Source organism: Drosophila rhopaloa, unplaced genomic scaffold (assembly GCF_018152115.1).
Source record: "Drosophila rhopaloa isolate 14029-0021.01 unplaced genomic scaffold, ASM1815211v1 contig_163, whole genome shotgun sequence".
Taxonomy (NCBI): domain Eukaryota; kingdom Metazoa; phylum Arthropoda; class Insecta; order Diptera; family Drosophilidae; genus Drosophila; species Drosophila rhopaloa.
The window spans coordinates 4,239,945-4,310,915 of NW_025335043.1; the positions used below are offsets into that span (position 1 = coordinate 4,239,945).

General features: G+C 38.3%; 9 protein-coding genes across 9 annotated transcripts in view; 7 read left to right on the forward strand and 2 right to left on the reverse strand.

Moving 5' to 3' along the window:
• Positions 1–1,300: 1,300 nt before the first annotated feature.
• Positions 1,301–2,481, reverse strand: LOC108054040 (malate dehydrogenase 1, mitochondrial). Its single transcript, XM_017136788.2, has one exon. It carries the CDS (start codon positions 2,416–2,418, stop codon positions 1,381–1,383), a length of 1,038 nt encoding a protein of 345 aa, XP_016992277.1. The 5' UTR covers positions 2,419–2,481; the 3' UTR covers positions 1,301–1,380.
• A 423-nt stretch (positions 2,482–2,904) lies between these two features.
• LOC108054041 (malate dehydrogenase, mitochondrial) lies at positions 2,905–4,071 on the forward strand. The gene has a single exon (XM_017136789.2). It carries the CDS (start codon positions 2,952–2,954, stop codon positions 3,990–3,992), a length of 1,041 nt encoding a protein of 346 aa, XP_016992278.2. The 5' UTR covers positions 2,905–2,951; the 3' UTR covers positions 3,993–4,071.
• Positions 4,072–7,980: 3,909 nt separating this feature from the next.
• LOC108054035 (putative odorant receptor 69a) lies at positions 7,981–8,852 on the forward strand. Its single transcript, XM_017136785.2, has 2 exons — positions 7,981–8,757; positions 8,844–8,852. Exons 1-2 carry the CDS (start codon positions 7,981–7,983, stop codon positions 8,850–8,852), a joined length of 786 nt encoding a protein of 261 aa, XP_016992274.2.
• Positions 8,853–8,943: 91 nt separating this feature from the next.
• LOC108054036 (putative odorant receptor 69a) lies at positions 8,944–10,006 on the forward strand. The gene is made up of 2 exons (XM_044457712.1): positions 8,944–9,915; positions 9,995–10,006. The coding sequence occupies exons 1-2, from the start codon at positions 8,944–8,946 to the stop codon at positions 10,004–10,006; spliced, it is 984 nt and encodes a 327-aa protein (XP_044313647.1).
• A 332-nt stretch (positions 10,007–10,338) lies between these two features.
• On the forward strand, positions 10,339–13,652 carry LOC108054039. Its single transcript, XM_044457713.1, has 4 exons — positions 10,339–11,295; positions 11,937–12,710; positions 13,380–13,535; positions 13,602–13,652. The coding sequence occupies exons 1-4, from the start codon at positions 10,339–10,341 to the stop codon at positions 13,650–13,652; spliced, it is 1,938 nt and encodes a 645-aa protein (XP_044313648.1).
• Positions 13,653–19,773: 6,121 nt separating this feature from the next.
• LOC108043157 lies at positions 19,774–21,917 on the forward strand. The gene is made up of 2 exons (XM_017121722.2): positions 19,774–20,522; positions 20,811–21,917. Exons 1-2 carry the CDS (start codon positions 19,848–19,850, stop codon positions 21,888–21,890), a joined length of 1,755 nt encoding a protein of 584 aa, XP_016977211.2. The 5' UTR covers positions 19,774–19,847; the 3' UTR covers positions 21,891–21,917.
• A 37,714-nt stretch (positions 21,918–59,631) lies between these two features.
• On the forward strand, positions 59,632–61,074 carry LOC108041231. The gene is made up of 2 exons (XM_017119094.2): positions 59,632–60,189; positions 60,249–61,074. The coding sequence occupies exons 1-2, from the start codon at positions 59,691–59,693 to the stop codon at positions 60,968–60,970; spliced, it is 1,221 nt and encodes a 406-aa protein (XP_016974583.2). The 5' UTR covers positions 59,632–59,690; the 3' UTR covers positions 60,971–61,074.
• An 820-nt stretch (positions 61,075–61,894) lies between these two features.
• The window catches only part of LOC123037414, a 12,334-nt gene continuing 3,257 nt past the window's right edge, over positions 61,895–70,971 (forward strand). Inside the window, exons 1-2 of the mRNA XM_044457879.1 lie at positions 61,895–62,268; positions 62,341–62,441. The gene's annotated coding sequence lies outside the window, so the exon portion shown is untranslated. The remainder of the gene's footprint in view (positions 62,269–62,340; positions 62,442–70,971) is intronic.
• On the reverse strand, positions 66,992–69,139 carry LOC108041232. The gene is made up of 2 exons (XM_017119095.2): positions 67,796–69,139; positions 66,992–67,731 (listed from the first exon to the last, which is right to left on the reverse strand). Exons 1-2 carry the CDS (start codon positions 68,235–68,237, stop codon positions 67,004–67,006), a joined length of 1,170 nt encoding a protein of 389 aa, XP_016974584.2. The 5' UTR covers positions 68,238–69,139; the 3' UTR covers positions 66,992–67,003.

Below are 70,971 nucleotides of genomic sequence, written 5' to 3' on the forward strand. Positions count from 1 at the left end.
ACTATGGAGCTCACGGCTTCAGCCAAGAGTCGTCGACAGGCGGCGACCGACAAAAATTGCACATACACTTGCAGGCGGCCCTCAGACGAGGCTGTTAAACATTTCATAATGCCTCGACACACATTTCGGCCGCTCCTTGGTTCGGCGGTCGTTAACGTTAATGACAACTTAAGTGCTCATGTATAATTTCTGTAAATTATTGCCTACCTATGCAACAAACTGGTAACAATGAAGTGGCCAAAACAAAAAGGTTTAAGGAGTTGGCCAACCAAAACTTTAATACTAAAGCTGATCACATGTATCCATAACAAATAGCTTAAGATTTATTTGTTGAAATTGGTCGATTTTAAATAAATTCTACCTTTTTTATAAATCAGAAAACTATTAAAATAATCTTATTTTAACTTGATTATTTATAAAAGCTAAAGTATCCAAAAATAAATAAGCAGAGTTTCAAAAATATTCAAAAATAACTTTAGCAATAAGAAGCCTGCCAGAACTACTTACATTAATTAAATACAAGAATCAGTGGTAGTAAATCGCTGACCTTCGTGACGGCAATGACAAAATAATAACATTCGCCATGCCATAACAAAGGCGACGACAAATCTAATTACAGAATAAGCCTTTTAAGGGCTTACAAGCCGAAAAACGTAAAGTTTTCATGTTGGCAGCAATAAAACTGTCGACTCAGACACTTTTCTGCCATCAACAAGATGTCGCCTAACCCATTGAAACTCCCAAAAACCGACACCCAAAAGATGTCGAGACCCGAATTCAATTAATGTAATTCAGTTGAACACGGAAACTAATTTGGCCACCTTTGGTTGCCTTCAAAATAAAATTGCGACTAATTAAGTAATGAAGAATCCTGAGTAAAGGGCTTACAAGTAAAAGTTTGCAAGATGTGTCGACTTCAACCCTTGCCAAAACTAGAAAGTAAATCATGTCCATCAACTTAAATATTAAAGTGTTCGTTGTATATATAAGTCAAGCAGTGTAAATGTACAAATCTCGAGGCATAAATCACAATTTCTTTGCCATTAAGACGAGACCGCAAAGATTTGCGGCTCCGCAGAGTTTGGTGATGGTATGGGAATCCGCCACTGTTTGGTGCCGAGCCCCAGCTGGGTCTGTGGCTTTTATTCCCGGGAATCGTCATTTAGCCAAGAAAAAAGTTATAAACTAAGGGCTTCCTCAACTTACCAGCTTAATGGCCTTAAAACTTGTCTAACAATTTAAGCATTCCGTTTCTTTACGGCTTTTTCATAAGTGTTTGTAAAATATAAAAAACTCTTGGTACTTTTTTTTAATGAAAAACTAACTAATTTATTTTATTGATTCTAAAAATCAAAGTCATTAAAAATATTTTAATTAAAGTCAACAGGACATTTCCTCGCCCAACTTAATTCCGTTTTCGATACTCTTCTTCAAGTTTGGCAGCATGCACTCGAGGGCCTGCTTCTCCTCATCGTCCATTTCGGGGAGTCCGATGTTCTCCTTGATGCCCTGGGGTCCCAGGATGAGCTGGGTGGCAAAGAACTTGGCCTCGGTGACATCCGAATCCACATAGGCACACTCCACAATGCACTCGTCCTTCGATCCCTTTATTCCCTTAATTAGCGACTCCACGAAGTGATAGGCGGCATAGGCCATCGATAGGGTGGCCGATCCGAGGCCATCCTTGGCCTTGACCACCTCTGTGCCCGCCTCCTGGATGCGACGGATCAGGGCCTGACGCTCCTCGTCGGAGCCCTTGTAAAGCGGTTGGCACTGCGACAGGATGGGCAGGATGGTGTGGCCGGTGTGGCCACCGATGACGGGCAAATCCACAGTCCTTGGGTCAACGTTAAGGATGTCACCGATAAAAGTCTTCGATCGCACCACATCGAGGGTCGTCACACCAAAGAGTCGGTTCGGATCATACGTTCCCTTCGCCTTGAGGATCGTGGCAACGATGGGTACTATCACATTGATGGGATTCGTGATGAAGGCGAGCAGGGCGCCGGGACAAACGGCACTGGCCGCATGGGCCACCTCGCAGGCCACGCTGGCATTCACGTCCACCAGATCCTCACGTCGCATTCCCGGCTTACGGGGCAATCCCGCCGGAATCACCACTATATCTGCCTTATCCATCGCCTTCTTGAGGCCACTCTTTCCCTCGAAGTTGCACACAGTGGCCGGGGTATTGATGTGCGACAGATCCGCCGCCACTCCGGCCGTGTTCCGAATGTCGTGTATCGAGAGCACCGAGATGTGCGGATTCTGCTTGAGGAGCAGGGTCAGCGGCTGACCAATGCCACCCACCGCACCCACGACGGCGACCTTGAGGCCTCGCATGCTGCCACCGCGTCCAAAATTAAAGGCCTCGAACGGCACTCTGGATACTTGGGTGCATAGTCGGAGGGCAAACATTCTCGGGCAGTCGATAAATATATTTCAACTGTTCAAATTTATAAAAGGCTTTACTTAATAATCAAAAATATAGCAAGGCGAGGTGAAATAAAAAGAATAGATAACGAGATTTTTAGTGAATATGTAGTGCTTTTAACATTTATATATGTAGAAAGTCCACTTAACCAGGTAAAGACGTAGTATTGAAAGAGTTTATAAAGTTTGGAAATTATAAATAAATTAAATTCAGGTTTTTGCCATAAAGTATGAATACATTAATATCTGGGGAAGTACATAAGAAATAATATATCTTTCACCTTGAAATTAATGGTCAATTAATGCAAATAATGTATTTCAGGTTACCTCTCAGTATTAAGCCACTTTTAAAGTATTATATTTAACATACACAATCAAAGAACGGTCAACTCTTATAGGTTGTTAGTACGAAAATGTAAGCCATTGTGTTTATTTCATTATTCTGTGAATAGTAGGCATTGAATTGAAAAGTCAAAAGTTGCAATTCTGCTTATCCAGTCGATTTCATTCTTAGCAAAATGTTTTTACTTGGAAGTCTAAAGTCACAGACAAAAATAGCACCATGGCGTGTTGTGATCCGCACTTTAAAGGTGTCCGTGGTGGGAGCTGGTGGAGGGATTGGCCAGCCGCTATCGCTCCTGATCCGCCGCAGTCCTGGAATCGATGAACTGGCGCTTCACGATCTGTCCGAAATGAAGGGCATCGCTGCGGATCTATCGCATGTCAGTCAGGAGGGAAAGGTGATCGGGTTTACGGGTGAAGTCGAACTTGAGCCGGCCTTGAGTGGAGCGGATGTGGTGGTTGTGGCCGCCGGAATGCCACGTCTTCCAGGAATGCTGCGGGATCAACTGATGGCCGCCAATGGCAGTGTGGCTGTCAAAGTGGCCACTGCCGTTAGTAACGCCTGTCCAGGAGCTCTATTGGCCTTCATCACCAATCCGATCAATATGATTGTCCCAACGGCAGCAGAGGTCCTTAAAGCCCACGGGGCGTATGATCCGCGACGTCTGTTTGGCATTACCACTTTGGATGTGGTGCGCTCGAAAAAGTTCATCGGCGATGCTATGAAGATATCTCCTGATAAAGTTAACATTCCCGTGATTGGTGGCCATGCCGGGATCACTATTCTACCGCTCATCTCGCAATGTCAGCCGGAGTTTAAAGGTGGCCGAGAAGATGTCCAGAAGATGACTCATCGCATCCAGGAGGCAGGAACAGAGGTGGTAAATGCCAAGGCTGGTAAGGGATCAGCCACTTTATCGATGGCTTTTGCGGGTGCGCATTTCGTGGACTCCTTGCTTCGTGGAATTGGTGGCCAGGAGGGCATCATCGAGTGCGCCTTTGTAGCCTCGGAGTTAACGGAGGCCCCCTTCATCGCCAGTCTCCTGGAATTGGGTAAATATGGAATCAAGCGATATTTACCCCTTCCTCCGATGAGTGTCAATGAAAAAGAGGCCTTCGAAAAGCTGCTTCCTGTTCTAAAACAGAATGCCAATGAAGGGATCGATTTTGCCAGGAAGTCGTTGATGGAGAAGGCTATTCCAGCGGCACTGCCATAATGTCACACAAATTTTACACTTTTATACCTATAAATAAATTAGGGGAAAGCGTTTAATTTTATTCTGTGTAAATGACTTATTTGAACTGAGATCAAATAAAATAAAACGTTTAGACACTAGAAATTACATAGATTAAAACATACTTATTCTAACATAAATCATCAATGATTTCTAAAACCGATTACAAATTAAATTCCACTTCAACAATAAAATTCGTATACGAATAAAGCTTTGATATTTTAATTAATTGTTTTATTAAGAAATAGTTTTGATTACATGGTGATTTTATTTATTTTCTCAAAGCAGCAAAGTAGAAAATTAAGAACAATTAAAATTCTTAATATTGAAGGAAGGATAACTTCACTTAAAAATGTGTAAGGTATTTTACTAAGGATTGTGGTTGTATTTAAAATCATTTGGTTTTATTTCTGTTTAAATGCCCGCAAATAAATTCCGGGCAAAATATTTCTGTGGGCCAGCGTATATCGTCTGGCAGTAAATTACATTTGCACTGAGACGCTCTCTGCTCGACCTGCTAACAAATTGCTTGGCCATCTTTGGCCCCCCTCGAAAACCCGACATCCTTCCTACGTGTGGCCCCCAAAAAGTAGGCAGCAATTTTCTTCACTTTATTTCACACTCGCCCCATAAAAACGAAAAACACATTGGGTGTGTCCATTTTATCTTGTTGTCCCCTCCCTTCGCAAAAAAAAGTGGGTGGCGCCAAACTTTCTTGCGACCCAGTTTCACTTTCACCCGGAGTTCACCTGGCCAAGTTTTAGTTGGAGCGTGTGTGTGAGTAATTCCACTATTGCGGCTGCATTTGTTGCTGCCACCCAGGCTGACAACAAGATAAATTAAGCCAAGGCATTTCAGACAACATGTTGGCCAGTGGGCCACCTACGAACAGAAACCAGAATGTGGATTTCGAAAAAACAAAACATGGGTCCAAGAAAAGGTGTCTCAGTTAAGTGGCTTTCCAAGTCATTACGCCAGGGAATTATATGTCTTTTAAAGAACCAATTTTACCATCCAATAAATAAAATATACCATTCAGCTTTTTTTAATTTTTAAGCAATAATTTTTTCCATAGTTACACCGTACTCTTTTTGCTTATTACGATTTTCTTTACGACCTCATAAATTTTCGTTTTCTGGCCTCTGGGCAATTTGTTGGTATTTTGTGGTCATATATTTCATATGCAACACTTTCCGTTTATGGGTTAACTAATTGCAGGAAAATTCTAAGCCACATCAGCAAACAATTTTCGGTCGAACTACTTTCCGCAAGTTTAGGAGCTGTTTTATTTCTGATTTGGCTACGCTACTGCTTTCTGTTTATTTGTACACAAACTTTTTGTGGGTCATGCCGAGTGTTTACCTGACCATCGCAAAACTTTATTTATTAGCGAAAGTCATTTGGACCCGAGCTTTCCACCGATGTTGATCTTTCCGGGCATATTAAAAAAGTTGCCAAGTAGCAAAATCAGAATACTGAAACTTGGTTTTTTATTGGTGAATTTCGGCGGGCTTTTAGTTTCATTTTTATTAAAAGCAGTAATCGATAAAAATAAGTTGCACTGTAGAATGCCAAAAAAGTGAAAAGTCTTTCCGAAATTTCTAATTAAAGGACGAATTTTGGTTCAAGAGTTTTCACTTCTTAAACATCTGCTCTTCCCGAAATGTTCGTATAAATCACATCCCTTTTTTGGACAAATACGGAACCAGAATACGAAACTTATCAAAACAAATAAATTCCTCCGGCTGAATGTGTTCATTTATCTTAATTTAGCAGTTTAGAATGCCAAGCGAGCGGGGGAGTGGAACAATAATTTTTCACACTATTTTCATAGATCCTTGTCAAAATAGGATAGCGCCTCGGGAAACCGGAAGTCCGAGCAGCTGGGTTAGTGCTGGCCCGGGGCGTTTAATTTCCATGAAACTGCACATAAATTTCCCAGTTGGCTGTAATTTCCAAGCCAACTCCGCAAACCTTTTTTGTGCGGGAGTAAACAAGGCAACCCAAAGTTGCAGCTTGGCATTCGCATTCGATGCGAATTTATGGCCATTTCCCTTTACCTTTGCCCAGCCGTAATTTTTTTTGTTGGTAATTTATTTTGAGTCTGGCCAAAACAAACACGTTAATTTCGCAAATTAGTAGCATGTGTTGTTCCCCTTACCGGGGCTTAATTAGTTTAAAAGGCCCGACTGCTGCCGATCGATAAGTCCAACAGTTGCGAGTTGTCTGAGTTGGTGGCCCATAACTTTGCTGTACTTTTGCACTTGTCAGGACGACGTCCAGGACGAAGGAGATGAATTGGAGCGGCTTCTGCCAAGAGCCGGACTCGATGTAGTGGCCCTTGGCTCGTGGATCTCCATAAATTCCTGGCCAAAAGGCGCTGGCTGCCAAAACTATTACTCACACTCCTTCGCCACCGGCGACGGACGGATAATTCAAATTGTCCATTACGCGCAGCTGCCGCTCGATTTGAGTCCTTTGGCAATTGGCCGCGTCGAGTCCTGCCAAGTTTTCCGCTTTTGTTTGTCTTCATAAATTTTACTTTCAAAGGATATTTCAACTGAATTTAAGTCTGTCCGTCCGCAACTTCACCCGGGGAATTCGGTGGCTAATTGCGAATCAACAGAACCTCGATTAAAAAGAAGCGCTATTGCCAATCAATAAAAACAATTGAAAACCAATCAGAGTTTAATTACCGCAACAAAACGCTGATGAGACGTCGACAGTAAACAGAAAATCCCGCACAAGGAGCGAAATCACCAAACCATAAATCAATAGCATATATCCTGGGGCCAACGAGTATGGAACATGGAGCATATGAGGCGCAACCAAGTAGACCGCAGAATAAAGGCAACAATAAAAACTGGCAATAGGACGGACTCGTAAAAGAGCGGGGGCCATGAGGATGCCCATAAACAAAGAAGTAAACAAGCGCCAAGTACAATAAGTAGAATACACATGCTCAAACATGCAGGCACAGCATATATGTCTGTACATAAAAATGTCTCTTTGGGTGGACTTCCGCCGGAAATGGAGTGCAGAACGAGCAGCACTTGTCTGCTGATATCAGCAGCGATAGACGAGCGCATAAAAGCCTGCTAACCAGCTCAAAGGCATCATCATTACGAGCTTGACACGAATATAAAATAAATAAATAAACAAATCATGTGGGAGCCGAGTGTAAGAGTAATATAAGCGAGTATTTCAATATTTAAAATGCCCTTGTTTAATTTGTGATTGGCTTATATACCCTGTGGATTTTCTAGGTTTTTTTTTTAATGTTATGACATAACGTTGAAAGTTTACAAAGGAAACCGAATAATAATTGGTAAAATCTAATATAAGTATAAGGTAAAAAAATCCTTATTATTTCTGTAATCAAAAAAGATTGTTGCTTTCGTACACATTTTTAAGTGATATTCACGCCGGTTCCGTGGCACCGCCAAATGTTTTGTAAGTCCCGCTTTTAAACATATTTAAAATATTGTTTTGTTTTTAATTATATATTATTTTAATGAAGTAATGAAAAAAGCTTACAAGCTTAAAAAAATTAACAAGATTATTTAACTTAGCTTTACTGTAAGAGTAGTGTGGATTCCTTAAGAAAGTACCCATATAAATGGGTTTTTATCAATTATTTGCTATACTAGCAGTTGGCTTTTCCCAAGGACTTATTTAAAATTGCTCAATTAGGTCCCGAACCAAAAATCCTCTTAATGTCCACCGAATGTCCACAAGTTTTTCCATTGACAAGTCAGTCATAGTCTATAAGAGGATGCAGTTGCACGACTATATGAAGTATATAGACCTAGCTTGCTGGCTTGGGTTTTCACCCCGCTTTCAATGGACAGGACGGCCCACAAATGGAAAACCCTACACGTTGGAAAAAAGGGCTTTATTTGTACTTGGAGTCAGTTGTGCAATCTATCAGCTTTTTGCACAGTTTTTCCATTGGTATCAAAACGGGCGGATGGCTGAGGAAACGACTGCTTTTGTGACACAAATTTCGGAAACGTGTGGTGCTCTTACGTTAACCTCTGTGGGATTCGCCCACATATACGCTCTCATAAGGAATCGCCATCTGATTGAATCGGTGTTCCAAGAACTACAGGAGATATATCCCAGAGCCAGGGATAGGCACTATCGTTGCCAGCACTACTTTGACTTGGCTATGCTTATAATGAAGATTGAGTTTGTGTTATTTATGGCCTTCTTGGTGTACTACAATAGTGCCCCAATTTTGCTGCTGCTTTGGGAATACCAACAGAGGCAGGAACTGAGTTTCACTTTGCAGGCTAACACTTGGTTTCCCTGGAAAGTTCACGGCTCAGCGATTGGGTTCGGTGTGGCTGTACTTATTATAATCCTGATTTCGACTGTGGACGTTGCATTCGCTATAGTAGCCGTACATTTGGTTTGCATATTCGTTTTCCAACTGAAACTGCACTTTGACGGCTTGGCTAGTCAATTATTGAACCTGGATTCCCGTCAGCCCGATGCAAATCAACAGTTGAGGAATCTGATCGCCTATCATTCGTGCATCCTTCAGATCACGGAACAAATTAATCACATCTTGAACCCCTTATTCATGACTAGCCTGGTTGGTTCTACAATTGCAATTTGTATGACCAGCGCGGCTATTTTGCTACTCGACTTGGCCTCTGCCTTCAAGTACATAAATAATCTGGCTGCATTTGTCCTCTACCACTTCGTCATCTGCTACTTGGGCACTGAAGTCACATCCGCAGTAAGTACTCTAATATCATCTACATATTTTTAACATAACCTTGCACCATACTAGATGGTAAATCAAACAGATGTCTGTTCTCATAGGACTATTAGAATTGGTTTCAAATTACCTTATTAGACCTCCAGGCGAAAAAAAGTCCTTATATTTCAAGGCAGTCTCAATTCACTCACAGTTCATAACAGAATGCAGTTGATTGACTATATGAAGTATATAGACCTCGCCTGTCGCATCGCATTTGTACCACGCTATCGATGGATTGGAGGGCCAAGAGATAGAGATAAACAAACAACAGTCAAACAAAGCTTTTTCCTGTTTGGAGTTGCTTTTATGGTCTACCAGAATTTCGGAGTAAATATGTATTGGTTCCTGTTTGGCAGAAATGAAAAGGATATGGATAAGTTCGTGACACAACTTTCGGAAACGTGCGGTTCACTTATGCTAGTCACTGCCGCATGCTCATTTGTATGGACACTCACAAGAAACCGATCCAATATCGAGGCGGTGTTCGCAGAGCTCCAAGCGCTGAGTTACAGACCAGAAGATAATCAGGATCGGTGCCAGCACTACCACGAGATGGCGATCTTTATAATGGAGATTATGTTTAAATTTTACATCATATTTTATGTGTATTACAATACAGCGCCACTTCTTTTGCTCATGTGGGAGAATCTGATGGATAAGGATATATCCTACAAAATGCAAGCCAATATGTGGTTTCCCTGGAAGATTCAGGGTTCAGCATTAGGTTTTGGCATCGGTGTTATTAGCCAAGCAATGGGCTCGATTGTGGGCGTTGGCTTCACCATAAAAGTTCTGTGTTTAAACTGCATATTTACTTGGCAAATTAAACTGCACTGTGACGCCTTATCATGTCAGCTACTGTCGCTCAACTCTAGCAGTCCAGAATCACATTGGAAATTAAGGTCTTTGATTGCCTATCATTGGCGTATCCTTGAGATTGGGGAGCAGTGTAATCGGATCTTGAACCCTATTTTCCTGACCAGCCAAATTTTCTCAGCTATTGCCATTTGTACGACGAGTGTGGCTGTTCTTCTGCTCGATCTGGCATCTGCCATCAAATATGTCAGTGGCCTTGTGGCATTCGTCCTCTACTACTTCTTCATTTGCTACATGGGCACCGAGGTTACTAGAGCGGTAAGTAATCTTTTTGAAATTTTTTTTGGCAAGGCGTTTGTGAGGTTGAGCCAATGGTTCCATACTGATATATTGATAGATAATGTCATAATGTCAATTTTTATATTCGATATTTCCTTGTTGGACACTTATTTAGATGCTGTCTGTTGCGACAAAAATAAAAATATTAAAAACATAGGTATTTTTTTTTAGCTAAAAACAAATGTTTTACCACCTCGCCCTAGGAATTGGCAACTACCTTCGAGTCAGATAAATTTTTTGAAATTGAGTTTTTGTCATTACCGTATTTGGTAAATTAAGGACAGCTGCCGTTTCCCAAGACCTCGAATACAGCTGATTTAAAATGATTCGATTAGAGCCGACTTGAATCGAAGCATTTTTGAGTCATTTGCAGTTTGGAACAGGATGCAGTTGCACGACTATATGAAGTACTTGGACCTAGCCTTCTGTATGGCCATGATCCCGCCTTTTCAATGGAATGGACGTCCAACAGAGAGAAACAAAAATGAAAAAGCCAGAAAAACTCTATTCGTAATTGGCCTTATATTACTAGCTTACTTGAATGTTGGCTTTCTTATATATTGGATTTTAAACGGAAGAAAAGCTTCAAATACGCAAGATTACGTGGCCGGAATATCGGAGATGGCAGGAAGTCTGATGCTTTCAACTGTTGCCACCTGCAATGCATTGGTCATCACGATAAATCGACCTCAATTCGAGGAGGTGCTTGCGAACTTGGAGGAAATACATCCAAAGTCAAGAGATAAGCACTATAGATGTCAGCATTACTGCAGGTTGGCCACAGGCATTATGAAATGTGAGGGTATATATTACACGATCTTTGTTATATATTTTAATATGGCACCCCTTGTGGGAATGCTGTTCGAATACTTGATGGATAAAGAGAACTTCAGTTACAGGCTGCAGTTAAACATCTGGTTTCCCTGGAATATCCAGGATTCGGTTTTAGTATACAGTTTAACTTACCTCAGCCTTTGTTACACTTCGTGCATAAGCGTGGCATTCACGATGATCACTCAGAATATAATATGCATATTTACCTTTCAATTTAAACTACATATTGATGGTCTAGCCGATCAGTTAATCACCCTAGATTCTCGCCATGCAGAAGCCCATCGGAAGTTGAGAAAGTTAATCGAATACCACTACGAAATATTGAAGCTCGGAGAGAAAATGAATAGGACATTGAACATTTCATTTTTAGTCAGTTTGGTATTTACCACAATTGCCATTTGCATGACAAGTGTGGCTGTACTGCACCTTGATTTGGGATCTGCCTTCCAGTTCGTCAATGGACTAATTGCTTTTATTTCCTACAACTTCATAATTTGCTACTTGGGCTCTGAAGTCACTGTTGCGGTAAGTAAGGGGATAGAATAGTTTGCTTTTGTAAAGTAGTGATATAGATAATTTTAACACTTAAGAGATACGTATCTTATTCCAATTTTTCGGTTGGGACATTACCGTCCCTTATAATTTGTCGTTTATTAATGGCAGTTGCCTGCTCACAAGAACTCTGACATAGCTAATAAAACCAGCGTAAAAGACACTCCTATTGGGCAATCAAGACATTCTCCGTGGGCACTCACAATATCATATGAATTTTTACATATCAATTTAAAGTGATTCTCTTCGCTATATCCAATCAACTACTTGAAGTTGATTCTCGTTATCAGAAGTTTCGAAGTCTAATTGCATAACACACTCGATGGTCTAGTCTCATTTATCGTTTACAATTTCGTCATCAGCTTCATAATAACTGAGGTGACTTAGCAGTTTTCTGTCGTTAATATAAAATAATAGTAATTTAGTATAGGGTGGGCTGAAAACATCCCACAGATCATAATAATAACTTCTTAATTTCGTTGGTTCTATTATTTGCAATAACCCATTCTTATAAACTGAATAATATAATTACTTTAGAAGTATGTGTCTTGGGAATTCAAAGGTGCCTAATTGGCATTTTAATATTCGGACAATTTTTTACCAAATTACCCAAGCTAAGTGATTTGTCCTTCAAAGAGCTGAAGCAGTTGCAAGTTCTCACAGTGGATATACAACCAACTTCGTTAACTCGCCTGAGAAAACAGCCGAGTAAGTTAGTACTAATTTATGATTTTATGAGATATCCGGACCTAGTCTGCCGAGTGGCCCAACTGCCCAGAATCGAGTGGAATGGCAGGAGATTGAGAGTCAATCGCAATTTGGTCAAACGCTTTATCTTCTGGTTTGGAGCTATAAATTTATTATATCACAATATTGGTGGAATCATGTACGGATATTTTGTCGATAGTAGTGCCATGGACCCGATCGATTATGTAGCAGACATGACAGAAAACAAGCAGTTGAGTTATCGTATCCAGAGCAATTCCTGGAATCCCTGGAAGATCGAGGGATCATTGCCTGGATTTTTTGCTGCGATTGTTTGTCAGGCTGGTTCGGCCCAAGCCAACATGTGTGTCATCATTTTTACCCAGTATCTAATAACCTTTTTCGTCGTTCAGCTGCAAATTCAATTTGATGGGTTGGCCAAGCGGATTGAAGCTATCGATGCCCGTGATCCAACTGCCAAGGATCGGTTGAACAGTGTGAATCAATCCTTTAACTTTACGTTCCTCATAATCCTCTTCGCGTCTATATCTTCCTTGTGTTTCCTAGGCTTTTCCATTATCGTGATGGACTTGGGCACGGCCCTAAAACAAACGATGGGACTTCTCATCTTTCTGTTGTACAATTTTTCCCTTAGTCAAGATGGTACGGACTTGATTTTTGTGGTAAGTTTTGAAAGGGCTTCAAGTTATTACCAAAACCTTTTGGGAAATATGAACAACAAAGTATTTCATCTTTTATCAGACATTTACTAATTTTACCTCTTTAAAATTTAACAAGGGACTTAAAGCTCACGTTCAGAGCTTCCTCCTTTGCATGGAAACTCAGAGGAATTTTTAATTGACATAATAATCCAATTAATGCAGTGCATGTTCCCAGGACATCATCGCTGGTAGGTTGATTGCCTAATTTTTGGGGAATGGTTTTCTGGAAAATTGTCAGCATAAAGTGGCCTTTAGAACGACGCAGTTCCAGGTGCTTATACTCTAAACAGACATAGACTGTCGATGGACCATGTTACCAAAAATGAATAGGCAAAGAGTCACCGAGAGTCAAGGAAACAAGGATGAATTACCATCACAGACTGATAAAATTGGCGGACAGTATTAATGGCATCTTTAACTTATTTTATATATTTTTTTTATAATTTTAACAACCTTGACTATATGCTTTATGGCCCATAATTTGACATTACTCAATACGATGACTGATTAAGTGGTTTAAAAAATTTAAACTCTAAGAAAGTATCAAAGTTACAATTGAAGAGTATAATAAATTTAAAAAATATATAAATCAATTATTATATATATATTAATATCATTGTCTTATTTCAGAGTGAAAAAGTGTTGTCAGCTGCCTTTTATAATAACTGGTATGAGGGTGATCTGGCTTATCGCAAAATGCTGCTCATCTTGATGATTCGAGCTTCAAAACCGTATGTGTGGAGAACATACAAGCTGGCACCTGTATCCATTGACACCTATGTGAATGTGAGTTTTTCTTAAATTTTCACCGATCGTTAATAAACAGTATTTAATTTATTTATCTTCTAATAGACATTAAAGCTTTCGTATCAAATGTTCACATGCGTGCGTTCTTTAAAGTGAAAGTAAAATGCGCAACGTCCTCGTACAAGAGTTCAGCTCTAAAAATATATTAATCAAAATATCAACCATAAAATGGATTAGAAAGTAGTTTGTTGAATCAGCTCTAAAAATATATTAATCAAAATATCAACCATATAATGGATTAGAAAGTAGTTTGTGGAATCAGCACGTTAATCCTGTTTTATTAGTAAATAAAATATATATCATCCAGCTTTAATTAACCAAAGCTTTTGTTTGGGAATATCTAGTTTTTATACCCTTGCAGAGGGTAATTTAATTTCAGTCAAAAGTTTGCAAGGCAGTGAAGGAGACATTTCCGACCCTATAAAGTATATATATGTGGGATCCGGTAGTTTTGGTGATGAGATCAGAGTTACCAGGAGCGGTCTCACCTACTAGTCTTTGTCTCCCTTCTTTTGAAATGTACTGAAAAGGAAGTAATCAACTGCAGAAAATAATGTCTGGCAACTCCTCGCTAAATCAATCGCCGCCAGAATCTCGACTCGATCGGACGCTTTGGATAATTACAGAAGTTTTTTTTTAAATTTAAGTTAAAAGTTGAATGGAATAAACAATATCAATAATTTAAAGCCAGTGTTACAACTTTATTGAAAAGAGGACACTGCATATATTCTTGATCAGCATCACCAGGAGAGTCGAACTAGCCATGACCCATTTTCATGTTAGTTATTTCAACGATTATGACAACTTTTAAAAGGGTCACCCACAACTGGACTTCCAGAGTCCATAACTTTATCAAACTTAATGCGATTTCACAGTGGCGTACCTCTAAAGACTTGTGGGTCGATTCTCTGAAAATCTGCATTCATTTTAACGTTGCTCAAAATTTTGACCGATTTTCATGTTAGTTATTTAAAACGATTATGACAACTTGTAAAAAGGTCACCCACAACTGGACATCCAGAGTTCATAACTTCACCAAACTCTACGACGATTTCAAAGTGGCATAATTTTAGAAAATATTAGAATGTTACTAAGCTGGCAAGTATTTCAGGTCAAAAGCTAATTAAAATTTCCAAAAAAATTTTGAAGATACCCCAACGAGTTGACCCAGTAATTTGCTTTCACTTGCTGCACAACAATGCAAAACAAAGGAAGCCCATGCAAAACGAAATTAAAGTCAGCATGAAAGACAAAAACCCACCTCGGGGTGTAGGAATATGTGCGGATATTTGAAAGGAAGCCAACTGAGTGCCCGCTTCGGTGCTTTTCTGGCTGGAACTAAGTAAACTTATTAAAGCCAGACAAAGGTTGTCAGGGGGGAGCATCAAACTTTTCATTTCGGAAAATGCAGGAGCGTAAAATTAAGTTCTTTGCAAGAATTGTTGGAATTATGTACAAGTCACCTGGCCGTCCCATCACCCGACCATCGTCCGTCATATGCTGGGGCTGAGTGGCTGAGATGGGTGTGATTATCACGTCGTTATCCGGGATCAGTGGCAACGGCGTTGCCATCGTGTCCTGTCCACCTCCTCGTCTTCATCATCTTGCTGGGACCCTTGTCCTTGTATTATATAATAACATTTTAATTCCCTTAATACACGCTACGCTGCCCGCAAAGCCAAACAAACTGAATGCCAGCCCAGGCGTTGTTGCTTTCGCCTGCTTTTTTTGGCTCTCAAGTTGGCCAGGAATTTTGCTGTTTTTTCGGTTAGTTCGTTTGTGCGTGCAAATCATTAATCATGAGCAGCGCATATTTATTGTTCTGCTTTCGATGACATTTTTTTGCTGGCCATGCATTTTGCACGTTCCATTTGCTGCCCGTTCTTCCTTTAATTAAAGCTTTAATGTTTAAAACGTTGGACATGAAATTGAGTAAATTGAGGTATTTAAAGTATTAAAGTAGTATAATTTAAGTTTAGTTAAATGCTTCTTATGTGATGAACCTGAACATTGTAAGAAAACTTATAATATATTAGTGAACTACTAATATCTTTGGTAATTGTCATTTGGAATATAGTTTGTTCAATGGTTAAATACGGAAATATGTTGCTTAGCTAGAATACATTTATAAGAAAATGTAAGCTTTAATTGACTGTTTTTTAGAACCTTCAATTTTAATCCCAGACTATTAGCATCAGTTCCCATACTAGCGAATATATGGGCTAATTGCAATCGGGCATCTTAGTTGTGCAAAGCCCTTCCAGCTGACAGCTCACAAAAGCACGTTTGGCAGTTAATTGAGTCATCAGCTTAGACAACAGCCGGGGTGGGCATATGAAAAAGATTGTGAATTGCCCAATCATGTGGAAGTGACTGCCAAGACCTTTAAAGTACACACGTCCCAGTGGCCAGGACAATAGCCAAAGGAACATAGAAATCTGGCCTGACGATCCCCCTCCCACACACACACACACACACACACACACACTCAGAAAATCGACAGTCTGTATAAAAATGTACTGGACCAGAGGAGGCAGGATACAGCTGCAGGATCATCATTGCAGGCATTTTATCGTTGTTTACCCTGGGCTCTGGTCCCATTCTCCATTCTCCATTCCCCAAGTCCTGACCATAGCCTTGATAAGTTTTTAGCAAACAAAGGCGGCTCGTTACAGCAACATGGGTCTTGGGAATTGGTTGGGTGAACCAAAACAAACCAAACTGAGCTGAGCTGCGATGTGCATTTAAAATTGCATACACAAAACACGAAAATTCCCACAGCCCTGCTGCCAGAGTCAAAACCACAAAATGTACTCAAACAACATGTCTCAATTTCGTAGTTAGACTTGCCCGATTCGAGGGTCGAGGAAAAGGGGCAAGTGGTCCTGGTCGAGTCACCCGAAATGGTAATTGAAAATGTTATGTAAAATTGGTGGGGGTGGTAGCGATATTGTGGTCCACAGAAACGGTAGGACATAATTGGCTTTGGTTTGGAACCGTTTAAAAGTTATAGAGTAGATTGTAGCAATCTTGTCTTGGGGCTATTTTGGGGAAATGCTTCGTTAAATTCTTAATTTGGGAATCTGTTTTGCTTAAAGGTCTTTCAAACGTTTTGGTTTTGAAGAGAAACACTTTTATGTAAGGTAATGAAAGTCTTTTTTCAATTAGGCCCTTAAATGTTTACTTGTATTAAAACTTCAACCATAAATTAATTTTCAATATTCTATTGCCCCTCCGAAGTGAAGCACTTACAACAGCTAGTCCATTGTCCATCAATTACTTAGCCTTATCTGCTGGGGCCATATGGTGTCATCCCAACTTGCGGCGGAGAAGAGAAAAAAATGTAATAACAACGGGATGGCGAAATTTTTACACACAATTTAGACACATTTCCGCACGTAGCCGAGCCCAAGCCTAAGCTCCATGTGCTTCATAACGTGGAGCTGGAAAACAAAAGCTAAAGCAATGCTAAGAGGAAAAACCGCCACTGCGGAAAACGTCAAAAAATGCGACGGAGAGGAAATAATGTTGGTGGGTTTCCAGCAAAAAAAATACATATAAAAAATACGAATAAAAAAGGCTCTTTTTTCATCGCTTTTGGACTAACTTGAAATTTAAGGAAACTTTCATCAAGTAGCCTTCATTCTAAAAATACTTCATGAAATTTCTGTTGGTAAATACATTTTATTAATTTAAGGATTAATACTAAAAGCAATCTTTTTTTAAAGAGTATTACAAATGCTGTATTATTTCATAGATGATGTGAGATGCGCCAACTTGAAACAATGCCACCGCTTGGCCCCTAAAAAATCTGTTAGCAATTGTGTCTATTAAGCTCGAGCAATAAACTTCATAAATTCCACAAATTAGAATGATTAAATTTCATGTCCGTGTAATTTCTAGCGAACAGACGTGCCCACTGCTTTGGGTAATCAAATTATTTACTGGCCGCTCAAATTAATGGAAAGTGATTTGGAAAAAGGCTAGGTCAAAACCTTTGATCTGCTGGCTAAACGCAAATACAACAGGCTGTCATCGGTGGGCTTAATCTTTCAATTGAATAATGCTTGTCAATCTATCTTGACAGGATACCCAGGTTTGAAACATTTGCCACTTTTACAAGCTTATACAGTAGATACTCATTATCAGCTATTCTTTTATTTAATATTGTAAAATGAATTTGATTTTCCTTTAACATCTTAAATATGTTTAATAAATTTAAATACATTTGGGTATTATTAAATTCTCTTTTTGGCATATTATTGTTTGGCATATTATGTGTACGTTTTGATATATATATTCACATCTTCCTGCCTTAAAAGCATTTGAATACAACCGATACTGTTTATCAAATATACCATACGGCAATTGTCGATTGTTCGGAAGCGACACAAATTGGTCATACGATGTCCGGCGATAATTATTGTCAATTTATTGAATGCTCATTATTGAAATATCACTCATACGCCACAGAGGCATGCTAATAAACCCATTGAAACGAACGTTCGATGTCCGCAGCGAACTTTTAGAGCCGCGACCACAACGCAGTTGCTGCATGTGCATGTGTGTGAGATATAAATATAGCTAAATACAGCTGCGGTCATTATAATAGGCGCTTCTTCATATGTTTCGTCTTAAATTGAATATATTTTAGAACATTTTATAAAGGGAAGAAAGATTGTCAAGGATTTTAAATAAATAAAAAAAGATTTTGTAAACATTTTTTTGTACATTTAAAATAGTTATTGCTATTCTCTTGACCGCAACATAAATATTGCTGTATCTGTAGTGAGTGTCAGGTCGTGTCTATGTTGCTGCGGACAGGACGACCGCGCAATCACGATGACGATGCCACCTATTTCCAATTACCGATGATGCTGAGCGAGCACCAAAGACACATCGACCCACCAACCCACCGACCCGACCATGATTGATTGCAACAAAACCAGATTTTGGTTACTGTCATTTAAGAGCCGACTAACTTTCGAGTTGGCCGACGCCCAAATCGAACCTTTATCGTGGCACTTGACTACGCCGTATGTTTAATGCAGGGGATAATTTTAATTGCGCCCTGGCTGCATTTTTAATTAAACGCAAAATTAAAAATTGATTGCTTTTTGACGCCATAACTTACATGGCGATAATGCCCTGATCCCCGAACCCAGTCAGTTGGTTTTTTCGTATCTGTGTGGCACACTTTCACAGAATTTAATATTATAAAATTTAAATTGAGAAGAGCCTTACAAAAAGGAATGCAAGTAAGTATATAAAATTTGCATTTGCGTGGCACATGCAATGTGCGGATAAAGTTTGGCTATTTCGGGCTAGTTGTGTACTTTTTTCGACTCCTGCCAGCCGGAAGTAAAAGGTTTTAAGCGGAAGTGCGCAGAGTTGCAACGACATATTGTGTTTTCGTATGTGTGTGTAATTATATGCCGGGGTCTGCTAAATGTTGCGGAGACATGCAAAGCGGCTTTTAGCTCGCTGCTAGTTTGTTTTTTGAACAAGGTTAAATGAGGTCTAGGAAAATATTTCTGTTCTTCAAAATTTGATAAACACCATTTGGGGCCATAAAGATTTCCCTGTGTACTCTAGTTATCAAATAAATACAAGTATTTTCCGCTTTGTATGCAAGTTTTTTATTTCAATACAAGATTGATTGAATTGCAGATTAAATTAACCATGCAAGAATGGTGATTTACATTACGGTTTTGTAGTCTCGCTGACTTGCATTTATTACTCCACATCGAATAATTATTAACATTTAAGTGCACCAACTCACCAATCAACCGATTTGGTATTTAATTAATGCAATTTTAATATGGCAAATTAATGAATTTTAATTCGACACACCAGCAGCCGCACGGCAGCATTTAGTGGGGGAAAATGAATGCGAGGACATTGTCAATATGCCAACTGAATGCACTTGATTAATTTGTAAGAATTCTTTAGGCTCGCTTATCAATATTAATGGCTTGACAATAACATTATTACAATTTGCATAAAAATATTTGCAAAAACTGGTAGCCACTTAATCAATTCCATTTCAATTTGTGCTGTCATTGTTGTGTTATTTACCTTAAATAGGTTCATTTTAATAATTTAATATTCATTTAAGTGTTCACACAATTATATTTCACTTATTTGATTTAATTTTTGTATTCCGGGTGCTTTCCCAAGAGTTTCGACATGTGATCGACGTAAGCTTTTTGAATAATGTCAATCATTGCTGGGAAACTCTTTCAAGGACTTGTGTTTAAAATTGTACATAATATTTTCTCTATTTTACATATGGATTTTTTTAAGCCCTTTGAACCATTATGCGAAGAGGAAAGTGAGGAAGAACACACGCCATTTAATGCTACTTTCCAGTATGATATCCTCAAAAAGTTTATGCCACATATGCGATTCCAACACATGATGGATGATAAAATGGTACCGCTGAGTAAAAAACTGGAGCTTGCCCTCGACAAAAACATCGGTCCCCATGCCCATGTGATACTTAACGATACGGTCTACAAGTGCCTAGTTCTGGTGCTCCGCATCTACTGCCGTCTCTTCACGAATAATCTCCAGTTCAACGATTTCGTCAAGTTTCCGCAGGATGCAATAACCAATGAGTCCTTTGAAATGGCCTACGCCTGGATGACCACAGATGGGATATATTGTCCCCGCAATGTGTTATTAGATCTCCTCCAGGCCGCCAAATTTCTGAAGTGCTCTCCTCTGGCCGAAAGCGTCTTCGATTGCCTGAACGACCACAAGTATTTCTCTGAGCTGGATGCATTCGCGTGCTTTTTGGATGCCCTAGCAAAGGACAATCTCCCCATTGCCGATATGATGTTAAAAAGAGTGGGCAAGGCCTTTCTGGTCCTAGTGGGCACCAAGGAATATCAGGACCTGGATGTCAGCTCCCTGTGCGATTTAATCAGTTCAAATGGCTTGAATGTTCAGTCCGAAATTGAGGTACGTTGTTAAGTGATAGATTTCTTTTTTTTAAGGGTTGCTACTTTCAATAAATTTAAGATACAAGTTTTACAAATTTCATATTTTAAGGTAAATGCAAACTATTATTTTTTAGGGAAGTTTAAATTTTATTTACGCCACTGGATGTGCCTAGCAATCTAATATAATATAAATATATTTAAAATATTATGATTGAATAAGTATAATTTGATAAAAATGCTTGCATTATTTTTATTATTTTTATTATTTTTATTTCGATTGTTTCACCTATTTTTATATGCATTATAGGTATTTTATTCAGCTCTGGTCTGGCTATTGTCCGACTATCGGAAGCGCAGAAAGTACATTGGCCGTGTCTTGAGCAATGTAAGGTTCGATATGATGCACCCAGCATTTCTAATTCAATGGGTGGACAATGTCGAAGATTTTCAAAGAGACCTTGCGGATGAGATTCGCTTCAGCCTTAATAATGCTATGATTACCCAGCAGGAAAATTTTGGAGAAATCTTAATGTCAAACTACTTTGAACATGGGGAACGCTCCTGGATCCGGGATCCCAAGTGTCCCTATGGGAAAGATCTCGATTCAGATGGTGGCTGCGAAGTTTCAACCGAAATGTTTCTCTACTATATGCAGTTTATTCGAAAATCACACAAATCCTTTCTGTCACGTGTGGTGAGAGTCGATTATCCTGTCATCGAGCATGCTGTTTACTACGAAGAAGATGATCCGATATGCGAACCCTCGGCGGCAATGCCTCACACAGACGATTCGGAAGGGGACTTTAATTTCACCTCCGAGCCATCTTTGTTTTCCCATGACGAAGATACTGATGAAGAAGATTTTGACTCATCTGATACTGATGATCTTGACGAAGATTTTGGTTCATCTGATACTGATGAGAGCCCTGATGATATTGATGTCCAAGATATTGATGTCCAAGATATTGCATACAGTATTTTGAGCGTTTCTGATGATACCGATAGTCAAGATATCGCATCCAGTATTTGGAGCACTTCTAATGATGAAGTCTTTACCGATATAGATTTTTTTTCCGATCCAGAAATCGAATCAGATTTAAAAACGTATTCCTTCACGGACTCCTCTACGGATTCTTTGACGGATTCCTCAATGGATTCCGATAAGGAATCTACTGCAGATACTGTTGTGGAGTCCACATCAAATCTCACAGTAGATTCCGTGACAGATCCCGCAATAGATTCCACACTAGATTCCGCTGGAGATTCTGCAGTAGATTCTGTTGGAGATTCCTCTGTAGATTCCGCTACAGATTCCACAGCAGATCTTAAAACCGAAAGCCTTAGTTCTAGCGTCACCGAAACGCATGATTCGTTGAAAAGTTTATAAATTAAATAAAAGCGAGTAAATAGCTAACATTTCCAATAAATTTATTTGGAGGAGATTGGGTTAAGGTTCGCACTTCTTGAAAGCGAAAATACAAATTTTCTGGGCCAACGGGGAAGCACTTAAATTGGGCGTAACAAAATGTCTGACACGCCAATTATTTTGCTTTTTATATGGGACAGACAGACATACACTCTGACTACTCCTGTTTGTTGCTGTAACTACTCCTCCGGATCCTGCCAGTCCTTCTGCTTTTACTGTTCTGCGTGTTAGTTTTTATATGTGGGTGTCTGTGGCTCTCAGGGTTGAGGGAAATTTTCTGCTGCTTGCTTTTTAAGTGGTTTTATTGTTCACTTGTTTGTACTGCTTGTTACAACTTCGTTACTTTATTTTCATTTGTATTTTCCTTTACATATTGGTTTAAAAGTCAGTGAGCCATGGCCAACAACGACGATGAGCTGCAATTTGCGATGCCAGATAGGTCAGCTTGCTGAGAAGTTGGTTAAGGTTTAGCTGAAGAAAACTAATGATTGGCAATGCTTAAAGGGTAAACGAAGTGAAAGTTAGTTACCTGTTTCTATTTGAAGAATTTTGTTTCATTAGATTTAATGCTTCCGTATCTCTTTTATTTCCGAATTACCAGTGGGTATATATAACCGAATGACTGGACCAAGTTGCAAATGATAATTATGCCCAAAAACTATACTCCTAGCATTTTTTGTTTGTATTAATATTACCCTGAAATCCCATCACACAACATGCAAATTATTTGAAAACTTTTTCGACAAAGTTTTATTTTTGTGTATGTTATAAACGACAGGTTTTTATGGCCATGATTTGCTAATTACATTTTGTTTATTTGGTAATTGGAGTGCAGCCATTATGTTCATTAGCAATGAGTGAAAAACTGGATGCCATGCAATTAAACAATAGAAATTTTGAATCTCTACGATATTTCCGGTTTCTAGCATTTTGGTCCATTTATTTTATGTAGTTAGTATCATGATTTATGGCTCTTATGCTGTCACATCGAATTCCCTAATAAAACTAATTGATATATTGCTGAAGAATACTTGGTGGGCCATAATTTCCGTTATGACAATTGCTAAGATATTGATAATCATCTAATTCCGGCTGCGAAAATGTCTCGATTACTGATTTATTTAATTTTGGAGATTAATTGTACATTGATATATGTTATATATATAATGTTATGATGCTTCAAAATACTTCGTTTTTGCGTCTTACTTTTGACTACTTTTTATAATATACGCATATATTTTTATAATATATTTATATATACGCAGCATAAACATACTCAATTCATTAAGAACCTTACACCTACATTATGAGAAATTTATACAGCAGCTGAGCCATTCAAAGGCACAAAAACTCTGCGACAAAAAAAGCTTTTCACTTGGGTTCATTCAGCACTTCTTGTCGCTTTTCTTTGCGTTGCTTTTCTTCTACTTCACTGGGTAAATGCGCTTTTCCTGCTCACATGTTGCTCTCAACTAGTTTGCTGTTAGTTTACTGCTGACATTTCATTAAGTTCACTCCTGTTTGCCATTTGATTTCAATCAGGAAATGGAAGAGATTAAGGATTTGTCTAGGAGCCAATGACCCACATACTCGTGGATGCAAAATTTGTGCCACTTTGTCGGACTTACTAATTAGACATTATTGCTGCGAATGTCCGGAAACAAATTAGCACTTTGGTATTTTGAATTAAAAGCTATGGCGACAGACAGCAAGGCAGTTAGTCACTGAATTCAATGGGATGGTATTGGATCCGTACTTTCGGTTGTCAGGGAACGTTCGATGGCACCCGGGAGGCGTTTTCGGCACTAAAAGGAGAAATTGTCGGGCATTCGATGGGCGCCTGCGGTTCAAAAAAGGCCCAAAGCATCGAGCCTTTTTGCCAGCCAACAATGGGTTGGCAAATGGTAGTACCGATAAATAGGAAATTTGCACTGAATTTGCACGCACGGCTTAATTGTTGGCCATGTTGTTAGGCACCCGACGGCAGATTAAATCGGCCGTAACGCCAAAATACAAGCGGACTGGGGGAAATGCAGTGAAAATGTGACAAGGTCCGCTGCAAAATGATCCCGTGCTCAACGCACTTTACTCCGACCCAGCCAATTGAGCCCTGACCGCTGGCAATTCACAATTTGCAAGTGCAGTTTGGCGTAAATTTTCCAATTTGAACATTTCATTTGCTAAATTTGATGGCATAACATTTTGCTATTGTTTTCAAACGACATCCACTTACCTGCAATTCATTAACGTACTTTAATATCAGCCAAATTTTAATTTGACAATAGGAATTCTCAGTAGCAATTAAAATATGGACAATATCAAATGCAATTTTTGTTAGTATTTAGTAAACAGTTGGAAATATTTTAATTAAGAACCTACTTTGCTTGTTTTGTACTGGATATACAATAAATGTGGTTTAAAAATCTAGAAATATTTTATCGGATTTTTTTATTGCGTTCATTATTTTTAATTTATTTCATTAATATTTTTTAATTTTTTAAAATTTAAATCCAATTCCCTTTAAGTACAAATATAAATGAGTATATACCAATTAAACAATAATTACTGATAGGAAACTTAAAAAAAAAAAAACGCAGCAGTTTTTCAAAACAGAAACGAGTTTTGAAGTAGAATACCCGTTTGGCTACCATTTAATGAATTGTGTCATTAACCCCTGAGTTCAATAAACTCAAAAACTTAGATTTCCGGTTTCTCGTTGAGCCCTTTACAATGCAAATGCGGAAACACCGACAAAAGCTGGCTGGATGATTAAAGAATAATTCATATGCCAGTCCAAAGTTGTGGAACATTTCCGTTGTAGTAAAAAATTCCGCCCCCCCTCTCCACATAATGAACGCATACATATTCATAACGCACACAGACAGACACCTTTCGGCTGCGTGTGTGACCCACAGGTGTGTGCGTGTGTGTTCGTGCGAAAATATTGCGACAAGCCTGTCTTCCTGCATGCGACATAAATCTTGGGCAAATAAATAAAATCCAAAAAAACCCAGAGCAAAATGAAAGATAGAGCGAAGACAGTAAAAGCAAATGAAAACGCACGCGCAGCAGTAAATTTTCAGGGGGAACAAAGAGGGCAAAACGAAGAGGAAATAAAAGGGGGGGGGGCTAAAGGTGATGGGGCAGGTGGGACATCATGAACACCTAGACGTGCCGACAATTTTTGCATTTAAATGCGAGCAATTTGCCGGCGCCAACTGAAAGAAGAAGCAAATGAACGTCAACGCAAGCGAAAAAAAAAAACTGTTGCCTACTTTCTGGGGCCATCGAGAAGAAAATGGCGTTAAACGGATGTGAATCATGTGCGGAACTCCCCGACACGAACAAAAAAATGACAAAAAAAATACACGAATGGGCCAAGGAAAAGTAAAACAGTCGAGTGGCGGAAGCACAAAATGAAAATGATAATAACAATGCGGTGGCAGACGTCTTCAATTATTGAAAATGGTGCGATTTGCATGGTAAGCGTTTCATTTGACAGCGGAAGTTCATTAGCAACATCTGGCGATGGGGATCCTGCTCTCAGTGCAAGTGTGTATGTGTGTGTGTGTAAATTGCATTTTCCGAGTATCTGCCACACTTAATTAGAAACCGCAAGAGAAAAAGAAGCGAAACGAGTGCAAATTTGATTGGGCTTGTGGTCTGTTTGCAACGTTTCCAAGGGCATGATGGCCCCTTCAATTTATAAAGATGTACAAATTCTAAGATGGAGCTAAAACTATAATTTTAACAATGCTTCCAAGAAATATGAGAACTTAAAATATACTATATATCTTAAAATAAGTATAATGAAATTTTCACTCCCAACTTCAATAACCATAAACCATTAAAATATATAATTCTAAAAAGTAGAAGTCTATAATCTTTAAACAATTTTTGTTATTAACTTAATTAGCAATAAATAAATGCCATAACTATAAAAAGTAGCAGCCTTCAAAACTATTGAACCTCTTCTTCAAGATTAAGATTAAAAAGTGCTGTTACCACCACAATGAGCATCTCTTAAGTCCAAACTGTAACCATTCTGCTTGATTTGCGAACCGATAAAGGATTCAGTGCTATTTCATTCAACATTAATTACACCCGCGGTTTTTTCCAGAGTGGATTGGTCAATGGATTTTCACATGCTCGTTTCCGATTTACTCCCTTCGCCTCCATCCCAAGTCGAAGTTGATTTTATATTTCACTCGGTCGGCGAACAGTTAAATCACCGCCAAGGCCACTTCGATGCGAAACCGACTGCTGATGCGAATGTGGCCGTGGCAGGCGTTCATCATCCGCGTCATTATCGGGTCTTCCACATTTGGCAAGCCGCCCAAAGATCGAGGGCCAAATAAAAAAAAAGAAATGTGAGCCACGTGAAAAATTCCCTCTTCTGCCAAATGCAGCGGTTGCTTTTGCCTCAATTGAATAATTCGTATGATAAACGAGTGTGTTTGCCGGTGCGAGTTGTGTGCATTTTATATGCCCTCAGTCATTTCGATTTCACTTTTTGCTCTACACATTTCAATGGCTTATCCTAGCACCACTGAGCTGGTTTCAATGCCTCTAACAAAATATTTTCCTGCGCATAATTTCTCATTTCGTTTATTTTTGGGCTTGTGTTTTTGTTTTTTGTAAACGCTGCCGGTTGTTTGTGACACCTTAACTATATTGTTTGCTCCATAAATGTTAGTTTTTCGTAATGGGCAAACGAAAAATTTCAATTCGCACTGGGTAGATAAGTGTGATTAAGTGAATTTGTGTGTTATGAAAAAAGAATTGAGCAATGGAGAAACATAATTTTTAAATTGGCTGTGATTATTATTCATATTTTGAAAAATTATTTTCCTTAAAGGGCACAATTAATAAGTTAACAAATGACTTTAACAAATAATATGTTTCTATGACTGCTACTTTAATTTTTAAACACTATACCATACTAAAAGAAAATAATTAAGCTTAGATAAAACCAATAAACCATTGATTCCAATTTAACAAAACCCCTATTCCGAATTCTCTTTTGTAAGAACAATGAAATTTTATTGATTACCTCCTCAATTTAATAACAGTACTCGCTTTCATAATTAGGTATTCTGCCCACCAATTCAAAGGATCATGTCGCAATTTGGTTTCATCTCCATTAAGTTCTGGCCAAAGAACCATCCATAATCCGAGGCAGGTAAGAGCCGCACATAAAAGGAATAAAATCGATAGAGCAGCAGCTGGTCAATGGCCAAGAACCACAAAAAGTTCAGCCTCCATTCATTTGCGAAACAATTGCAGAGGAAAGCACTTCAGTATTAAGCACCGAAAACAGAACATCGAGCACTGAGGTTTTTCCCAGCAACAACGGCCAGGGAATTGCTAAAGCGGATTAAGGTAAAATGCTTGGCAAAAGGTGCTTAAAACTCTATTCAGAATCGAACTCCCGGCCGATAAACTCCAAAAAGCATAACGCCGAAAGGCTACCAACGAATGGAGATTACTTATCCATTTGAATAATTAACCGGCAGGAAAAATTAGCTCTGGCCAGGCGCAGAAACTTCAAAATAGCAAGTGCCGTCTGTCTTGAAAAAGTTTTGGTTTGTAGCATATTGAGAGAGTGCCTTGAAAGTTTTCTTTTCTGGCAATTTCAATATTTATTCCACCAGTCGTGATGTCCTTCATCTCGGCACGGAATGGGCGAAAACTTTTGCCAACTATTAGCCAAAGCTCCAACAAATGGCCAACTTGTAGCTGCCCTGCGGCAGTCAGCCCCTCTACCACTTTTACCCGTCGTTTTGGAAAGCCTCAACCTGGTAAAGAATTACGATGCATTGCGAAATTTATGATCCATTGAGCAGGCTGCCAGCGGAAGCGGAAATCTCCTGGCGAAAGCCAGGGCACAAGTTCCCTGTGCGTGTAAACATATTGGCTGCCTCCGAGGATATTTACGGTGCCTCTTCGCCGTGTGTCATTGATGTACGGGCGGTGCTGTATGCAAAGGTCCCTGCAAAATGGCAGTAGCGTGCCGAATGTGTCGTGTGGCAAAGCATGAAAAATAGCAAATTAACTGAAATTAATGGCGGAACATGCGGAAATTTATTAAAATTGATACGGTTAAGCCGAAGTGGCAACTTTCTAACTTCATTTAAAGGATTTATGCCCAGCCCGTACAACCTGGCTGATTTCGGATGTGACCGGGCCTGTCCAAATACCCAGTAAGCCCTATACAAATATCAATCAAAAGTCAAATCGATAGGTCTTAGCCAAGGACTAAGGGTGTATTCGCCGTTTCTTGTTGATTGACCAGGCCGTAAATCATTTGGCTTAAGTTATCAATATGGGTCTTAGGTTGCTTTCTCTTCCCCTTTCTTGGTTCCATCAATTTTTTTCCCCAACCGTTGAAGTTTTCGTTTCAACGTATTTTATTTATTTATGGTTTCAATTTGCTTGTAAGTAATTAAGCCGAGTTTGTCTGGATTAGTGGCGGACTCTGAAATTGCCCGAGAAGCCTGTCAAAACATTGAGCAGACAGCTTAGTTCTCAGCTTGATGCCAGTAGCAGATCGATAAGGAAGTCGAGTACTAAAAATATTATATGTAAGTTGTGAAATTCCCGGTTTGGTTTGCTTTTTTGTCAGCCCAAAAATTAAATTAAAAGAAAGTAAGAAGTTCAAATTGCTTAATCATCTTTAAGCACCTAAATAAATGTGTAGTTGGATTTTTAAAAAAAGATTATACAAAATTTGTCAGTCATTCTTTAAATTTTTCTATAAAAATATAGCACCTCCCTTTTGGGGATTCCCCACACCAAATGCCAACTGAAAATCCACTTTGCTAAGCCAGTTCTGGCTGTCGCTTCATTTAGCCACTTTCCACGGGGCTTTCGCTGCAAATTCGTTGGTCTACCTTTATGTTTTCGGCTCACTTTTTGTTTTGGCCAGCCAGGTCGGGTCACTAATGATGACAAATGTACAAAAACAAAAAGCCAGTGGGGCGTGGGGCCGAGTTCAAAGGTCAGACAGTGTCGCATATGCTCCGACAGTGTCCAGATGGCCGAGCCGCTCATTTCGTCTGCATGCAAATGACTTTATTTGAATTTTAAATGTGTAAATTGTGTGCCTGTCCGCCACCGAAAAAAATACTCATCGCCCCCACCCTGTTTACGACCTGACCCCGGCCGTTTGTCACTGATAACGGCCAAGAAAAAGGCTGGGCAAATGAAATTGCAGCAGCATCAACGGCACGAAATTCAGTAATGGAACAATGGCGCTATGACAACAATGGCCAACGCCTCCTGGGCCCCGCCCCTTCTTCGACCATTTGCAAAGGAAGTTGAGATGGCGGAGGAGCTGAAATAATCATTTCCGTTTTCCGGCCCACGTTCAAGTCTTTTATCTCTTTCAAATTTTCGTTATTGTTATGCGTTTCAAAAAGGTTGCCTTGATACGGCCAACAAAAAAAATGGTGGTAACCCCTCAAAAAGGAAACCAGAAAAAATGAGACGAATTGTTGACTCACCTGGTAATTTCCGGCATCGGAATTATCTTGTACCCCATGCGTATACTTAATGTATGTAATTTGCCCGACTCGCACCTATGTTGTGTATTTTACCACTGCTTTGCTTTTCGTTCTCGCTGCTTTTGACAGATTTTTAATTAATTTGAAATACGAAGCGGATGAATTTAGCGGGAAACTTCAACTAGTCGCGAAAGGGCATTTTGGCTAATCGATTTCGCCCCACATAGCCAAGTTCATTAACACGACACACCACACGAAAGTTTCTAACACGCATCAAAGGAAAAGGCGGAGCTTTATTAGTACTGAAGTCGAAAAGTGGATACCGCTAAATGGGATTATAATTTAACCAAGAAATATACAATCAAGAAGTGGTTTAAAAACTACAATTGACCATCAATAACTATACTTTAAAAAATTTTAAAAATAATTAATCCAAGCCTCAAAAAGCTAACTTCTCCCAAGCTTAAAATACCTGCTGCTATCCTACAAATCCTAATTTGGCAAACTAACCCAATAAAAGGATGAAGGACGCATAAATTTAGTTACACGTTTTGCTTCGCTTTCGTTTTGGCTGATTTTTTATGGCATTTCAATTAAGTTGCATAAATTAAAAGTTAGCTCAGGCTGATGGAAATTTGAGGGCGCGGTCTATAAATCACAACAGCGGCTAATTTGATTAGCCAAGTTGGCGCATCCATTTTTGGCTTTCACTTGGGGTTCCTCTATCAGGTTAATGGGGTCGCAGGTGCGAACGAAAAGTTTCTTTGCGAATATAGTATTGGAGTCATTTACATAGGGCGTTAATTTACGACCGTCTGCGCTGCGAAAGAGAGTCAATCAGTTTGGCACGGAAAATTAGCATTTCCTTTTGATTTCTCTTGGCCAAACTTAATACACTTAATTATTTTTGATTTTCTTGTGTTGATGTTGGAAACTTTAACGAATCTTACGTTCATAACTTCTTAGTGAATGCTGCAAAAAGAAAGCGAAAAGAAATGTTATATTATCGCCTCTCACGCAATGAAAATGGCAAAGTTTTAGGTAAAATGAAAAGGAAACAGGCTGGGGGAGAAAAAAGCGAAACAAGAAAATTGCTGCCAACTGACGTGAACTTGACAAGATGCCAGAAACAGCGAGAAAATTCCTGTGGTTCGTCCGGCCGGGGTGTGGTGGAGATTGTCTCTTGGATGTTTGGGCGTTGTACAAAAAAGGTGTGGCAACTGTTGCGGCTTCCGTCGGTGGGAGAGGGATACTTTTTGCTTAGATAAACTGTCATGATTTAAATAGTAGAAAAACTTTGCATTCACTCTCCGGCATAGGAACAAAATGCAAAAACTCAGCACGAGAGTTGAGCAGATAGCCGAAGAGTGAGTGTGTGTAGCTGTGACACTTTTCAACATGGCAACTGTCATCTTGCGTTTGTCATGTCCTCCTGCATTGTGGCATTGAGTCCTGCCCCGCCCTCAAAAGAACAACCCCTCTCCCCCTATTCCACCCTTAGTTGTTGATTGAATAAACAGTCAACCCCAAAGTGTGCGTGCTTGTGTCCCCCCAACTCTTTGCACAGTGTAAACTTTTCTGACATGGGTGTGTGCCTGTACCATGCATGGCAAAGTATAAAAATAATATTTACATGCTGACGAAAATAGTCAAAAAGGCTTTCTGCTAGTCACACACACTTTTATTTTGGAACAGGTCAAGGGGCTGCCAAAATGCAGAATATGAATAATATTCAACATGGTTTTATTTTGAACGTAGTGCAAGCTCAATTGATTTTATGTTATTTGAAAACAGACAGAATAATTATTCAAAACTGTTAATTATAGTCATAGTAAAATAAATTTAAAGCCCGCAGCCATTATTTAGCTATGAATTAAAGCAGTGCCACAATAATTAAAAATAAAATATGTACGACAGGCAATAACTATTTTGAGGGAAATACACTAATTTGTTAGGCCCCATTGCTTTTAGTTTATTTCAAATTAAATGGAATGTAAAAATGAAAACAGCTAATTTTGGCTTATGTAATTCCAAACTACATTTAATTAGTTGCTTTGTACGCCTCTCTGAAATTTAGAAAAATTCCTATTAAAGCTTCTACTGTAACAAAATGATTGTGTCATAAAATAAAATTTGTAAGTAAAACTTATTTTATTTAAATGTTTAAGTGCAGCAGTAGAAAAGTTTGGAAATTATTTAAATTTATATTTATATTATATTTCTAATAATTGTGAACTTATAAGTTGGCCCAAATTATATAGTTATTGGTCCTAGCAGGCCACTCTAAAAAAATCGGGTAGTTAATTTTAAAGCTCGCAATGTAATTAAACATTATATATGGCAATGCGAAATTGTTGTAAATAAAACAAATGGCAAATTTATAAAACTGTCAGCGTCTAAAGAGAGAAAAAGAGAAAAAGAGACGGGCAAACAAAGCACACACTCATGCAGACACGTCACCATTGGACAGTTAAGGATATGTGGGATAAACAGGACAACAAGGCAGTCGCATGTGGGGCATCATGATGAGGGGGCAATGGGGGAGACGGATGTGACAGGACGTGGTAGTGCCGTCCTCATTTAAAATTAATTATACGCCGAGTGTTGCCGTAGCTCTGCATCATTCACTTAATCGCTCGTTTACTGACGCATTGCGGCGAGTGAGACGGAGAATGCCACCGAGAAAGAGAGAGAAAGATGGATTTTTTACTATCTAATTAATGTGCTCCGGTTCTTCATTTACCATACTTTATGGTCTCCGTTTTACAATTGAAATATGATATGCCTCATTTATCATTGTTAAAACATTGAATTTAAATTAGAAACATTTGATATAAAGAAGTATTTTAATGCTTTAAATAAAATCATTATCTGATTGTAAAATTATTTGAATATAAATCTTATTTTGGGTCTGGGCTCAAAAATATGACCTTACCACTAAAAAACGAACTGTGTTAGGACTATTTATCAAACTTATTAACACATACTTCATGAGGGATGTAAATCACTTTCATATTGCAATAAATATTTGCTCTTATCTTTAATCAGATAAATTCGCCTTAAAAAGGCCAGGAAAGTGAAAAAATAAAATAAAATTATTAGAGCAACAGAATATTAAATAAAACTGTAAGATTGATTTATAAAAATCGAATTTTTAAATCATTCAAGCATTTAATTGCCTTTTTTTTATGAATGCTTTGAGCGATTCTGGATTTGAATTTCTTTTAATGGCCAACCAGAAATCCCAAACTTCATTCTTTCGCGCACAAAACCAGATATCGAATATGTTATTTGCACATTTTTTGTTCGCTTGTTCGTTTGTTCGGATTCATTGAGCATTTTGGTTTTCGCCGCTGTGAGCTGAGCCCGCAAGGAAATTGAAAGCGTATCGAAAATCCAACCACGCGGCCAATGCGGCAGACGTTGCAAACAAAAGTTTTCGCTTTATGGGTGTGTGTGTGTGTCGGAGGACATGAGTGTGTTTGTGAGTGCGTGTTTGTGTGTGTGTGCGAGGGGCCATAAAACAGAAATTAGTTGCAATTGGAGTTTGCGCTTTGCTTTTGCGTTTTGGTTTTGTTGCGGTTGGATTGGTTTGACCATCGTCATGTAGCATCAAACTGTCCCACTTCCCGTTGTCCTTTCCCTCCAGCGTCCTTCGTTGTGCGTTGTTCCTCCTCTCCCCGCCCACCACTTTCCCCCGCTTCCTGCAGCAGCTTTCGTTTCCGGTTTGGCTTGGCCAAAGGGCAAACTATCCGAAATATCACATACTAATTTACAGACTTTTTCGCCAACTGAAATTTGTTTGTTTTATTCTTCCTTTTATATTGCGGCAACATCAACAAAAATAGAAGGGAAAACAAAAAAACCAGAAATATTGAACATAGATTTTTGTGGGTTTCAAACTTACAGATGCTTGAATATGAATGCGCCGGAAATGTGTGTTAATAGAACGGAAACGGAAGTTACAATCCAGCATTTGGTTGTGAATTCAATTTGAGTGGCATAATTGCCATAAAACATATTGATTACTTTAATGTAATTGATTTCGTTAATTGGCAGACAGTTAATTAGCAGCGTAAATGTTTAATTTCATTTTCGGCTATTTATCCGAATGTGTAAAGCGCTTGACAGGATATGATTACTTTTATAATTGCTTATTAACATCCTAATGTTGAATCCGAATACTAAAATCAATAAATAATTTTTTTTTTTATATTTTTCTCATCTACTTTTCAAAGCGGATAAATGCAACAAATTTTGGTGATTTTCATTGTCACGTCTAAAGCGAAATTATGGTAAATTATGGTAAATTTTGGTGATATTATCGGATTTAATTGGTTTACAAGTGGCATTTGACATAATTACCAACGTCATACTAGAAAAGTAATTAAGCGAATCAATATTGAAGATTTGAGGTTCAATTAAATTTCGATTAAATAAGTCTACATACGTTTGGCGATCTTAACTGATTGGGCGTACATGAATGTTCTATTTCAACTAAAGCTAAATATGCATATCTATTCATTGCGGTTGAGTGGCGAATCAATAAAACCGAAATAAAAAACAAGAAAGGAAAGCTAACTTCGGGCGGAGCCGAAGTTGAAATACCCTTGCAGAATATTCTGCAAATTATATTCTCCAAAATCATTCATATAATGCATTCTTAATACTCATAAAAAATCCCAACTTCCTAACTTTAAAAACACCAAAGTTATGGCATTTCCAATCGTTCAGTTATATGGCAGCTATAGGATATAGTCGGCCGATCCTTATGAAATTTGATATGTCGGATTGATTAGGCAAAAATAAAACCCATAGAAAATCCCAACTTCCTAACTTAACAAACACCAAAGTTATGGCATTTCCGATCAATCAGTTATATGGCAGCTATAGGATATAGTCGGCCGATCCTTATGAAATTTGGTAGGTCGGATTAATTGGCCAAATATAAAACCCATAGAAAATCCCAACTTCCTAACTTTACAAACACCAAAGTTATGGCATTTTCGATCAATCAGTTATATGGCAGCTATAAGATATAGTCGGCCGATCCTTATGAAATTTGGTACGTCGGATTGATTGGCCAAATATAAAACCCATAGAAAGTCCCAACTTTCTAACTTAACAAACAGCAGAGTTATGGCATTTCCGATCAATCAGTTATATGGCAGCTATAGGATATAGTCGGCCGATCCCGGCCGTTCCGACTTATATACTGCGTGCAAAGGAAAGAAGGGTGTGTGCAAAGTTTCAATTCGATATCTTTAAAACTGAGAGACTAGTTCGCGTAGAAACAGACAGACGGACAGACAGACGGACAGACGGACAGACGGACAGACGGACAGACGGACAGACGGACAGACGGACATGGCTATATCAACTCAGGAGGTGATCCTGAGCAAGAATATATATACTTTATAGGGTCGGAGATGTCTCCTTCACTGCGTTGCACACTTTTGACCAAAATTATAATACCCTCTGCAAGGGTATAATGACGCAAAACAAAGCGTATGCCCCACATTGCAATCAATAAAATCAAGCCAATATTTTTTACGCCATTTTAAATTGACACAATCAACAAATCAGAAACGGTGTCCATCAATACAATGTTTACAGTAGGCAAAATAAAGAAAACAATTTTGGACCTAAATTTGTTGCTCTTCCATTTGGCTCAAAAAAGAATAAACCGAGAACGGGTGCAATGTGCTAAAAAAAAATGGCAATACTTTCTTTTTTTAACTATTTGCTTATATCAGTCGTCGGGGACATATCTTGATTTGCATGTGTGTGTGTAGGTCGCCGAAAAACATTTTCCTCAAACAGATGCAGGAAAATGTTAAATCGTTTTGGTTTTATTTGTAACTGGTTATTTCATATACATATGTTGCTAATATGCACCTGTGCTTACTTTTCGACCATATTTTTATTTATTTATTTTATATTCATTCGATATACGTTTTATTTTGTTTTATGACTTGATAACTGGCAGGTGACCAATTTGTGCGAACGTTTTTTGGGCACAAATATTTGTGCAATATAAAAATCATTTTCGAATGCCCAGAATTGATTTATGTGCGCAATTATTGCTTCAATTGAATTCTGGGTCATCTGGACTCGAATCCAAATAAATACCAACAGTTGAAGCCTTTTATTTTCAAAGTAAAATAAATGAAAAGATTTGTCATAGTATTTATTCATCAATTCCAATTCAAATTCATTTTCGCATTATAATTTAAATACTTTTTTATCTTCGGCTATCACTTTGTTAAATCCTTGTGGCCATTGCATAAATATTATTTATTGTTTGGCTACATTTTAGTTTATTTTGTTTGTACATAAGCCTGTTTTATGGCTTTGTTAAAAAAAATCAGGCTTTTGATGGTGGCCGCTTATCGTGTTTTGTTGTCGTTCAATTCCATGCGGAAATCAGCTTAAAATATTAGCAAAAATATGTACAGAAGTGTATATAAATATCACTGTGCTCAATGGCCAAGCTTGCTTTCAATATGCATTGCAAACAAACCGTCGTAAAAAGCGTTTTATATAAATAAATAAAAACACGCTTAAGAGCTTAGCGTTTTAGCTGTATTCCAAACCAACACTTTTTCCTCAATTTTCCCTACTTTCCCCTCTGAACATTTCAGTTTATCCTTTTTTCTCTTTTGGTTTCGAACAAACTGTGAAAATAAATCAAAAGCTTCTTGAAGTTTTTTAGCAGTTAAATGGATGTTGCCAACCTCAATAGCAGGTGACATTCGGGAAATAGTTTTTAAGTGCGTTCACAATTTTACAATTGTGTTGGGGTTGTTAATGATATATGGAAGAGTTTCATTTTAATTATAAAGTTAAACTAATGTGTTCGTTATTAATATCAAAACATTGAACATTTACATTTGCATTTCTTAGCTTAATATTTTCACACATTTTTATTTCAGTAAATAGTATCGGCTTTATTTCAGCCGTCTTTAACTTATGTATTTGCTGATAATTGAGTCATTAAGCAAACTGATTCCATTTTAATTTATTTGCTTTTTCTGCACTTTAGTTCCCTACTGCCTTATGTCAATAATTGAGTCGACTCATGACGAAGACAACCAGAGGAAAAGCCAGATGGAGTGAAGCGTGAATATCCTTCTATAAGTAGGTGCTTACACTTATGAACTTAATTTAACTCATTTGAATGGGGCGTTTTGCATTGTTTGCATAGATAAAAAACGTCTTTCACTCTCAGCTTGCACTATTTAAGTGGACCCACATTACTGAATAAAGCCTCCGCAGCATTTTGTGCAACTAATTTAATTTTGCTGCGGTCTTTTTTCTACTTTTCCTCCTGCTTTCCTCTTTGCGTTTTCCACTCCACAAATGACGCTCGCCTCTGATGTTGATTTAACTTATTTTTCCTGTTGACTTTCATGCGCGTAATTTTTATGTCAACAACCCGCATGATGTGGGTTTCACGGCTTTTCCACTGGTTTTTGCCAGCTAAGCGGGTTTTAATGAATGAGCCACAAATTGGCTAAAAGCTGCGGCATGATTATTTTATGCCCTCTACCCACCTACCAACTATTGGTTAAGGCCAAAGGTCAAGAGTTGTGACGTCAACTCAGGTTCGCGCTTTTTGTTCAATTAGCATAGGTGCTTCGAAACTTTTAAGATCAAAGTTTTGATTTTGGTGGCTGACATATTTTCATGGGTAAGCATGTAAGCAGGTGTTCTTGTTCTCTTGGCTTGCATATTAATGAGAAATTTAATTGGATTTGAAAGCAATGAATTTTTAATACCTCGCTACGCAAGTACTTCAAAGTAAATAAACAAAGCACACGCATTTTCAGTGCACCTCATCCAGGACTTGCAAAATACGTTAATAATGTGGGTTAAAATAAGGGAATAAGGTAGCCCCAAGCCTTACTTGCTCCATTTAATTAGAAAACTAATTAAAACTATGGCTGTCCTTAGGGTCTGAAAAGGAGATAACAAAATAATTGCACCGATGTTCTAAATAAACATAGACGTGGTAAGGAAAAAAATGTATTAGATTCGTTAAAGGTTTAAAGAACTGATTGAATTTATTTTACTGAAAAAAATGTATATGATCCCTATTTTCGTTGCGAAAACGATAAACTGGCAAGCGTAGTACCTAGTTTATTGACATCGTTTGCCTTAATCGAAGTATGTGAAAACTTTACTGGCAGGTGTTTTTATTGCTCATTAAAATTCCATACCAGAATCCCCATTATTGATAGCTTCCTGTAAACCAGCCAAGCTCAAACGATTGTTCTCCCATCAAACTCAGCACACATTCCCATCAATTCTCTGTAATCAAATTCATCAAAAAGCAGAAGGAATTCCCACACTTATTAACTGTTGCTCTTGGTGATAATGCCCTCGAGCATAAGCTTTTTTTCGCTTATCACAAACATATTTATTATATGTTCACGTATATATGGGCGAGTAATTAGAGCATCGTTTTGTATCGCAATTTGATATTTACAGGAAACGCAATGGAAAATTGTCAAGTGGCACAAAATCAAAGCACGCACAAAATTATAATTATTTTATGAGTGGAAAATGTGATGCATACATAAGCAGAATACAACGATATGAAGTGATAGAACGAGGTGTGATCTTATAATTTTAGGTTAACGAAATCATAAATTTATGTTGTCGTATATGGCCATACAATTTCTAAAAAATGTTTAAGATAAAAAAGATAATTTTAATACCAACAGTAATCATTATTTGCTTTCTGTGTAATTATAAACAGTTAAATTTTTATAATTTTGAAAGTAAAATGCTGAAAAAAACATCGAATCAAATTTATTTAATATTTAAGCAGGAAAATCGCGATAATACTCATTTTTCTTTATCCCATTTAACAGTAGAATAATTAATTTAATTTCGATTACGTTGCGTTAATCCATCTGCCAGCCCTCGTGGATCTCTTGTGGCTTTAATTTTATGAAATTTACCGGAGTGTGGAGCATTTCTGTTCCACACAAAACAGGATACGCGTGGGTGGAATGGTTGGGTCTTCATACAGCCACACATCTGCAGCAATTATCTATCAAAAGCAATTGTTGTATGATGCCGCTCTCGTGCATCTAGTGTATGTAGGCTTAATTGCTGCTTTTGCTTTTGATATGCAAAATTATGCACAGTTTATCAACGCTGCGATGCGTGCTTTCCCCCCTCGGCAGTCCCTCACCATCACTCTTTGAGCCTTCATTTCCACATTTGTGGCTCGGCCATTTTCAGCTCACGCAAATTCAAATATTGTTTTCCGTCATTTGAGAAAAACACGACAATGGAACCGAAACTGAAACTGTCATCGCAAATGCATTTTGGGCGTTGGTCTCCTAGATTTTAATTGAAAATTACGCATACGCCACGCTGGACATGCAGAACATTTTGTGTGTTCATCGGTTGTGAATTCCAAATTATTTGTCGTAAATCTGGTTATGGTGTTGTTAAATATTCCACTTCAGTGTGTATAAACGTAAAGTTGAAAGTCAATTGGATATTTTTTTACATTTATTCAATTAAAAACGTTATTGGTAAAAGAATTTGTTCTGTTAGTGTATATTGAAAGTGTATGATGAATGTATCAACAGAATAATTTACTTACCAAATAATAAATTCATAAAAACATTTTTCTGATTGAACTTTTCAAAACGTGACCCACACTGTAAAGCATTGTTTTGCGGAAAAGGCTGAAAATAAACATTTGAATGTCAATCGATTGAGAATCTTTTTACCAGTTTAACAACATAGGAATTTCCGAGTTGTTACTCTATTATGTGACACTTAAATTATATTGTTTCACTCACGTACGTTTTTATTTACCTTGCCATTAATTTTGCATTATACCTGTTGCTTTTTTGGAATCTCGTGTTAAGAAGAACAAGAAGAACAGAAAGAGAAAAGATGTTTATTTCTCTTTTTCTTTAGCTTTCAGCATGCTTTATTTTGCTTTAAGAAATCGCAGATAAAGTTTTCGTTCAGAGATGCTTAAGTTTGTGCAGAAAAGTATACTTTTTTCACTTGGTGAAAAACAATTGCTGATACAAGTGGGAGAAAATAAAACATTTAAAAATAAACTTATGTAAAAAATGCAAATATGGGAAATTTAAGTAAAATCTAAAGAAATTTCTAAAGAGAGTGCCATTAAATCTAAGAACTGATTCCACTTAGACCACAACTTTCCATTTCGAGAGGAGCACTATAATCACGGCTAAGACTCCGTGATGCAACAAGTAAGCGAGGGCTATAAAATGGTTACGGAAAATTAAACAACTTATTGCGGTTTCTTTCTACCCCGCTACATTTTCTTCGTGGCGACTGTTGGCAGTGCTGACTCTGCGTTCTTTAATTTATGTAAATTTCATGCTACGCGTGGCGCACCAACCCTCCACCCCAGAAGCCACCCCAAAAACCCAGCCCCCGCTGTGTGTGACACAATTTTGTGCCACTCAACATGTGGCAGGGACGTAGCAAAAGCAAAAGTCACATTCAGCTGCAACAATGGCACCGCTGAAAGCTGCTCAAGTGCCAAATGTCTTTGGACTTCAAGTTTCAGCTCCCCTTTTTCGCCACCGTAATTTGTTGCAATTGCGGGGTGCTCAAAAAATGTATATTAGTTGAAATTTAATTTTCTTTTTGTTAAGTTGACTTGGGTTCTTTTTTTTATCCTCAGCGCTCATATTTTCGTTTCTCGCCAGTTTCTCTTTGTTTGTGTGGTGAAAGTTTTGCAAGTGGAAATTATGCAAAATGCGTGGGGAGCTGAAAAATATTATTACGCATACGCCAGGTGGATGCTGCTTGCAACGTGCATACCTGCCATGTGCTGGTGGAAAGTTTCCCCTCTATGAACACGGGCTGACTGCATCCAGTTTGACTGCGGCTGCGGCTTTGCCAGTGCAATAACTTCAATTTAATTTCGTTGCACATTTTTCATGTAAAGGTTGCCCCGGGGGTTCCGAGTTGGGGGTCTAGGAACCAACTTTTTGCTTATAATTCAATTTTTGGGAACTTGGCCCAAAGGAAGTACGTATGTCGATTGAATGCGTGTCTTCATTAGAGCCAGAGAAATGAAAGTGGATAAACATTTTTAAAAAGGGAAATATGGCTGCCGGAAATTTGGAACACTTCCAAACTCAGTTTTCAGAGAATTTTTTATCAGATTACGATATTTGCATTTTACATTGGAGCTGTTATAATAGAAGTCTTAATCAGTTCACCATTTTCATTTCTCCATTCGCCGTCGCAGTTAAAAGAAACCTTTAAAAACCCCATTAAAAATTATTTTAGTATCTAAATTTTATTTTATGTTCAGATTGCCTCCTTTCCAAAATCAGCGATTACCTGTCTCATAACTCAAACGCGTTTATTGGATCTTCCCTCGTTAATGGCCCTTAAGCTAACGACTTTATTAATGCACCTATATCTCGCAACAGGCGATTGAACAATTTTAAAAATGTTTGAGTTCCCGGATTACATCGGATTTGCTTCAAGTTTGTTAATTGTTAATTTGCCCACGCCAAGGAATACAAACAAGAGAGTTCGTCGTGTTTAATATATATGGGCATGGGTATAATGCCTTTTTTCGTGGCGGCTGGGCTTTGTTCACATAGATGAGGATCTAGAGATTGGGAGATATCAAGTTAAGTGCCCAAATGTTGCTTTATAACATTTTAATGGCCCGTTGTGCCCGGTCTCAAGTTTTAAAATGTCATAAAATTTTCAACAAGTCCTTTAACTTTTCCTTAGGACTGGGTGTTCCTAAGTGCATTGGGTTCAATTTGGAAACTGCTTCGTCGGCGATAAGCGCCCAAGCACTTAAAATGCTTTATTTCCACTTCAGCTACAAAGCAATTTTATTAGCTTTAGAAAATTACAACAAAGTCGCCTCCATCCACCAGCTGCAGCACAAAATTATGATGACTTTTTAATTAAGCAACGCGAGCACAGACAAACAGCAACAACAACAACGAAAAAAGAATTGTCGCCAAGTGAAAAAGCTGAAATTTTCTGACGAAATGAATGAGTTGCTGGCGATGAAGGGGCGGTGCTTGGGTTTTTTGGAGGATGATAATGAAAGTGTGTGGGGGGCCCAGACAGCTGCCATTTGGCTACTTGGCTGCTGTCGGCCCAATTGTTTTGTCAGTGCCACGTGATGCGAAAACTCACAAACAACGGCCAACCGAGCTGGTCAAGAGCAGAGCCAACAACAGTCGACCATTTAGGTCCAGATTCAGCCCCGGATTCCGACCGGCAAACCATTGGGCAGCTGGAGATGCAGATGCACAAGTACAAATACAAAACTCAAATGCCGAACTGCACTCGAATGTCTGGGGACAGAAACGCGCCAGATAATGCCCCACCATCCCTGTCATTGTCCTGTAAAATAACTCTATAATCCCCAGTCCCATTGCTCGGCTCGAACAACAATCATTGCCAGCTGTAAGTAGTTGCCTCACTATCCTTATCCCGGCTCCCTCTCTATAAAGTCAAACAATGAACATTCATTTGATGTTGGCTTTTGTCATCCCGGAGTGAAGACAACTTCTGGCCTGTGTTTTTTCAGCTTTTCAGCCATTTTAAGGCAATTTGGTACTGTAATAATTCAAATAAGAGAAATACGAATTCCAAGAACATTTTATTCCGAAGAATTTTGCCTTGAGCAGTTGATGAAAGAGCAAATCAAAACGAGAAATTAGGGCAAGTTTTTTCAGATCGTCTTTGGGAATCACTTAATGCTTTTAATTGCTTGTTAATATTTTTAAAATCCAAAGAAGCTGAGAAATGTATTCCTTAATTAGGAAAATGTTTGCAACACAAGTCTAGTATCATAGCGTAATATAAAAGAATTCTATTATTTAAATATTTCAAATTTATTTTTAATACACTAATTTGAAATATTTGTAATAATTCTATTTTTAAGGATTTTACAAACTTTAAATTTACAGCTTTGGGAAAAAAGTTTAAATTCCTTAACTGGAAATTCTCTAACTCTGGACAAATTAGTTTTGTAGTTAATAGAAAACATAAATAAACGTAAAATGTGTTGTATAACTCGAAGTGGTGGTTGGAGTGAAATTTAAATATCAATGTTAAAAGCACTTTATAGAAAAGCCTAAATATTAAATATAGTGCAATAAAGAACTAAGCATACACAGTTTTTAAACGTTTTCGATACCTAATTCAACGAAAGACCCTTATCAAATGAGTTCGCATTAATATATTAAGCTGCCAAAAAGTTTTTCTTTTTTGTCGCCTGGTTTTTCGGGAGGCTCGGTAGCGAGGAAACTGCCAAGCGGAGCAAAAGTTTTTTGCAAGTTGTCTCCCCATCCCGATGCAATGTGGCCAAAAAGCGCTGCGAAGCGGAAATGTCAATGCAACGGCACTTGCACTTCCGCTGCCTACTTCCACAACTTTGCCTCCCGAACCTGACTCGGATTTGGAATCTGTGTCTCCATTGTTCCAGAGCGTTCGACCTGCTGACGTTGGCACAAAATGGAAACAAATGAAGGCCCGAGGGTTCGTCCATGCTCCATGCTCCTTGCTCCTTGCTCCTGCTCCTTCTCCTGCCCATCTGTCTGCTTAGCAAATTTTCGATGATGATAAATGTGACTGGCGAAGTGGGAAAAAACCCAATATTGATAACTTTGAGAACCCGAGCTTTTGTCTTAGTTTCCTAGCCCGAACTACGCTCCGTCGCCCCTTTCGATACAGTTTAAAATTGTCAACTTGGCTTTTTCACGCATCATCAATTGGCGTTTATTTAGTAGCCAGCTGGGAAGGGGAGAATCCGGGCCAGCGCATAGTTTTCTTAGCGCCCCCCGGGCAGCTGTCTTTTGTTTGTAGGCCATAAATTCAGCTCGACCAACTGCATAAATTATATGGGGAAAGGGGTGTGCGTGAGGCGCACTTTATTTTATCACCATCAGCAATGGCAGCAGCTTCTGCGTCCCATCTCCTTCTTTTCTCCTTCAGCTGGCAAACGAGGATGTCCTTAAGCTGCTTGTGCAATTGCCGCATACTTAAGGTAATCTCGGCGAGCGCTGCGCTTACTTCAAATGGCCATTCATCAGACCCGTTGAATGCAAACGGCAAATAAATGGCAACTGTCGCAACTTCCCGCCCATTCTGCAGCTCCTTCTGATCCTACTGCTCCTTCCCAGCATTTTGCCCAACAATGGCTGACCGGCCAACAATTGTCATAGAAAACTGTCGACTCAACGTTGGGCTGTAAGTCAGGGTCGAAAGGTCGGCGGGGAACTGTAATTGTAATTGTATGTAGTGGGCCACTTAGCGCTCTTTTGCCTTAATGCGACTTTTCTTTAGACTAACACAAATACCATTGTTGCCATTGAAATGTGTTCGAAAACTATTTTCATCTAAAGTAAAATTGTTTTTTCAAACAAAGGCTTAAGGTGAGAGGCGTTGGAATTCAAATTGTTACACAGCTAAAAGAAATTAAATGAAAACGGAAAAGTTTTGAGATGCTATCGCTGTACTTTATATTTACAGTTTTTGATATACAAAACACAATGTTAACTACCCTCCGGTTACTTTATGTTGCTTATTTAATAGATGTAATATGTTTATATAAATCCAAAATAAATCTTTATTTTGCTACGATTATTTTTCCTTGGCATTATAAAAAGAAAAAAATCATTGTGTTTGTGGCTAACTAAATACTCAATTTTTGGTGTAGAGATTTTGAGTATTTAGTTTATCGATATGGTCGTTTCTTTATTCTTTATTAAAAAAAGCAATTTTGCAAAGTCAAACTTTATTTTAATGACTTAAGGATGTTTCCCAGAAAATACTAAGATTTAAATTCTTTATCCATATGCCAAATTTGGCTACTTTAAAAGTTTCAGCCGAAGTAGAAGAAAGCCCACAAGCCAGCCAAAAGGTTGCAATAGCCAAATAACCTTGCCACTTTTCAGCAAGAATGGCATATGTGTCTGCCAAGAAAACGACTTGGGCCAGACTCCGGGCATTAAGCCAGCAAAGCAAACAAGTTTAATCACTCTTTGATGGCCATAATTCAAATTAGGCAACTGACAAATAGGTTAGGGAACTTGTTTGCCTTTAAGCGGACTTTAAGTTGACCAAAATTCTGGGTGTCCTGTTTAAAGGACGGGGGGATGGGGGATGGAAAATGGAGACAATGGAAGGACAATGGGTGCGAGTCTGGCGGAAAACGGAAGCGAGCAATGGCGAACTGCGGCCTAATGTACAGCGCACAGTGGGTGTGAGGAGCGTTCTGGGCGGGTGGCTAAATGGCCTTTCCATTGGGCCTGGCCCAAAACGGAAGCTTTCAATTTCAAGCTGCAGTGGAGAGAGCAATTCGCAGGCAAGTGGCCCAGGATCGAGACAAGGACGCAGAACGCAGGACGAAGGACGAAGAGTCTCGGACTGCAGCTCAAAGCAGAAAAAGTAATTTATTTCGTATTGCGGTTTTTAACCACATTTTCCACTTTGTACAACAGCAACGACAGCCGAAAACTGCAGCAACCATCTTCATTCCTATCTCCATGGCTATATAAATTTTCCCCAGCTCTGCGCCGTCTCCCTCCCTCTTCCGCACCGCCCCCTCCATCCCGCTACCACCCCCTCTGCCACATCTTTGTATGCCTGTTCCACTTTCTGCTCGATAAAAAGGGCTCAAATGCGGTTCCGTTTTTCTTTTGCCGTTCGTCGCCTCCTTTTCAGCACATTCCCAGGCATTTTCTTTTTAGCTTCGCACAAAATTTCACCGTTCAAATTGCATTTGACCCAACCAAAGAAAAAAAAACTAAAAAATACAGGAAAAAAGAGAAAAAAAACACAGACAGAAGAAAAGTGGCTAAGAGGAAAAAGAAGTATTTTCTGTTTCTGCTTTTTGTTGGCCACTTTTTTTGCACCTTGCCGCGCAAATTGCATTACCATGAAGTTATGAGCGACAAGTGTGCGAATGTGAATCTCTGAGAGGGAGATGGAAAACAGAGTACTTCCAGCTAAGCAAGATATATGCGTATTTTTTGTGGGAATATTTGGTATGCCTCGCAAGGCCATAGACAAGTTGTTTACTGCTCTGTTCAACCATAAATGATGCCCACTTCTTTCCCTAGGTGAACACTGTCACTTTTGGTTATTTTGTGGGCCAAGCCGTTTGAATAATGGTGAAAAAGGAGTTTTGATGCGGTATTCTGATATTAGAAATAAAAAACAGTGGTTTTTATACTCACTTTTGTGTCTAAAATTGTTTGCAAATAAGGTCAAACAAAAACTTTCACAGCAGCTTCTATCATATGAGTTCACTGTTGAGTTGAGCATATAAACTCAAAAGGTAATTTATTTGTCTTTGGATTTTAAAATGTGCGTTATGTCATTAACAACAACCAATTTACTCGGCTGAGTTGACCAATCAAGAAAATGCTCTGCAGTGACAAAATTTGCATTTTTTTCCACCATAATTTCCCTATTTTTACTTCCAATAAAGACAATGGCCTATCTAATTTCATCCGGAACAAGAAAACCTCAATCAATTGCCAGTTCAATTGTGGACAGAGCCAGAGCAAAACAAAAGAAAGTGAGGCAAAAAAAAAAGCCGAAATTATTTCCCACGATAATTACATTTGCCCATGTACAAAGAAGACAACAAAGAAGCAAACGGAAACAAATGAAGAAAACATTGCAGCAAGAAAGTAAACAGCAAACGGCAGTGGGAAATCAAACAAGGCTAGAAAAAGCTGGAAAAACTGTGGAAAATGGGGAAGGAGACCCAAAACACTGATTACAGTGTGAGTGAGCTCGAGGAGCTTTCGCTTGAGTGGAGCTTTTGCCATCGAGCCGTTTAATGTGCAGTTAGCAGGAAAGTGGAGCGCAGCGACTTGCGACTGAAGCGCCATCAAAATCGCAGCACCCACCCCCACCCCCACCCCCTTTGGGGCAGAAGGTTATCCGCCGGGTGGGTGGGTAAAGCAAATTCAATTGCCACTGACACGGATGCTGCCAAAACAAGGCTCTCGATGCGATGAGTTGGGGTAAGGGGTAAATGGGGAGAATGGGGGCTGATCGATTTCACGCTTCAAACAGACCGCCAGACGTGCTCCGGGGGTCTTTGCCAGCTTTTGTTGCCGCCACCTGACCTGGCTGTTGGCCTTGGAGCCAGGAGTCGAACACGGTCCACTCGACTGCATTAGATCCCGGTCCTCTAATGCACACTCGGAACACTACTTTGCCACCGGCATACTTTGTCCCCGGGACCAACTTTGTTGCTTGATTAGCAACACCTTTTTGGTGTATGCCCCAGCTGGCCTGCAGCCTCCAAAACGGGGTCACACCAAAGTGCTAAGTAATGGAAAATTTGCAAAGTTCAATGGGTTTCCATGCTCGGTACTTGCAGAGGACAAGGATGGACTACTAAAGCGTTTTGGTGCATGTATATATATACAGACTTACTTTCCTTTTATTTGTATAGAGAATACAATCAGAGTAGTTTCAGTAGTTTGATTTTAAATAAATACCAAGTGATTATATAAAACTCAAACTTTACTCTGATTCAAACATTTATATATTCATTAAAAATTACAGTTTATTATTTAATATGTAAAGAAAACTACTACCTTTTTTTTAATAAACACAAATAAAAATCATAATAAAGAAAGAAAGTATTTTGAATGTTAATCCTGTGAAAGATATTAATAAAAGAAAAGTAACAAGGAAAATAACTATCAATATTTAATATTTAATGCCCTCTGGACTACGAAAATCAGTATATAGCAATCAATGTAAAATGCGAGCCTATACAAGAGCTTTCCAAGATACCCGACATATAACCATTTCTTTCGTTTAATATTACTTTTGTGACCCGAGGCTTTATATTGATATTAGATCTACAAAATATAACAAGCCACAAATCAATGCCTAAGCCCTCCCAAAAAACTTTATCCAGCTACACTCGAGTCATCTAAATTAAGTAAATGCAAATTTGAATTTGGCTTATCAGCAAGGATTCGCACAACAAAAACAAAAATCCTTTGGCAAACCAGAGGGGATTCTTTCCGAATACTTATGAACAAAACAAACCAAAACAGAAGAGAACAGAACAGATGCAGACGGGTTTTTAGCCAAGTCAAAAATGTGCTCTCTCAAATATTTGCATATTAATGCAGGCATATTGCGTATACGTAGTGGTGTACGCTGGTTGTATGTTCGTGGGTATAATGTTTGTGTGAACTGCTGACCCCTTTTGCAAATTGTTCCTGTTGTTGTTGTATTTGTTCATCCTCGTGGCACTCGTGCAGACAGTTCAAACATTTACATACAAAAGTAAAAAGCAAAATAAAAATAAAAAGCAACCGAAAGGGATTAAGCAAGGGAAGGCATCTGCATTAGGGATGTGAAGAGAGTCACGACTTAGGGCTGGGAAAACCGTGACAGCCTCACACCTGTGATAATTCGCACAATAAGTGTGTGAAAAAAACCCGAGTAAGATTTCTCAAATTGCACCTTAAATTGCTTTGTAGCAGATAAAATTGGGTCAGCCGGTGACAGGACATGGGAGGACCTTCTTCAGTTTCTAATTTGCATGAGACGTGACTTTCTAACGTTTCCCTCGATCAAATCACAGACGTACGGCCATCTCCAGTACGAATCCTTTGCCGTCTGTATGTGAGTGTGGCCGTGTCCCTTTTGGCATATCCTTTTGTAAATTGTTACATTTTCGCACGTGTGAATGCTTTTTTTTCCCCATATCGGACCTCTGCCTAGTGCGTGTGTGTGTTTGTGTCTGTGAGCGAGTGTAAATTGAGGAGCTTTGGCTCACCTTTTGCCATTTTTCCTCGCCTCGTCCAAACATTTTTGCATCTCCAGGTGTATTCGTGTGTTTGGCACGTTGGCCATTAGGACACTGGCCTGAAAATGTATTTTCATGTGTTTTAATGGACTTTTCGGGTTAAGTCGGATATCATTTTTCCTTTTGCGAAAGCCGAAATGGAACTCATCTTAATTGGTTAGACCTTCGCAATGGAATTAGAGGGGGATTAGCTCGAAATGGACTTCGGTGCCTTCTGTTTAAGGCTTTAAAAATAACTTTAGTTTAAGACTAGAGTAGGTACATTGTGCAAACTGAAATTTAAGGCCCATAATCTACGCAATTTGAGTTTCATAGCTCCTATGTATGTAAATTAGGTTACTCTCTTTTTCTGGCACAGAATTTCTAAATTTATTACTCATACGCAGGGTTGACCTTGTATAATTTTTTTATTTCAGCGAACTTAGCTTAGAGAAGATAATAAAACAATATTTTCTTTATTTTACTTTTTTAACTAATATTTAATTTGGTTTATATTTGATATGTGATTTTCGGGGTAATAGGGCATCACCCTATTATACTAAAAAGTGTATGTACCCGTGATGTACCCAAGCAACACCTTCTTTCTTGGATCTCCCATGAATAAAACATGGGAAACATTTTAATATTCTTCCGCCCTAGGAAATATTTTGAAAATCAGTATTTGTCTGGTCTGAGCCGGTAAGACAATATTCGAATTTCCATAAAATAGATACGGGAAATCGTAGACTTCATCGAAGGTAGGGCCATTTCCGAATATGCAAACTAAGTGCAGAATCCCCAGACGGGAAATGCTTGCCTATGCAAATGGGAGGTTCGTACGGCCCAAACAAATCAAGCGACCTGAACAACGCCCCGTTCCCAGGACAAACTTTAATGGCGAACCTCTGCTGGTGAGGGCTCAGATGAAAGTCAACCCGGTAAACAATTGAAACCATAGTTCATTCTACTCTTTTTCCCACAGGTATACGGGCTGAATTAAAATCGAAAAAAAATGAGAGAACAAAGGATAGGGCTGGAGTGCCATCATGAAAGTAAACTAATTAAAATGTAATGAATTCGAAAAGTTCTTCGGCATTTGGGGCTATAACTCACCATTAATGCAGCCAACAGAATTCACTTGCAGCTATGGTTTCGCTCGCTGCTTCTTGCTGAATTTACGACCGCAATAAAAGTCATGGAAATAATCCTAAATTCGAGTGATAAAAACATGCGAGTCGACGGTCGAATGGCATAATGTTGTGCTAAAATTTAAAACAGCCAGCGTATTTATTTATGCGTGCTAATGTGCAATTTTATATCCAGCTGGGCGTGTCTCAGCATCGAAACAATCGACTGTCCACGCCCAATGGCGCCATAAATTCTAAATAAAATTTCAATATTCAATAACATTATTTTTTGGCAATTGATTGCCAATGGGCTAACATACCCATGTATGTGACATATTACCTAATGGCCTATCAATTTGTATCGCGTATATTTAGCCCTGAAAATAATTTAACTTCTGGTGATAACAAAATGAGTTCTCTTAATAAAAATAATAAAATATATAAGATTTGCTTTGTTGTATAACATTTAATGATGCAGCTTGAAGAATTTAACAAAGGCTGGTAATGACAAATTATTCACTTAACAATTTACATGTTTGTTATGCGCTAATGTTGTTGGACATTAAACATAAGCCACACTTCAATGGTTCCACTTCTAACTTGGCTTGGTTGACATCGATGTTGAAGTGTCAAGTGTTCATGTTCAGCAAATATTAACATACTCGTGTGCTTCGATTAATGCACATGCTTACAAGTCAAAAGAGGTTTACTCAAATTTAAGCCATATCATAAATGTGGGATAGGATATTTTTCAAACTGATTTATCCATTTAATGATAAATGTGCGAATATACACATGACCAAATTGTGCCCTGTGGTCAAATACTTTGATCGCTTGCCAAACCCGAAAATATTATAAATAATTAATTTAGTCATGCAGCTCAAGGCCCTCAAGCCATTTGTGATAATTATTTTGCCAGTTACAGGTAAAGTGTAAACCAACGTCAACACACCGATAAGCATGCCCATAAATATAATTGGGTTATCTATTTGGCCGACGTTCGAATATTTAAAATGGCCAGTGGTCGATATGTCCGCAAGGGTTTTAAGACTTTCGCTTGCCAAAGTTAGCTTCCGTTCTCGTTAGTTTAAAAATTAAATTTTAAGAAAATATTGGCATTTTAAATTATTAATTAGATTTAAATTCATTAAATTTTCTGCAGAAAATAATTGTGTTTTTCAATGAATGAAAGCGAATTGGTTTGAAATTTTATGATTAACTCAACAACGCTGGGTAAATTCAATTTAATGAAAATATCCTAGGAATTTGATAATTTATCAAAAATAAAGTAAAAAAAAAACAATTTTGTTTTCGATTGGTTGTTGATTTGGAAAAAAATATTTATTATTTTAATATATTTCCGTGCTCATTTTAGATAAATAAAAGTATACTTTTTTAATAGATTTCGGATTACAGATTCCGAATCAGGGATATCAAGGAGCTCAACACAGAGTACACTGATTAAATATTTAATTGACACTTAGTTGGTTTATTGCCATGATTTTATATTTTGTTCGGGGGCTTCTGTTTGCTATTGCAACAGAACAAGCAACAATTACCAGAATAACTTAAAAAATATTTAAGTTCAGGTGTTTTACCAAACCTTCCATTTCAAAAAAATAAGTTTGCTCTCAAAATCTTTTTTAATCTCCTGAGGTAAAATAACTCTTGGCAAGCTGGAAATTTCCTCCTCGTATTTTATGTTTGCAAGCCAGGTCACTTGGTTCAATATTATTTTTCAAGCTTTCTGTTCGCTTTTTCTGGAAACACTTTTTAATCAATTTCTAGTTTGATAAATATTTTCTTGGACAATTGCAGTGCTGTTGCTAAAGGCGACTGCAACACTTGAATTTCATTTTGCCTTTTGCCCATTTCTTTCTTGGCTCACATCTTTTGGCCTTCGTTTTTTTCCTGCTTTTCTGCCACCACAACATCCAGCTAATCCAGACGATCCAAGTGAGCTGGCACTTTCCGAGTGCCGCAGCCTCTTTGGCATCCACTTTCTCCCAACTTCTTTCCCAGCCCACATTGTCACAAAATATGACAGTTGGGATGGCAAAACGTATATCACAATCGCTGGAAGAGGAGGAGATGGCGGACATATTCCCTGGCACACTTTTTGTGGGAGGAACAAAAAGCGCAAGTAGCCAAGCGGAGGAATAAAAAATTCTACCCACTGCACAGAATGTGATAAACTATGACAGTGTTCTTCTCGGGTTCATTGGATCACTTTCGGGGTTGGGACTACGTTTTCGGGGGCTGCACAGATAGGAGAGATAGAGGACAATTGCTGTGAATTTGTCACGTTTCACGTTTGGTCTGACGTTGCGAGTTTGTAGGCTTTATTCTGTCTTTAAGGTTTTTTTTGGGGTAAATAAATATTAACAAGAAAGGAAAGCTAACTTCGGGCGGAGCCGAAGTTGATATACCCTTGCAGAATACTCTGTAAATTATATTCTCCAAAATTATTCATATGATGCATTCTTAATACTCATAAAAAATCCCAACTTCCTAACTTTAAAAACACCAAAGTTATGGCATTTCCAATCGTTCAGTTATATGGCAGCTATAGGATATAGTCGGCCGATCCTTATGAAATTTGGTAGGTCGGATTGATTGGCCAAAAATAAAACCCATAGAAAATCCCAACTTCCTAACTTAACAAACACCAAAGTTATGGCATTTCCGATTAATCAGTTATATGGCGGCTATAGGATATAGTCGGCCGATCCTTATGAAATTTGGTAGGTCAGATTGATTGGCCAAATATAAGACCCATAGAAAATCCCAACTTCCTAACTTTACAAACACCAAAGTAATGGCATTTCCGATCAATCAGTTATATGGCAGCTATAGGATATAGTCGGCCGATCCTGGCCGTTCCGACTTATATACTGCGTGCAAAGGAAAGAAGGGTGTGTGCAAAGTTTCAATTCGATATCTTTAAAACTGAGAGACTAGTTTGCGTAGAAACAGACAGACGGACAGACAGACGGACAGACGGACATGGCTATATCAACTCAGGAGGTGATCCTGATCAAGAATATATATACTTTATAGGGTCGGAGATGTCTCCTTCACTGCGTTGCACCAAAATGACCAAAATTATAATACCCTCTGCAAGGGTATAAATATATATTTAAAGATGTTTAACAGAAAATTTTACTAAAATTTTACAAAAGTCCCAAGCTTGTATATATAAAGAAACCAAATCCTTATATTAACTTGCTTGTGTAACCTGATAGTCTTATTACAAAGTTCTTCAAAAATAGGAATAAATATTAATCCTAAAGCCTTTATTCCTGATACCTTATACTATTATTTGCTTTAAGACCCATCTTATAGTATTAAACTATGCAATTAAATTATTTCACTTTCTCATCCCTTCTTCTCTGGAGTAAATTCCAAGAATGTTTAGCATTCCTATGGGATAAGAAGGAAGCTTGGCTTCACTAAGCCCCCTATTAAAAATACTCCCTCGACATCGTCATACTCGGAGACTGTTGCATCTCGTGATCGCCTGATTGGAATTGCATGGGACAAAGAGGGAGGGGGGAGTGGGTGCACAACAATTGCCATTGCACCGGAGCTCAAAGGAGTCCCTCCCCTCGGCCCGACTTGGGCATGGAATATACCCAAACTAAGCGGTTTCTAATTTGCCATTGCCAGCGCTCAGGCATTCAAGCAAATTGTAATACAATTAGCGTCATTTACATGGCATTTCGCAACGCAGCAACCATCCCACATACACACACAATGGATTGTATCAGTAAGTGTGTCAGTAAAAGCAGTTTAGACCACAGAGCTTGAAGCTTGCAGGATATCACCCTATCCACCCCCTATTTCGCAATGGAATGTCCTGCTCACCAGGAATTTTCCCCGCCTCAACGCTTTGTGTCGTTTTAATCAGCTGTCAGCTTATTAAATAATTATTTCCTGAGCGGTAAGTGTTAAGCTTCACCGATCAGTGCTAAAATGGATTTCGATAATAGTTAGCACAGGGAAAAATAAAGTACTTTCATGTTGCATTTAAAAACCTGGAATTATTAAAATTAAAATGATTGAACTAATTTTAATGTTTTTTGAGTTAAGCCCTTTTTTGTTTGCAAAAAATTAAATGATACTAATTTTTCTACAAAGAATAAATGAATATAACTAATTATACAAATGCCTTACTTTTTTAACTTTTTAAAAAGTTTTAAGGCAAAAATATGAAGAATGAAATTTGCGATTTAGAGGTTTGAATAAGAATAAGTAACTAAAAATTATTCAAATTTATATTTAAGGTATTAAAAATAAAAGTTTACTTAATGTAAAATTAATAAATAAACTACAGTTCTCTATGTAAAACAGTATTAATTCTTCCATTAATGGTTTAAAATGCTACACAAACGTTCTATTTACAATTTTAAACTTTGCATTCCGAATGCCACTACAAGAAAAGCTTCAAATAGTTTTAGCCCCTTACTTCCCAGAGTGCGAGATTTTAACTCCCATCATTTTGGCTTAAAGTGTTTACTGGACATAAAAAATAGATGCACTTACGTCCCCTGACCACTGACATCCTGCGGAGTTGGCCATGTGGTACGTTTAAGAAGCAAAACCAGCTGCAGCCTGCAGAATGCAGAATGCCAACTCATTGTGGTGCGGTGGCTGACGAGAAGTCCTCGCTGCTGTTAATCCTTCATTCTCACATGGAATTAGGAAACATCTGCACAGGGAAGCCTTAAAGGGGTCCAAATTGCAGTTAGCTTGCTCTTGGCCAGCCTGTCGCACAAAGGCAATGCAGATGCCCCTGTAAAAAATACGGAGAAAATCTCTCCATGTACGAGAGTGTGGAGATAAACAAAAACCGAATTAGTCGTGAAAAGCAGAGTGGCAAAACATTTATTTTTCTTTTTTTTTCCCCAGCTGTTGTGCTCTTGCTTTGCTCTTGGCCAAAAAGCCACAAAACCTCAACGGCTTTCAGGCTCGGACAGCTGCTGCTGCTGTTCACTTTCCACTCCTCGCTTACTGACGTTACTTTCAAGTCAAATTGAGTGCCTCGTAAAAAATACAAAGAAGAAATGCCTTCCCTTGGCTTACAGAAAAAAACATTTAATTTAATTAGAAAGTGAGGAGAATTATAAGATTGGGGAGTGAGGATTTTACTTTTTTTTTTTTAGCTAATAAGCGGCATTACATTTTCCTGCTGTGCGGCAATCCAATCAAAATCACGTCAAATGCCGAGACTCCCGCAAAGTTTCCACTTGTGTTTATGCAAATCGCTGCAAACTAATTTAAGGTTGGCATGACAGCCGCAAATTAATTCAAATTGAGTGATCACCATAAAGCAAACAGCGCCGTAGTGTCCACCATGTACAGACAATGCTGCATGGACCACGGACCACAATCCAATGGTAGTCTAATATATGCCGCAATATATATTCCATAATATATTCAATTGTGTGGCACTGCTCGGCACTTACAGATGGAGACACGTTTGCACAGAGGGGGGTCGTCGATCGGGGTCACCTGGTTCAGTGGGTCAGGTGAGGTCACATAAACCAAAAGGACCACAGCTCGGCAATGCCATAAATAATACACATCATTCAAAAATTCAGCGAGCCATTCTATTTTACGGCTTTCAGTTGAATGCGCTTCACAACTTAAAGTGATTTTATTGCATTTGCCGGCGATGAGTTTCAAAAAAGTGGTTTGATTGCAATAAAAGCAAAGAGGTTATTTAAGTCAATTGGGCTGTTGCAAAATAAAGAAAAATAGTTTTTATTTCATGCCCTTAATATATGTGACTTGTGTGTACTTACATTTAAATAGTATAATTTAAAATACCGTGTATTTTCAATTTGTATTAAACGTTTCCACATCAAATACAATCAAAAGATACATAAATTACAATTCGCTTGTTTAGGGAATTTATAATTTATTGATTATTAAATAATACAATAAAATAAATCTTTCTAGGATTGATATTTGATCTTCAGTAAGCCATTCTTTCCTGAACCTAGAGCACTTTTTTCAAACATTTGTATAACTTTTACAAAATGAATGGCACACATTTCTATATCTGTGAAACTCTTTCACATGACAAATTTTTCCCTTTGCAGTCGAGCCATATCAATCCTTGGCATGACATTTCCTGCCTTTCTAAGGACTTTCCACTAGACATTATTGATTTCTGCCAAGCGGACTCCGCTTCATGTGTCAAATTCGACTTAACTGTTGCTATTGGCCAGCTGTTCCTCCATGGAGTCCATTGATGGACATGGACAGACATCTTACAGGAAGCATTTGTCAGCGTGTCAGAGGGTCCGTTTCTGTTTTTGTGTCTGGCCCGCAATTTGTGTCACGCACATCTCAGCGGGTCACCCAAATCCAACTTTCGAGGTACTATATGCTAGCCGAACGATAATCAGTCAAGCTATTGAGCCTCCGTGACTTTTGTCGTCTATATACGAGTGTGTATCTTTGCTATTTCAGTTCGCCCGTCACGTAGCCGAAAGTCGCCATTTTTGTTTGATTTATTTACCTGGTGCTGGGCAGCTCGGCAACTGTTAACTGTCATCTCCGGGACGGCCATTATCCAGACGCCATCGCTATAGCGATGATGATGATGATGATGTAGCCATGTGGGTGAGCGTTTGAGTCGGGATTTGGGCAGCAGCAGCAGGAGCAGATGTGTCCTTGTTGCGGACCTGTTTTTGCCATTCGCTGTCACTCGCCACGCATGCCAAAAATATCTAAGCGTCGTCATGGCTGACTGGATGTGGTGGTCAGGTGAGCAGTGATGGAAAGGTACCTTAAATTGGTGGTTAGTTGGGGTCCTAGATGTACTAGACTTAAAGAACTTTCATAGTTCAATGTTACTCTAGAAATTACCTTCAAAATTTCGATATTTAATTGAAATACATTATTTTTATAATTATATATAATTAAAGCAATTTCTGAAGTCAAAAGCTCATGACATTTACATATTAAAAAGAAACAACATCAAAGAGCATTATCTTCTAATGCTAATCCTGTGAGGAATATTTTTTCTTTTTTAACATATTTTAAGCTATCGTAGAATATAAATATTTTGTAATATTTTAAACTGTGAATATGTACCCAACAATGTAGCCAGGTACAATTACCTGGGCGTTTCCCATCACTTCAGGTGAGCGATTGGATGAGTGAGTGAGTGAGTGATTTTTTGCGCTGTCCAGTGTCTTGGTTATCCACTGACATGCATGTGGGTTTTGTGGCATTGCGTACCACACGGCGTATGCGTGTCGTCTATTTGTTATGCTCTTTTAGGGCGCAAATTCAATTTGTGTCCTAACCTCACTTGCCACAGATGTTTGTTTATTCAATGACCCGCCGCCAACAACATCTGCTTCGTGCTTCAGAGCAGTGCGAGGACACTTCTGAAGGATCGATTCAGGATTCAGCGGTTGATATGGGACTGGGCATGCATTTTTAAAGAGCATAGAGTCGAGGTTTGCCGCAGGGATAATTTTTTGGGATGAGCAGAACCTTTTAAGAAAATTAAAGGGAATTGGAAACCTTGCCCCCTCGCAATTTATGAGTTTGCTGCGTTGTTTAGGAATTTATTTTATTAATTGGCATGTGCCGCCTGCATAATGCGCCTGCAAATTAAGTATACGCCATGTGGTGGCTCTCCGCTTTTGAAGTGTCCGAGCCTTTGGCCATTTGCATGAGGGGAACAGCTGGCTCCGCGTCCTGATTGCAGCTACAAATTGCAAAGTTATTAAGTTTATTAAAAACCCTCACAAATACAAAACACAAAACAATGGCAACAAAGACATCGGCGAGCAAGTTGTGAAAGGCAATGTAAATTCCATTTTGTTGGGCGCTTAACTTTTGCTTCGGCTTTGGCTGCTCCGCAGCAATTCTGAATAATTTACTCGAAGCATTTCGCAAACAATGCAATGCGGCCCCTTTCTGCTGCAAAACTTGATTCAGTTGCAGGCGTCTGCAAGTTGCAAGTTTTTCGCTGATGCTCGTTAATGTTTGGCCAGTTTCCATCACCTCCCGCCCCTCGACACCAGTCGCTTTCATTACCAACTAAAACAACGGCAAACAGAAACAACTGAAAGAGTAGCAGCAGCAGCAGCAGCATCCTTTGGGCTTCCTTAGCTCGTTGTCACTTGCTACGGTTTTGAGCCATTTTCGGCGCTTGTCTGGCCATTTTTGCTCATGGGCGTAGTGGGATACCTAATATTTGGAATTTCCATAATTATTTAAATTAAAAATTATTTTATTTATAAAGAACGTTGGATTGACATCATTTATATTTATATATACATGATCAACAGTTTTAAATCACATTGAAATTTATATTTAATTTACTAATATTTAATGCTTATGAAATATTATAAATAAATAATATTTAAAATATTTTTGATGCGCCCCTGCACCCTTTCGCCTCGTTATGAATTTTGCCAATTTGTTGCTGCGACTGCTGCTGCCTTGCAATTTTCAGCATCACCCCCTCGCCCAGTTATTGTCTCAGTTATTTTCGCATTTAAAATGTCTTCAAGTTTTTTGGTGTAAAACTTTTCTGTGATGCTTGTTTTGAATTATTTTTAATGACTTACAATTTTTGCCAATTTGTTGCGCTCTTTGTTGATTTAATAATTGCAAGTGCAATCGATGCCTCAAAATGTTGCCAACATTTTTGACATTTGCAATAACTTGTTTTATGAAACCCTTTCTTCACTGTCAAGTTGAAACATGAACTGAAATTAAAGACTAACCTTTAAAAATGATTTTTTAACCCCAAGTAAATCTGCAGGCGGAAAGAGTGCTTTTTCAATTTACAGAATCCAGTTGCAAATTGCGATAACGGAGGACGAAGGATACTTTCATAGAGCCGACTGGATGGAGTAAAAATGCGCAACTTGATGCCAAGGTCTCTTATAGTTTTCCAGGTAAATTTCTGCTCACATTTTCTACATTAGTCAGCATTAAAAATTTATTTGCTTTGAGTAGATTACACGCACCCACCACAAAACTACGGGGAGCGGAAGGATTTGTCGGGGGGATGGGACAACAAGAAGTAACGGCTTCTAAAGTTTCCCCGTCTTTTTTTCATATTCCCTACTTACCGCCCACCATAAAATAGAGACGTAAGGAGTATGAGAAAAGTAGGATAAAAAAAGGGGGAAAATGCTGAGAAAAATGCACGCTTCCTGAGACTTGCGGTGGGTGGTTGGCAAAACAAATGAGCTGACTGCAAATTAAGTGCAGCTGCCAGTTTCACTTGGCCGCGGCAACTACTTTAAACAAACTTAAACTGCGCTTTAAGTTTTCATTCAAAAGACGCAGCGGAGATCATAAATCCCAGCGATGCCCACAACTTTTACCTAATGATGTCCGTCGGCTCATCAGCATAACGAGCACTACATTACACCCGTCCATACCCCAAGAATATTATTTTATAATATTTTTTATGTCTAATAACTATCTGATTTCATTGGTTTATTTATTCGTTGCATCGATTACCAGTAATATTTTCCATTCAAGCTGATTGCAGTTTGTTATCAAGATTGATTAATCAACAACTATGCAGTATTTGTTTACTTTTAATACAATCAGAAATTCAAGCAATCGCAATGTCTTTTCTTACTTCTGGATTACTCATAATTTTATAAATATACAAATATAATTATAAAATACAAATTATTGGTTTAAGCTTTGATGTACGTGCATGTATTCTATACAATTTAATATTTAAAGTTAGTTTCAGCTTAGTTAAACATATAAAAGAGTGTTTAAAAATTACGAGCTATTTATATAAAAAATATTTTTAACTAAGAATTAAAATGTTTATGAAGTAAAGGCGTATTAAGCTTAGGTCCACCCGAATGTGAACACGCGTATCTACACATATATGAATATACAAAGCTTATTTGTTTAGTTTATGTCGCTGACGCTCCCAAGGAGGTGATAAAAAATGTATGTCAGGAAAATACATGGAAGGAAAAGTACCCTCTCTCTGTTTTTAATCAGATGTCTAGATAGAATAGGTGCCAAATACTATTGGGAAAATATGAAAAAAAAAAGATTTATTTAAAAGATGTCGTCGTAGTCGTTGCTGCTGGTACTTATGATTTTATAGGTACAATTTCAAAAAGCCGAAGCCACCCCATAATTATAGGGTAAGCTTATATTGGCATTCCAGTATAATCCTCTCTGAGCTAAAAACCAGTGTTCCATCCAATACCGAGCGAATCGGACGTGCTGTTGCGATCGTTTGGCAAACGTGAATAATATATATATATATATAATTTATTCAATGAGCTCTATAACAAATATCAGTCAATATGACCTCTTTCGCATATTGGACTACGTAAAGACAAACTGCGAAATACAGAATGGCAATGAATCTGTGTACCCCATCAAGTATGCTGATATCTTTAACTTTGCTGCCACCTGCAAGATATTTCGACGCATCGTTTGGGATTGGTCCAGAGAGATGTATCACAGCTTGGAGTTAGATCTGCTGCATGTGGTGCCCCACAAACGAATTACTGTCAAATTTATTGAGATTCACGAAACCCTGAAAAGAGCAACAAAGCAAAAGAGAGACCGGTACATGGACATTTATATTAAGGCAATGATGGGCAATCCCCTTCTTAACACCATTGAGCTGAGCTATAAAACTGAGAAATTCATCAGCTCCCATCAGAGCATATTTGATGAAATAATAAATGGACTTCAGGGCAATGCTGACCGCATAATATTGGATCCGTATAAAATTCCAAAATTTAAAGAAATAATTGTGGATATAGGAGGCAAATAGATTGTAAGTGTACTTTAATAGTTTCCAACTAAAATATTCTCCGTTTTGCAGATCATCGCATTGAAAACTTAGGGCGCTTTCGCAATATATCCAAATTGACTTTAACCGCAAATTTTGAGATAACCGACCTTGCAGAGTTTTGCTCTAAAAATCCTTCACTGGTTTCCTTGGAAGTGAATGCAAATCCGTTTTTTCGACTATGGAAAAATAACGCAAATCGTTCCACACTGTCCAAACTTAAATTCCTGCTTAATGATAATGCAATGGATAATAATTACGTTAAGCTTGCACTTTTGAATAAGCTAACACAATTAGAAATCGATTGGAAACCGATATCTGAGCAAGTTCTTTTTTTTATCCCTAATGATAATGTAGCTGAAGACAATGTCCCAATGGAACATTGGGATAGGCCACATGACTTGGAAATGGATGAGGACTTCACATCAAAACGACCCAAAATGGACAGCGAATACGAGTCTCTATTTGAAGGAGTCACAGATTCAAAGAGACCCATTCAAGTACTTCAACTTCTCAAAGCTTTCAGCGAAAAGAAAAAATCAAAACTTATCCAATTATGTTTAAATTTCGATATTGATGATGAAATGCTGCAGACCATTGCACAAATTAAAAGTCTAAGAATGTTGAAGTGCGGATTTTGCGATCCCAAAAGCATAAGACACCTGAAATGGCATCCAACACTAAACCGATTGACTATACTTAATAAAGGCCACTTAGTTACGGATGATATTGCAGATTTACTGAGAAAAAAGTGACGGTCTCAAGTTTTGATACAAAACTGTCGTTTACCGGAAGGGGACACCTAGCTATTTGCACAAGAGATGCGGAAATGTTTCGATTTGTTAATTTTGAACCTTTTTTGAAACTCGAGAACTTGACAAGACTTTGGCTGCCTGACGAAATGATTGTGTCAATGGAATCGACATTGTACATGTTTTTGGAACTGGGTGTAGAGATCAAAAGCGATGCATGCGACATTACCTTGGATCCCCAAAACCGAAGCCTTAATATGATTTACGATAGCGGATACTATAAAGATGAACTGCCACTTCCGTTGGTCAATAATATACGCACTTTTACATTTTTGTCATCAAACATACCAACTTGTCACTTTTTTCTTAATCTATCCACAATTAACTTAAAATCGCTACATGAGATTTATATAGATTATCCCCCTTCAATGTTTGATAACTCCATATACCTAACCCAATCCGTTGTTGAAGCTATGGTAACCTTAAGATGTTTGAGGGAAATCTCCTGCGGGCTTGAGAAATTAATATACATTTTGCCTCTGGCTCAGTTGAAAGATCTAGTCGATATTGAGGTGTTATCAGAGCACAACCCAAAAGATATTTACTTTCCGAGATGCCTAGGACCTCTTCTAAAGAACTGCCGAAAGCTGAATTCATTTCAAATCAAAGTGCCTGCCAACGGAATAACAAAAAAATTTTTAAACAGCCTTCAGTATGAGGTTATGTCCAAAAGGGATCCAAAAATGCAGGATGATTTAAATATTATTATAAACTTGAAATGTCAAAAAAATAAAACAGTAGAAGAGGTTAGTATTTAATCAAACACACAGACATTATTAAACAATTTTTTGATTGCAGATGATGGCGGCACCAAATTTAAAAGAGAATTAGGTTTGCATTTAAACAGACAGATTATTTTGTAAACTTTAAAATTGTTTAATTCCAGATAAAACTTATAAATAAACCATTTCAGTGTATGAAGCTGACAACAACATTTTTTGAAAACGATTATTTATGAATTCATACTAATCATTTTATGAGTTCGTATTTAAAATAGGCATTTCAAATATATAAATCATTTTTTAAATTCCTTTGTATTACTTGCAAAGGGCCATAAATTTTCTTGAAAACCAACATAGGCCAGCCAAGACGACAATTAAATAAATTCAATAAATTCAATTTGCACCTGCCGACAACATTATTGGATTGCAACTCATACAGATGAAATTAAATAAATTAAGGACATGCATTCGCAGACATTTTCCTGACACACCGGAAAAAGACAAGTATTTGCGTTACAAGTAAGTTTGCATTTTGATTAAATTCAACAAGCTTGTCACTTGCTGCAAATAATTTGTACTCCGTGCTTGCAGAAGGAATACACTTTCCTTGCCACACCACATCCACATCCACCCACCAGAATGACAGGTGTTTATTTTCGGGAAATGCAATTGAGCGGAATTTCATGACGCAGGTATTTTGTCAGCTGGGCTGCGGCTTAAGTTATAATTAAATAATGACACTTGGGAAATCGAATGCTGTCGAGGGTGGGTATTTCATTTAACTGAGCAAGTAGGCAATGGAAAATGTCAAATATTTGTAAAATTTGGGAATTGCCAAGGTTTTGCAATTGCAATTTTTAAGCCATATACAAATTGAAATCGACGTTTAATAGACAACAGCTGGCACTTGGCAATGTTTGTGCGTTTGTGTTGCGGTGTTGAAAGTGCCTGGGGCCAGTTTCGAATGCAATGCAAATTGCGTATACGCAGTGTGTGTGATGCGAGTGGCAATGTGCAAACTTAGCATCGAGCAGCCTCTGTTTTATTTACGCACTGAAAACTCGTTGAAAACACACAAGCCGAGTGTGGGGGAAACGCTGGAAAGAGACAATGAATGTTAAATTATTTAGGCCGAGTGCATTAGTGTCCGAGTCCTGTCGCACAATGCACGGACACAAGGACACAAGGACAGACGGGGCACATTGGCATAATTTGTCAGATGTCGGGCAATTTTGTGAGACTGCTGCTAATTAAATATGCCGGCATATAGGCAGGACAAGCAAATCTGCAAAGTAGTTGAGTGCCATGCAAATAGCCAATCCAGACACAACTTAGCCAATCGGATTGAAAGCCAATCCCATTGCTGACCTGGCTCCAGACCAATGCAAACAATGGCCCAGAAAATACAAAGAACTCTCCAATCACCCGGATCACTTCAATCCACTCTTAATCAGACAATGTCAACGGATGCACAGGCAGTCATCTGTGAAACCACATTCTTGTGGCTCCTTCATTTGCGATTAATTCAGGTCTCTGGCATTAACTATTCACGTATTTGTTTTAATTTCATTCTCATTAGCCATGATCCTTTGCTTTCCGTTGGCTCTTTCGGGATCGCATAAGCCTTCCGTGGACGGCAGATAAATCGTTTTCGGTTTTCTTCCTCCGTAAGTCAGACCAACTGATATTTAAATTGGTAACCGAAACCCGGTCATACATCGCTCTCTCATCTCCGGCACGGATAATCTTTATTGTTTCACAGTTCAGTGACACAAATTTGCAATTGCAATTGAATGAATTCTCGCATTTCGGGTGTGGGTTTTCCATTCACACACAATGATAAGAGTGGCGGGGCAAAAAAATGCACGAATATATTTATATTGATGCAAAAAGCAGAGTAAGGGTGGCTGTTATATAAAGACCAGGCCATGGCCTGTAAAATGCATTCGCTCTCAAAAGCCAGATGTACATTTATTTTAATCAAGGCTACTGAGGTCAACGCATTTTATGATATTTATTTAAGGCATACGTCGAAAGTTTATTAAAATACATTATTCAAAAGAGCAGCGCTAATTATGCATTTAATGTGAAAAAATATCATCCCTCAAGCCAAGCATAAATATTTGTGCACTTAATTACAAAATGCAATGCGAAGAATTATGAACTCGCATTTATCGGTTCGCTGACTTTGGACATCAATTCAACCGTTAAAGTCGGCAAGTGAACCTTATTTGGTTTTAATTATTTAAATATGTGAAAGCGGAAAAATGGTAAAAAAAAAACTGTAGACTGATAGTGGTGAAAATTTGTCCCACATTTTTCATCCGCGTTTGCTTTTTATTAATTTAAGCTTTGTGCTGACTAATTGGCCCCAGAGGGCTTCATTATTGAAAGTTATAAAATTGTGTTACAATCATTAAAAAAAAAGGCCTTTAACAAAAATGTGGGTCAATATTAGTTATTCACAAGTTGGCCATCGTTAAGCACTTCATATTTGAACATTTCAATATACTTGTGAAACTTTCAATAATTTTTAGCCAAATATGAGAAATTCTATACTTTACATCCCCCAGCGCATGTATATTTATTACAGGGATCCCTTCTGGGCAGATTCAATTAAACTGTTCGGTCCGGGTCCGATTGGTCCGTTACCCGCTCTGCCAATTATGTACCTTTCTGTGCAACCAATTAGCCGTTTTGTGCGGGTCTCGGGGGTGGTGGGGAGGGGTGGAGGGGGTACGGTCCATCAAATACACCTGAAACTGTGTCTGAAACTTCAAACCGCCACTTTGAGTGAGGGCCTTTAGCTGCGAACCAATTATTCGAGGTCCCAGAAGGATGCCTCGTGTCGCCGTTGTCAATTAATTGGATTATTTATGTGTATTTTGATGGCAACAAAACGCAATCACTTTGCGCGTGTGTGTGAAAATCTCAGGTCCCGAGAAATTCGCCGACGAAAGTCTGTCAAACTTATTGCGTGCCATATTAATTTCGTATTTCGGCCTGACATTAACCCATGCCGCGTTGTTTGTTTGAAAACTTTCCTGGATTAATTTCTTTCTCTCTTTAAATAGGTCAATGAATCGTAGAACAGATGTTAAATGCATCGATGGACAAGGCCATTGAGTTAATGAGAGCCAAACATTAATTTATTTTTTCCTGTTAGCAGTCATTATTGTTCAAATAAATGACCGCATATGAAATGACTTTTTAAGTAGAAGAGCATTTTTTCCCGTATAAAGATAGCTTTATGTAGTAATTAAAGTAATAGAAAAATACAAAATTGTTAGCTATTAGAGCACCTAAAAAAGGTAATTAAAAAAATAGCTTTTTTATGGTCAGATGTAAGCAGAATATGTAAAAGCCATTAAATCTGCTACACTTGGAATTCATTTAGTCAGATTTTATGATATTAAAGTTTGTAAACAGTTTTTACAAGTCAATAAGCAAATAGAGCAAGAAAAACTCTCGGTACGAATCAAATAACTTTTAACTGCATTTTCCTGACCACCAACTTCCAAAGCGAGTCGATGAAAGTCACTCATTGAATGCAGAGCCCTGTTTCTGGTTATTGCTGTGAAATGTCCTTTGGCAAATGCACTTCCTCAGCAAATATCAGGGGAATTGCTATGTGATGTCTATTACCGGTGAACTGGGAGCCCTTCAACAATGACATTAAGAACTACCATTATCCTGAGGAGTCCCCAGGAAATGAAAGGCGAAGTGGATGTCTTTTATATACATATTTATTTGTGGGAAAAGAAGGGGTTGTGAGCTTGACAAAAACCATAGACAGAACAGGATGCGACACTGAGGGCTTTGTGTTCGATAAATGTCAACAAGTTGAGCAAGTTTTAATTGAAACACTTCACCAAGTTCTGCATCTTGCCACCGAATTTGCACGACATTTTAAAATGTTTCGAAATATCCAATTACGAAATAGTCAGATGAAGCATTGCACCATGTCAGGCTAGTTCAAGAGTCAACAAGTCAAGGGTCTTGTCAAAAACTTTGAAACTTCAGCCCGAGGGCAATGGAAGTCAAGACTGTAAACAGTGAAAAGGTTACACGGTATTGTTTGGGCCTTTGTCAAACAATGCAATTACTTTCTCAAGTTTTTAAAAGACAAGAACAAGGCAATCAATTTCCTACACTTGTCTAACAAGTTAATAAATCTTGAGCGACTTGCTTTAAATAGTTAGTGGTTTCAATTCTTAAATTGCACTTCTTTAATCTCTGTCTCAAATCGAAGTCAATAAATGTTGGCCAAAACTTTAGTCATTTTCGTGGAAACTTAAACTTTAGCAACTGTACTCAAACAGCATTCAAAAAGATAATGGATTCATTAAATTTAATTTTTTTTAGAAAAAATAACTTTTCTAACACAAAAACTAGAATGAGTGCGGGTAAGTCATAAATGGAAAAGTTTACCCGACAAACAGTCAGCAAAATCTAAAATAGAAACAATAATTTCCGCCACCCCATATTTTCTACGCCAGGACACAATGCCCGCCAACTTATTCTTCTTTTTGCAGCCCACTTCCGCTTTCTCTTGACGGCTTTGTGCCCACACTTGACGTATTTCCGTCTCCGCCAGTTGCCATTTTGTTTTCCCCGTCTGTCCCTTTCCCTTTCCGCTCCCGTCCATCCGCAATCAGTGTTTGTTTGTCCTGCGCCCTGCTTTCTGTCATTGGAAAATGAGAGAAAAGCCTGCGACTTTGCAGATTGCCAACAGGTGCCATCATTTCGTTTTCGTCCTCGTTTTCTTATTCTAAGAGCCTTTTCTAATTATAAATTGTTTTTAGCTTTAAGTGAAAAATTATTCCAAATTGTTTCTGACACATTTCATTAACAGTTCGGCGTTTCGCATAATTGAAAATGCTACTCCACCCCCAAAAATGCTTTTTACTTTTAACTTTTTTCGGCTTTGAACCCCGCAGGGGAACTCATCCAAATGGGCGGGAGAAATATAAATAAGGAAATAAAACCTCGATTTGGTTGTGTTTCGGCCACGCACCTTTATAATTTGTGAAAAAAAAATTTAGCTAATGAAGCCTAAGATGGTATAACTTTGTACAAGTAAGGATTATTTAAAAAATATTTGAAAAAACAACAGGAACAGGAAAAAAAAGTTAATTCAAAAATAGTTAATAAATTAGGCCTTGGAATATCTTCTAAATACATACAACAATGCTTTAAAATTGTTGTATGTATTTAGAATATATTCCAATATATATTCACATAATTTTCTTTTTCATAAAATTTTTAATAATTCAGTGGCTGATATCGAACGGAATAACAGATTATTTGTATCTAATGCCTTCGATCGGAACTCCCTTAAAGTTAGTGAGTTGTGGCGGCCGTAGATTAATAGTTGTAACTTATTTTTTGATTCTATATCTTTCAATACTTTGGAGGCTCTCCCAAGGAAGTCCGGATTGATGTTGAAGTCGTAGAGGCGAAGAAACAGCAGATCCTTGCACTGTCGAATCACATCCAGGTATATCGAAGATATATCTATTGGATGGAGGTACGTTATGCGCAAGATCTGCAAGGACGTGAGCAGCGAAAGATATTTCACCAACTCGGGGTAGGCGAAACTGCAATCCAGAGACTGTAGTGATTGTATTTTTGTCAGAGATTCGGCCTCATCTTGAGCAATAATATGTCCCTTGATTCTAAGGACTTTTAAAGTCCTTTTGCTAGCCAGAAAATCTAATACCATTATTAGGGAGTTAATTTGCTTTTTATGGCAGGCGGTAATTCTCGATCTAGTAGAGCGATCTATATAGAAGCTCAGTTCCTGTAGAGCGGGCAAATGCTCTACTATATCTCTTAGGTTAGAGCTGCTCACTTGGTCGGAGAGATGAAGGGTTCTCAGCTTTGTCAGAGATCGGCAGTATCGCAGAAGAACCCTCGGAGGCATTTTCACATCTATTGAGATGAGCTCTAGTCTGTGGAATTTTCCAAAGTTCACTCGTTCTATACATACAAAAATCGTTACTTATAGTAGAAATATCATTGTAATCGCACATTTCAGACTTACTTGGAATGCCAACATACAGTTGCTTTAAGTTGGGTAAGTCCCGCAGTGCCCTTAGTAAAAGCTTAGTGATCGGGTGTGGTGTTACCTGCCATATCTTGATGCACTCTAGGCTATTCATACTTCGGACCAGGTTGCAGAATTTTACAACAACTTGATTGTTTTTAGTGTAACTGTCATAAATTATTATTGAATCAACCAGATCATCAACAAAGAGTTTCAGCTCCTTTACACTTTTAGTATTAAGACTGAGGAACGTCAACTCCCAGGGCTCAACATCACCCAAAATAGAAACTTTTGTATTTTCACGTCGCGACCAGTCAAAAAAAATATCTCGAAATCTGGAACAGGTTTGGGCGAAACATATTTGTTCTTTTATGTCTAGGAATTGCAATATATTATCTAGGCAATAATCGTTCAGTTGCAATATTCCAATTCTATCCATTCCGGTTGCAATTCAACAAATGACTAAGTACTGGGTATAAGTATTTCATAGAAAAAAACAGTTTTTCAAGCAAATATTTTCTATCTAATGGCAGATAAGATAAAAAATGTAATGAGTACATACTCTATAAAAAAAATGATAATGTACAGTGTGGTTACAATGCGGAGAAAAAGCTAGATTTTTTAAAGTAACGAAATCATTACTTAGCTGGTTCTGATTTCATCATTGTTTGTAAACTGCACAAGAATAAATTCAGTGTACATTTTTTTTAATTTTTCTGCGATAAAGTGCCTTAAAGCGTGCTGAAAAACAGTTTCGACTGGCTTTCGAATTTAAATGTTTAATATCTACACTTAACGGGCATTTTAAAATTCTATAAATATTAAAAAATATCAACAGGCCAGGACACACACATCCCACACACACAGGCTCTCACCTGGAAGCATTAACTTTTATTGGCACGGCACTACTACTGACCTACTTTATATAAAACCGAGAAGGCTCAGCACACACACACACTCACACACACACCTGCTGACAGGCCACACGCATAGGAAACACAAATACGAATACAAAAAGGAAAGAGCGGAAAAGCCGTGCTCAGCAGGCGTACTTTGATCTATGGCCTGACTGCCAGGCGTTTCCCTGTGAACTCAGCTTTTCCGCGAAGGTCTCCGCCATCCGCAGCTGTAAAACTTTTCAACGCGCCGCGAGCTCGAGGAGCAGAAAGTAATTTCTTTGCCTTGCACGTTAATTAAATTAACCCAGCACGGGGTCGAAGTACCGACTAGGGCAAAAACCAAACCAATCGACAACTCAATGTCACTGCTCAGATGAATATGCATGTGCTGCCGGTGAAGTTGTATATTTATTTATTTTGGCAGACCCTCAAACACTTTCTTATAGAGAAACCAACTCGAAAGAATTAAAACCATTTTACTTAAAATTAAATTTCACTCACACGACTGAAAATTATGTGTAAAAGCTACAAAGCTATGAAACAACTTTATAAAATACTCGTTTAAATCTTAAAAGGATTTAACTTTATTCATACAAACATTTTTATATTATTTATATGAAGAAATAAAGAGATGCAAAGAGTTTTGCAATAACTTATAAAAGTGACTAAAAGTAGGCGGGGAATAATATGTCACCGTCTTTGGGAATTAATCCATCGTTCTTCCGGAATACAAATATATTGCTGCATACTTTTTTTCAAATCCCAAAAAGCTTTTCGACGACAATGGCGAAATTTTCAAAAATTGTAAAATATTTACTCATTCTGTGACATTACTTTAATTAAAACAAACGTAAAGTTATTGAAAATATCCTTAGGGGTTCAGATAAGAATCAAGGCCGAACCAAAGTGCCATTAAGTTGACTCGCTTAACCCGAAGCACGATTAAAAGCCAAACGAGAACCCGAAAGCCATATTGTAAATCAAAATTTATAGACCAAGACAAATATTATATTTCGCATAATGCCATCGATCTGCCCCCTTATGAATATATATCAAGGCACGCCCTCTCAGAGTGCGGCGAGAAAACAATTTTAAATAATTCAAAGCTGCAGACAAGAAACTTCCAGATGCCCAAGGGCGGAAAGCGCACATAAATGGAAGTATAGTATCATGTGAATACATGTGTATGCGATGGCATTGGATAATAGTGTCTTGCAGTCAAAGTGCGTGTATGCAGGGAATTATCAAGTGTTGTCAACACAAGCACACACGCTCCTGGATGTCCTCCTGAAGCGTCGGATCGTCGGCCTCGTCCCTTTCAAAGGACCCCCGGCCACAGAACTTATGTAAAGTGAAAGTGTGCGCGGGCGTGTCATAAGAATGGCAGCCACCCAACCACGCCCACTCCCACCCCCACGCCCAGTAAAACCCCCAGACATCCAAACACTCTTGTTTGTGCGATTGTCTGTGCGACAATAAACGAACTTACACATGCGAGAAATGCGTCGGGCAAGGAAACGACCGGAAAGGCATACATAAATAAGTTTCCGGATTAAACGCACCTCCTCCCCCTCCGCCCCCACGCCCCCCCCGCCCACCGCCTCCTTGGGCGGACATCCTCGCAAGTTGGTGCAATAAAGCCGAAATGGAACCGGGCACAAGCATTACGAATAAGCCAATCTGAACTCATATTTGGGAGATTTTCATCACGCACATGAAAGACAGATGTGCGTTCATTCGGGATAAGTATTTTCTTACCATCTGTACTATTCACATTTAAAGTGAAATGTTAAAGAAGAATTTCTTAAACTCGAGGAACATTTATTAAATATTTTAATTTGAATCGTTTTACAAATATCACAGTTTTTTTTTATATCACATATCGAATAAGAAGTTTGTCAAATGTTTAAAACTTAAATCGCATGTCATTTATTTTACTCCACAAAAAAACCTCACTTGGACATTGGATATTTAAGGGGTTATGAAATGTTGATGGGGCATCTGATGATATTGCGTAATGCTGAAAATTCCATAAAGCATTTTATTTCACCAAATTCGGACATAAAGCATTTTGTGCCATGACGCTTAGTGCTCTTCTTTTTCAGTTTGTTTGTTGCCTCACCAAAAAGATATTTCATTTTTATTCGGTTGTGTCCCTGCACGTGGTTCACATTCACATTCAATATTCAAGAGTCTCAACAAATTACTTGAACCCTTTTCATAGCCCGTTGGATGCCCCAAAAGGCTTTAAGTCATTTGTCAAAAGCGCAAAAA

What these genes read in the sequence shown, in the direction of transcription:
- LOC108054039 (XM_044457713.1), top strand. Translation starts at nt 10,339, where the DNA reads ATGAAGTACTTGGACCTAGCCTTCTGTATGGCCATGATCCCGCCTTTT. An exon ending in GCTCTGAAGTCACTGTTGCG is followed by an intron (nt 11,296 to 11,936) that starts GTAAGTAAGGGG and finishes AAATTACCCAAG; the next exon opens with CTAAGTGATTTGTCCTTCAA. An exon ending in CCATTGACACCTATGTGAAT is followed by an intron (nt 13,536 to 13,601) that starts GTGAGTTTTTCT and finishes ATCTTCTAATAG; the next exon opens with ACATTAAAGCTTTCGTATCA.
- LOC108041231 (XM_017119094.2), top strand. Translation starts at nt 59,691, where the DNA reads ATGAGCTCTATAACAAATATCAGTCAATATGACCTCTTTCGCATATTG. An exon ending in AATAATTGTGGATATAGGAG is followed by an intron (nt 60,190 to 60,248) that starts GCAAATAGATTG and finishes TCCGTTTTGCAG; the next exon opens with ATCATCGCATTGAAAACTTA.
- LOC108054041 (XM_017136789.2), top strand. Translation starts at nt 2,952, where the DNA reads ATGTTTTTACTTGGAAGTCTAAAGTCACAGACAAAAATAGCACCATGG.
- LOC108054036 (XM_044457712.1), top strand. Translation starts at nt 8,944, where the DNA reads ATGCAGTTGATTGACTATATGAAGTATATAGACCTCGCCTGTCGCATC.
- LOC108043157 (XM_017121722.2), top strand. Translation starts at nt 19,848, where the DNA reads ATGGATTTTTTTAAGCCCTTTGAACCATTATGCGAAGAGGAAAGTGAG. An exon ending in ATGTTCAGTCCGAAATTGAG is followed by an intron (nt 20,523 to 20,810) that starts GTACGTTGTTAA and finishes TATGCATTATAG; the next exon opens with GTATTTTATTCAGCTCTGGT.
- LOC108054040 (XM_017136788.2), bottom strand. Translation starts at nt 2,418, where the DNA reads ATGTTTGCCCTCCGACTATGCACCCAAGTATCCAGAGTGCCGTTCGAG.
- LOC108054035 (XM_017136785.2), top strand. Translation starts at nt 7,981, where the DNA reads ATGGCTGAGGAAACGACTGCTTTTGTGACACAAATTTCGGAAACGTGT.
- LOC108041232 (XM_017119095.2), bottom strand. Translation starts at nt 68,237, where the DNA reads ATGGATAGAATTGGAATATTGCAACTGAACGATTATTGCCTAGATAAT. An exon ending in ACTGTATGTTGGCATTCCAA is followed by an intron (nt 67,732 to 67,795) that starts GTAAGTCTGAAA and finishes TTGTATGTATAG; the next exon opens with AACGAGTGAACTTTGGAAAA.